The sequence below is a fragment of the Zootoca vivipara genome, chromosome 2 (genome assembly GCF_965207765.1).
Source record: "Zootoca vivipara chromosome 2, rZooViv2.hap1.1, whole genome shotgun sequence".
NCBI lineage: Eukaryota > Metazoa > Chordata > Lepidosauria > Squamata > Lacertidae > Zootoca > Zootoca vivipara.
In genome coordinates, this window is record NC_142584.1 from 4,272,508 (window position 1) to 4,344,596 (window position 72,089).

At 42.7% G+C, this 72,089-nt stretch overlaps 1 protein-coding gene across 1 annotated transcript; it reads left to right on the forward strand.

Annotated features, from left to right (window-relative positions):
- Nucleotides 1-38,214: 38,214 nt before the first annotated feature.
- On the forward strand, nt 38,215-55,760 carry LOC148686696 (uncharacterized). The gene is made up of 4 exons (XM_088664374.1): nt 38,215-38,845; nt 39,447-39,583; nt 45,399-46,286; nt 52,102-55,760. The coding sequence occupies exons 1-4, from the start codon at nt 38,215-38,217 to the stop codon at nt 52,954-52,956; spliced, it is 2,511 nt and encodes an 836-aa protein (XP_088520500.1). The 3' UTR covers nt 52,957-55,760.
- The last annotated feature ends 16,329 nt before the right edge of the window (nt 55,761-72,089 follow it).

Here is a 72,089-nt window from a genome sequence, read left to right on the forward strand (position 1 = left end):
CTGCATATTCACTCCAGGAATAAAAACCTTTGTCAAATGAGTCAAATTGAAGCAGAACACATTGTTGGAGTGTCAGAATGCATAGATAGAAGGCAAATAAGCGTTCCATGGCTTTATTTCGCTTAGTTGCTTACTCTTGAGTAGAACTGCATATTCACTCCAGGAATACGCACCTTTGTCAAATGAGTCAAATTGAAGCAGAACACATTGTTGGAGTGTCAGAATGCATAGATAGAAGGCAAATAAGCGTTCCATGGCTTTATTTCGCTTAGTTGCTTACTCTTGAGTAGAACTGCATATTCACTCCAGGAATACGCACCTTTGTCAAATGAGTCAAATTGAAGCAAAACACATTGTTGGAGTGTCAGAATGCATAGATAGAAGGGAAATAAGCGTTCCATGGCTTTATTTCGCTTAGTTGCTTACTCTTGAGTAGAACTGCATATTCACTCCAGGAATACGCACCTTTGTCAAATGAGTCAAATTGAAGCAAAACACATTGTTGGAGTGTCAGAATGCATAGATAGAAGGCAAATAAGCGTTCTATGGCTTTATTTCGCTTAGTTGCTTACTCTTGAGTAGAACTGCATATTCACTCCAGGAATAAGCACATTTGTCAAATGAGTCAAATTGAAGCAGAACACATTGTTGGAGTGTCAGAATGCATAGATAGAAGGCAAATAAGCGTTCCATGGCTTTATTTCGCTTAGTTGCTTACTCTTGAGTATAACTGCATATTCACTCCAAGAATAACCACATTTGTCAAATGAGTCAAATTAAAGCAGAACACATTGTTGGAGTCTCAGAATGCATAGATAGAAGGCAAATAAGCGTTCCATGGCTTTATTTCGCTTAGTTGCTTACTCTTGAGTAGAACTGCATATTCACTCCAAGAATAACCACATTTGTCAAATGAGTCAAATTAAAGCAGAACACATTGTTGGAGTGTCAGAATGCATTGATAGAAGGCAAATAAGCGTTCCATGGCTTTATTTCGCTTAGTTGCTTACTCTTGAGTAGAACTGCATATTCACTCAAGAAATGAGCACCTTTGTGAAATGAGTCAAATTGAAGCAGAAAATATTGTTGGAGTGTCAGAATGCATAGATAGAAGGCAAATAAGCGTTCCATGGCGTTATTTCGCTTAGTTGCTTACTCTTGTGTAGAACTGCATATTCACTCCAGGAATACGCACCTTTGTCAAATGTGTCAAATTGAAGCAAAACACATTGTTGGAGTGTCAGAATGCATAGATAGAAGGCAAATAAGCGTTCCATGGCTTTATTTCGCTTAGTTGCTTACTCTTGAGTAGAACTGCATATTCACTCCAGAAATAAGCATCTTTTTAAAATGAGCCAAATTGAAGCAGAAAACATTGTTGGAGTGTCAGAATGCATAGTTAGAAGGCAAATAAGCGTTCCATGGCTTTATTTCGCTTAGTTGCTTACTCTTGAGTAGAAATGCATATTCACTCCAGGAATAAGTACCTTTGTCAAATGAGTCAAATTGAAGCAAAACACATTGTTGGAGTGTCAGAATGCATAGATAGAAGGCAAATAAGCGTTCAATGGCTTTATTTCGCTTAGTTGCTTACTCTTGAGTAGAACTGCATATTCACTCCAGGAATACGCACCTTTGTCAAATGAGTCAAATTGAAGCAAAACACATTGTTAGAGTGTCAGAATGCATAGATAGAAGGCAAATAAGCGTTCCATTGCTTTATTTCGCTTAGTTGCTTACTCTTGAGTAGAACTGCATATTCACTCCAGGAATACGCACCTTTGTCAAATGAGTCAAATTGAAGCAAAACACATTGTTGGAGTGTCAGAATGCAGAGGTAGAAGGCAAATAAGCGTTCCATGGCTTTATTTCGCTTAGTTGCTTACTCTTGAGTAGAACTGCATATTCACTCCAGGAATAAGTACCTTTGTCAAATGAGTCAAATTGAAGCAAAACACATTGTTGGAGTGTCAGAATGCATAGATAGAAGGCAAATAAGCGTTCCATGGCTTTATTTCGCTTAGTTGCTTACTCTTGAGTAGAACTGCATATTCACTCCAGGAATACGCACCTTTGTCAAAGAGTCAAATTGAAGCAAAACACATTGTTGGAGTGTCAGAATGCATAGATAGAAGGCGAATAAGCGTTCCATGGCTTTATTTCGCTTAGTTGCTTACTCTTGAGTAGAAATGCATATTCACTCCAGGAATAAGTACCTTTGTCAAATGAGTCAAATTGAAGCAAAACACATTGTTGGAGTGTCAGAATGCATAGATAGAAGGCAAATAAGCGTTCCATGGCTTTATTTCGCTTAGTTGCTTACTCTTGAGTAGAACTGCATATTCACTCCAGGAATAAGTACCTTTGTCAAATGAGTCAAATTGAAGCAAAACACATTGTTGGAGTGTCAGAATGCATAGATAGAAGGCAAATAAGCGTTCCATGGCTTTATTTCGCTTAGTTGCTTACTCTTGAGTAGAAATGCATATTCACTCCAGGAATACGCACCTTTGTCAAATGAGTCAAATTGAAGCAAAACACATTGTTGGAGTGTCAGAATGCATAGATAGAAGGCGAATAAGCGTTCCATGGCTTTATTTCGCTTAGTTGCTTACTCTTGAGTAGAACTGCATATTCACTCCAGGAATAAGCACATTTGTCAAATGAGTCAAATTGAAGCAAAACACATTGTTGGAGTGTCAGAATGCATAGATAGAAGGCAAATAAGCGTTCCATGGCTTTATTTCGCTTAGTTGCTTACTCTTGAGTAGAACTGCATATTCACTCCAGGAATACGCACCTTTGTCAAATGAGTCAAATTGAAGCAAAACACATTGTTGGAATGTCAGAATGCATAGATAGAAGGCAAATAAGCGTTCCATGGCTTTATTTCGCTTAGTTGCTTACTCTTGAGTAGAACTGCATATTCACTCCAGGAATAAGCACATTTGTCAAATGAGTCAAATTGAAGCAAAACACATTGTTGGAGTGTCGGAATGCATAGATAGAAGACAAAAAAGCGTTCTATCCATTTATTTCGCTTAGTTGCTTACTCTTGAGTAGAACTGCATATTCACTCCAGGAATAAGTACCTTTGTCAAATGAGTCAAATTGAAGCAAAACACATTGTTGGAGTGTCAGAATGCATAGATAGAAGGCAAATAAGCGTTCCATGGCTTTATTTCGCTTAGTTGCTTACTCTTGAGTAGAACTGCATATTCACTCCAGGAATACGCACCTTTGTCAAATGAGTCAAATTGAAGCAAAACACATTGTTGGAGTGTCAGAATGCATAGATAGAAGGCAAATAAGCGTTCCATGGCTTTATTTCGCTTAGTTGCTTACTCTTGAGTAGAACTGCATATTCACTCCAGGAATACGCACCTTTGTCTAATGAGTCAAATTGAAGCAAAACACATTGTTGGAGTGTCAGAATGCATAGATAGAAGGCGAATAAGCGTTCCATGGCTTTATTTCGCTTAGTTGCTTACTCTTGAGTAGAACTGCATATTCACTCCAGGAATAAGCACATTTGTCAAATGAGTCAAATTGAAGCAAAACACATTGTTGGAGTGTCAGAATGCATAGATAGAAGGCAAATAAGCGTTCCATGGCTTTATTTCGCTTAGTTGCTTACTCTTGAGTAGAAATGCATATTCACTCCAGGAATAAGCACATTTGTCAAATGAGTCAAATTGAAGCAAAACACATTGTTGGAGTGTCAGAATGCATAGATAGAAGGCAAATAAGCGTTCCATGGCTTTATTTCGCTTAGTTGCTTACTCTTGAGTAGAACTGCATATTCACTCCAGGAATACGCACCTTTGTCAAATGAGTCAAATTGAAGCAAAACACATTGTTGGAGTGTCAGAATGCATAGATAGAAGGCGAATAAGCGTTCCATGGCTTTATTTCGCTTAGTTGCTTACTCTTGAGTAGAACTGCATATTCACTCCAAGAATAAGCACATTTGTCAAATGAGTCAAATTGAAGCAAAACACATTGTTGGAGTGTCAGAATGCATAGATAGAAGGCAAATAAGCGTTCCATGGCTTTATTTCGCTTAGTTGCTTACTCTTGAGTAGAACTGCATATTCACTCCAGGAATACGCACCTTTGTCAAATGAGTCAAATTGAAGCAAAACACATTGTTGGAGTGTCAGAATGCATAGATAGAAGGCAAATAAGCGTTCCATGGCTTTATTTCGCTTAGTTGCTTACTCTTGAGTAGAACTGCATATTCACTCCAGGAATACGCACCTTTGTCTAATGAGTCAAATTGAAGCAAAACACATTGTTGGAGTGTCAGAATGCATAGATAGAAGGCGAATAAGCGTTCCATGGCTTTATTTCGCTTAGTTGCTTACTCTTGAGTAGAAATGCATATTCACTCCAGGAATAAGCACATTTGTCAAATGAGTCAAATTGAAGCAAAACACATTGTTGGAGTGTCAGAATGCATAGATAGAAGGCAAATAAGCGTTCCATGGCTTTATTTCGCTTAGTTGCTTACTCTTGAGTAGAACTGCATATTCACTCCAGGAATACGCACCTTTGTCAAATGAGTCAAATTGAAGCAAAACACATTGTTGGAGTGTCAGAATGCATAGATAGAAGGCGAATAAGCGTTCCATGGCTTTATTTCGCTTAGTTGCTTACTCTTGAGTAGAACTGCATATTCACTCCAGGAATAAGCACATTTGTCAAATGAGTCAAATTGAAGCAAAACACATTGTTGGAGTGTCAGAATGCATAGATAGAAGGCAAATAAGCGTTCCATGGCTTTATTTCGCTTAGTTGCTTACTCTTGAGTAGAACTGCATATTCACTCCAGGAATACGCACCTTTGTCAAATGAGTCAAATTGAAGCAAAACACATTGTTGGAGTGTCAGAATGCATAGATAGAAGGCGAATAAGCGTTCCATGGCTTTATTTCGCTTAGTTGCTTACTCTTGAGTAGAACTGCATATTCACTCCAGGAATAAGCACATTTGTCAAATGAGTCAAATTGAAGCAAAACACATTGTTGGAGTGTCGGAATGCATAGATAGAAGACAAAAAAGCGTTCTATCCATTTATTTCGCTTAGTTGCTTACTCTTGAGTAGAACTGCATATTCACTCCAGGAATAAGTACCTTTGTCAAATGAGTCAAATTGAAGCAAAACACATTGTTGGAGTGTCAGAATGCATAGATAGAAGGCAAATAAGCGTTCCATGGCTTTATTTCGCTTAGTTGCTTACTCTTGAGTAGAACTGCATATTCACTCCAGGAATACGCACCTTTGTCAAATGAATCAAATTGAAGCAAAACACATTGTTGGAATGTCAGAATGCATAGATAGAAGGCAAATAAGCGTTCCATGGCTTTATTTCGCTTAGTTGCTTACTCTTGAGTAGAACTGCATATTCACTCCAGGAATAAGCACATTTGTCAAATGAGTCAAATTGAAGCAAAACACATTGTTGGAGTGTCGGAATGCATAGATAGAAGACAAAAAAGCGTTCTATCCATTTATTTCGCTTAGTTGCTTACTCTTGAGTAGAACTGCATATTCACTCCAGGAATAAGTACCTTTGTCAAATGAGTCAAATTGAAGCAAAACACATTGTTGGAGTGTCAGAATGCATAGATAGAAGGCAAATAAGCGTTCCATGGCTTTATTTCGCTTAGTTGCTTACTCTTGAGTAGAACTGCATATTCACTCCAGGAATACGCACCTTTGTCAAATGAGTCAAATTGAAGCAAAACACATTGTTGGAGTGTCAGAATGCATAGATAGAAGGCAAATAAGCGTTCCATGGCTTTATTTCGCTTAGTTGCTTACTCTTGAGTAGAACTGCATGTTCACTCCAGGAATAAACACCTTTGTCAAATGAGTCAAATTGAAGCAGAACACATTGTTGGAGTGTCAGAATGCATAGATAGAAGGCAAATAAGCGTTCCATGGCTTTATTTCGCTTAGTTGCTTACTCTTGAGTAGAACTGCATATTCACTCCAGGAATACGCACCTTTGTCAAATGAGTCAAATTGAAGCAAAACACATTGTTGGAGTGTCAGAATGCATAGATAGAAGGCAAATAAGCGTTCCATGGCTTTATTTCGCTTAGTTGCTTACTCTTGAGTAAAAATGCATATTCACTCCAGGAATACGCACCTTTGTCAAATGAGTCAAATTGAAGCAAAACACATTGTTGGAGTGTCAGAATGCATAGATAGAAGGCAAATAAGCGTTCCATGGCTTTATTTCGCTTAGTTGCTTACTCTTGAGTAGAACTGCATATTCACTCCAGGAATAAGCACATTTGTCAAATGAGTCAAATTGAAGCAGAACACATTGTTGGAGTGTCAGAATGCATAGATAGAAGGCAAATAAGCGTTCCATGGCTTTATTTCGCTTAGTTGCTTACTCTTGAGTAGAACTGCATATTCACTCCAGGAATAAACACCTTTGTCAAATGAGTCAAATTGAAGCAGAACACATTGTTGGAGTGTCAGAATGCATAGATAGAAGGCAAATAAGCGTTCCATGGCTTTATTTCGCTTAGTTGCTTACTCTTGAGTAGAACTGCATATTCACTCCAGGAATAAGCACATTTGTCAAATGAGTCAAATTGAAGCAGAACACATTGTTGGAGTGTCAGAATGCATAGATAGAAGGCAAATAAGCGTTCCATGGCTTTATTTCGCTTAGTTGCTTACTCTTGAGTAGAACTGCATATTCACTCCAGGAATAAACACCTTTGTCAAATGAGTCAAATTGAAGCAGAACACATTGTTGGAGTGTCAGAATGCATAGATAGAAGGCAAATAAGCGTTCCATGGCTTTATTTCGCTTAGTTGCTTACTCTTGAGTAGAACTGCATATTCACTCCAGGAATACGCACCTTTGTCAAATGAGTCAAATTGAAGCAGAACACATTGTTGGAGTGTCAGAATGCATAGATAGAAGGCAAATAAGTGTTCCATGGCTTTATTTCGCTTAGTTGCTTACTCTTGAGTAGAACTGCATATTCACTCCAGGAATACGCACCTTTGTCAAATGAGTCAAATTGAAGCAGAACACATTGTTGGAGTGTCAGAATGCATAGATAGAAGGCAAATAAGTGTTCCATGGCTTTATTTCGCTTAGTTGCTTACTCTTGAGTAGAACTGCATATTCACTCCAGGAATACGCACCTTTGACAAATGAGTCAAATTGAAGCAAAACACATTGTTGGAGTGTCAGAATGCATAGATAGAAGGCAAATAAGCGTTCCATGGCTTTATTTCGCTTAGTTGCTTACTCTTGAGTAGAACTGCATATTCACTCCAGGAATGCGCACATTTGTCAAATGAGTCAAATTGAAGCAAAACACATTGTTGGAGTGTCAGAATGCATAGATAGAAGGCAAATAAGCGTTCCATGGCTTTATTTCGCTTAGTTGCTTACTCTTGAGTAGAACTGCATATTCACTCCAGGAATACGCACCTTTGTCAAATGAGTCAAATTGAAGCAAAACACATTGTTGGAGTGTCAGAATGCATAGAGAGAAGGCAAATAAGCGTTCCATGGCTTTATTTCGCTTAGTTGCTTACTCTTGAGTAGAACTGCATATTCACTCCAGGAATAAGCACATTTGTCAAATGAGTCAAATTGAAGCAAAACACATTGTTGGAGTGTCAGAATGCATAGATAGAAGGCAAATAAGCGTTCCATGGCTTTATTTCGCTTAGTTGCTTACTCTTGAGTAGAACTGCATATTCACTCCAGGAATACGCACCTTTGTCAAATGAATCAAATTGAAGCAAAACACATTGTTGGAATGTCAGAATGCATAGATAGAAGGCAAATAAGCGTTCCATGGCTTTATTTCGCTTAGTTGCTTACTCTTGAGTAGAACTGCATATTCACTCCAGGAATAAGCACATTTGTCAAATGAGTCAAATTGAAGCAAAACACATTGTTGGAGTGTCAGAATGCATAGGTAGAAGGCAAGTAAGCGTTCCATGGCTTTATTTCGCTTAGTTGCTTACTCGAGTAGAACTGCATATTCACTCCAGGAATAAGTACCTTTGTCAAATGAGTCAAATTGAAGCAAAACACATTGTTGGAGTGTCAGAATGCATAGATAGAAGGCAAATAAGCGTTCCATGGCTTTATTTCGCTTAGTTGCTTACTCTTGAGTAGAACTGCATATTCACTCCAGGAATACGCACCTTTGTCAAATGAGTCAAATTGAAGCAAAACACATTGTTGGAGTGTCAGAATGCATAGATAGAAGGCGAATAAGCGTTCCATGGCTTTATTTCGCTTAGTTGCTTACTCTTGAGTAGAACTGCATATTCACTCCAGGAATAAGCACATTTGTCAAATGAGTCAAATTGAAGCAAAACACATTGTTGGAGTGTCAGAATGCATAGATAGAAGGCAAATAAGCGTTCCATGGCTTTATTTCGCTTAGTTGCTTACTCTTGAGTAGAAATGCATATTCACTCCAGGAATAAGTACCTTTGTCAAATGAGTCAAATTGAAGCAAAACACATTGTTGGAGTGTCAGAATGCATAGATAGAAGGCAAATAAGCGTTCCATGGCTTTATTTCGCTCAGTTGCTTACTCTTGAGTAGAACTGCATATTCACTCCAGGAATACGCACCTTTGTCAAATGAGTCAAATTGAAGCAAAACACATTGTTGGAGTGTCAGAATGCATAGATAGAAGGCGAATAAGCGTTCCATGGCTTTATTTCGCTTAGTTGCTTACTCTTGAGTAGAACTGCATATTCACTCCAGGAATAAGCACATTTGTCAAATGAGTCAAATTGAAGCAAAACACATTGTTGGAGTGTCAGAATGCATAGATAGAAGGCAAATAAGCGTTCCATGGCTTTATTTCGCTTAGTTGCTTACTCTTGAATAGAACTGCATATTCACTCCAGGAATAAGCACATTTGTCAAATGAGTCAAATTGAAGCAAAACACATTGTTGGAGTGTCAGAATGCATAGATAGAAGGCAAATAAGCGTTCCATGGCTTTATTTCGCTTAGTTGCTTACTCTTGAGTAGAACTGCATATTCACTCCAGGAATAAGCACATTTGTCAAATGAGTCAAATTGAAGCAAAACACATTGTTGGAGTGTCAGAATGCATAGATAGAAGGCAAATAAGCGTTCCATGGCTTTATTTCGCTTAGTTGCTTACTCTTGAATAGAACTGCATATTCACTCCAGGAATAAGCACATTTGTCAAATGAGTCAAATTGAAGCAAAACACATTGTTGGAGTGTCAGAATGCATAGATAGAAGGCAAATAAGCGTTCCATGGCTTTATTTCGCTTAGTTGCTTACTCTTGAGTAGAACTGCATATTCACTCCAGGAATAAGCACATTTGTCAAATGAGTGAAATTGAAGCAAAACACATTGTTGGAGTGTCAGAATGCATAGATAGAAGGCAAATAAGCGTTCCATGGCTTTATTTCGCTTAGTTGCTTACTCTTGAATAGAACTGCATATTCACTCCAGGAATAAGCACATTTGTCAAATGAGTCAAATTGAAGCAAAACACATTGTTGTAGTGTCAGAATGCATAGATAGAAGGCAAATAAGCGTTCCATGGCTTTATTTCGCTTAGTTGCTTACTCTTGAGTAGAACTGCATATTCACTCCAGGAATAAGCACATTTGTCAAATGAGTCAAATTGAAGCAAAACACATTGTTGGAGTGTCAGAATGCATAGATAGAAGGCAAATAAGCGTTCCATGGCTTTATTTCGCTTAGTTGCTTACTCTTGAGTAGAACTGCATATTCACTCCAGGAATAAGCACATTTGTCAAATGAGTCAAATTGAAGCAAAACACATTGTTGGAGTGTCAGAATGCATAGATAGAAGGCAAATAAGCGTTCCATGGCTTTATTTCGCTTTGTTGCTTACTCTTGAGTAGAAATGCATATTCACTCCAGGAATAAGTACCTTTGTCAAATGAGTCAAATTGAAGCAAAACACATTGTTGGAGTGTCAGAATGCATAGATAGAAGGCAAATAAGCGTTCCATGGCTTTATTTCGCTTAGTTGCTTACTCTTGAGTAGAACTGCATATTCACTCCAGGAATAAGCACATTTGTCAAATGAGTCAAATTGAAGCAAAACACATTGTTGGAGTGTCACAGAATGCATAGATAGAAGGCAAATAAGCGTTCCATGGCTTTATTTCGCTTAGTTGCTTACTCTTGAGTAGAACTGCATATTCACTCCAGGAATAAGCACATTTGTCAAATGAGTCAAATTGAAGCAAAACACATTGTTGGAGTGTCAGAATGCATAGATAGAAGGCAAATAAGCGTTCCATGGCTTTATTTCGCTTAGTTGCTTACTCTTGAGTAGAACTGCATATTCACTCCAGGAATAAGCACATTTGTCAAATGAGTCAAATTGAGGCAGAACACATTGTTGGAGTGTCAGAATGCATAGATAGAAGGCAAATAAGCGTTCCATGGCTCTATTTCGCGTAGTTGCTTACTCTTGAGTAGACCTGCCTATTCACTCCAGGAATAAGCACATTTGTCAAATGAGTCAAATTGAAGCAAAACACATTGTTGGAGTGTCAGAATGCATAGATAGAAGGCAAATAAGCGTTCCATGGCTTTATTTCGCTTAGTTGCTTACTCTTGAGTAGAAATGCATATTCACTCCAGGAATAAGTACCTTTGTCAAATGAGTCAAATTGAAGCAAAACACATTGTTGGAGTTTCAGAATGCATAGATAGAAGGCAAATAAGCGTTCCATGGCTTTATTTCGCTTAGTTGCTTACTCTTGAGTAGAACTGCATATTCACTCCAGGAATAAGCACATTTGTCAAATGAGTCAAATTGAAGCAGAACACATTGTTGGAGTGTCAGAATGCATAGATAGAAGGCAAATAAGCGTTCCATGGCTCTATTTCGCGTAGTTGCTTACTCTTGAGTAGAACTGCCTATTCACTCCAGGAATAAGCACATTTGTCAAATGAGTCAAATTGAAGCAAAACACATTGTTGGAGTGTCAGAATGCATAGATAGAAGGCAAATAAGCGTTCCATGGCTTTATTTCGCTTAGTTGCTTACTCTTGAGTAGAAATGCATATTCACTCCAGGAATAAGTACCTTTGTCAAATGAGTCAAATTGAAGCAAAACACATTGTTGGAGTTTCAGAATGCATAGATAGAAGGCAAATAAGCGTTCCATGGCTTTATTTCGCTTAGTTGGTTACTCTTGAATAGAACTGCATATTCACTCCAGGAATAAGCACATTTGTCAAATGAGTCAAATTGAAGCAAAACACATTGTTGGAGTGTCAGAATGCATAGATAGAAGGCAAATAAGCGTTCCATGGCTCTATTTCGCGTAGTTGCTTACTCTTGAGTAGAACTGCCTATTCACTCCAGGAATAAGCACATTTGTCAAATGAGTCAAATTGAAGCAAAACACATTGTTGGAGTGTCAGAATGCATAGATAGAAGGCAAATAAGCGTTCCATGGCTTTATTTCGCTTAGTTGCTTACTCTTGAGTAGAAATGCATATTCACTCCAGGAATAAGTACCTTTGTCAAATGAGTCAAATTGAAGCAAAACACATTGTTGGAGTTTCAGAATGCATAGATAGAAGGCAAATAAGCGTTCCATGGCTTTATTTCGCTTAGTTGCTTACTCTTGAATAGAACTGCATATTCACTCCAGGAATAAGCACATTTGTCAAATGAGTCAAATTGAAGCAAAACACATTGTTGGAGTGTCAGAATGCATAGATAGAAGGCAAATAAGCGTTCCATGGCTTTATTTCGCTTAGTTGCTTACTCTTGAGTAGAACTGCATATTCACTCCAGGAATAAGCACATTTGTCAAATGAGTCAAATTGAAGCAAAACACATTGTTGGAGTGTCAGAATGCATAGATAGAAGGCAAATAAGCGTTCCATGGCTTTATTTCGCTTAGTTGCTTACTCTTGAGTAGAACTGCATATTCACTCCAGGAATAAGCACATTTGTCAAATGAGTCAAATTGAAGCAAAACACATTGTTGGAGTGTCAGAATGCATAGATAGAAGGCAAATAAGCGTTCCATGGCTTTATTTCGCTTTGTTGCTTACTCTTGAGTAGAAATGCATATTCACTCCAGGAATAAGTACCTTTGTCAAATGAGTCAAATTGAAGCAAAACACATTGTTGGAGTGTCAGAATGCATAGATAGAAGGCAAATAAGCGTTCCATGGCTTTATTTCGCTTAGTTGCTTACTCTTGAGTAGAACTGCATATTCACTCCAGGAATAAGCACATTTGTCAAATGAGTCAAATTGAAGCAAAACACATTGTTGGAGTGTCACAGAATGCATAGATAGAAGGCAAATAAGCGTTCCATGGCTTTATTTCGCTTAGTTGCTTACTCTTGAGTAGAACTGCATATTCACTCCAGGAATAAGCACATTTGTCAAATGAGTCAAATTGAAGCAAAACACATTGTTGGAGTGTCAGAATGCATAGATAGAAGGCAAATAAGCGTTCCATGGCTTTATTTCGCTTAGTTGCTTACTCTTGAGTAGAACTGCATATTCACTCCAGGAATAAGCACATTTGTCAAATGAGTCAAATTGAGGCAGAACACATTGTTGGAGTGTCAGAATGCATAGATAGAAGGCAAATAAGCGTTCCATGGCTCTATTTCGCGTAGTTGCTTACTCTTGAGTAGAACTGCCTATTCACTCCAGGAATAAGCACATTTGTCAAATGAGTCAAATTGAAGCAAAACACATTGTTGGAGTGTCAGAATGCATAGATAGAAGGCAAATAAGCGTTCCATGGCTTTATTTCGCTTAGTTGCTTACTCTTGAGTAGAAATGCATATTCACTCCAGGAATAAGTACCTTTGTCAAATGAGTCAAATTGAAGCAAAACACATTGTTGGAGTTTCAGAATGCATAGATAGAAGGCAAATAAGCGTTCCATGGCTTTATTTCGCTTAGTTGCTTACTCTTGAGTAGAACTGCATATTCACTCCAGGAATAAGCACATTTGTCAAATGAGTCAAATTGAAGCAGAACACATTGTTGGAGTGTCAGAATGCATAGATAGAAGGCAAATAAGCGTTCCATGGCTCTATTTCGCGTAGTTGCTTACTCTTGAGTAGAACTGCCTATTCACTCCAGGAATAAGCACATTTGTCAAATGAGTCAAATTGAAGCAAAACACATTGTTGGAGTGTCAGAATGCATAGATAGAAGGCAAATAAGCGTCCCATGGCTTTATTTCGCTTAGTTGCTTACTCTTGAGTAGAAATGCATATTCACTCCAGGAATAAGTACCTTTGTCAAATGAGTCAAATTGAAGCAAAACACATTGTTGGAGTTTCAGAATGCATAGATAGAAGGCAAATAAGCGTTCCATGGCTTTATTTCGCTTAGTTGCTTACTCTTGAGTAGAACTGCATATTCACTCCAGGAATACGCACCTTTGTCAAATGAGTCAAATTGAAGCAAAACACATTGTTGGAGTGTCAGAATGCATAGATAGAAGGCAAATAAGCGTTCCATGGCTTTATTTCGCTTAGTTGCTTACTCTTGAGTAGAACTGCATATTCACTCCAGGAATAAGCACATTTGTCAAATGAGTCAAATTGAAGCAGAACACATTGTTGGAGTGTCAGAATGCATAGATAGAAGGCAAATAAGCGTTCCATGGCTCTATTTCGCGTAGTTGCTTACTCTTGAGTAGAACTGCCTATTCACTCCAGGAATAAGCACATTTGTCAAATGAGTCAAATTGAAGCAAAACACATTGTTGGAGTGTCAGAATGCATAGATAGAAGGCAAATAAGCGTTCCATGGCTTTATTTCGCTTAGTTGCTTACTCTTGAGTAGAAATGCATATTCACTCCAGGAATAAGTACCTTTGTCAAATGAGTCAAATTGAAGCAAAACACATTGTTGGAGTTTCAGAATGCATAGATAGAAGGCAAATAAGCGTTCCATGGCTTTATTTCGCTTTGTTGCTTACTCTTGAGTAGAAATGCATATTCACTCCAGGAATAAGTACCTTTGTCAAATGAGTCAAATTGAAGCAAAACACATTGTTGGAGTGTCAGAATGCATAGATAGAAGGCAAATAAGCGTTCCATGGCTTTATTTCGCTTAGTTGCTTACTCTTGAGTAGAACTGCATATTCACTCCAGGAATAAGCACATTTGTCAAATGAGTCAAATTGAAGCAAAACACATTGTTGGAGTGTCACAGAATGCATAGATAGAAGGCAAATAAGCGTTCCATGGCTTTATTTCGCTTAGTTGCTTACTCTTGAGTAGAACTGCATATTCACTCCAGGAATAAGCACATTTGTCAAATGAGTCAAATTGAAGCAAAACACATTGTTGGAGTGTCAGAATGCATAGATAGAAGGCAAATAAGCGTTCCATGGCTTTATTTCGCTTAGTTGCTTACTCTTGAGTAGAACTGCATATTCACTCCAGGAATAAGCACATTTGTCAAATGAGTCAAATTGAGGCAGAACACATTGTTGGAGTGTCAGAATGCATAGATAGAAGGCAAATAAGCGTTCCATGGCTCTATTTCGCGTAGTTGCTTACTCTTGAGTAGAAGTGCCTATTCACTCCAGGAATAAGCACATTTGTCAAATGAGTCAAATTGAAGCAAAACACATTGTTGGAGTGTCAGAATGCATAGATAGAAGGCAAATAAGCGTTCCATGGCTTTATTTCGCTTAGTTGCTTACTCTTGAGTAGAAATGCATATTCACTCCAGGAATAAGTACCTTTGTCAAATGAGTCAAATTGAAGCAAAACACATTGTTGGAGTTTCAGAATGCATAGATAGAAGGCAAATAAGCGTTCCATGGCTTTATTTCGCTTAGTTGCTTACTCTTGAGTAGAACTGCATATTCACTCCAGGAATAAGCACATTTGTCAAATGAGTCAAATTGAAGCAGAACACATTGTTGGAGTGTCAGAATGCATAGATAGAAGGCAAATAAGCGTTCCATGGCTCTATTTCGCGTAGTTGCTTACTCTTGAGTAGAACTGCCTATTCACTCCAGGAATAAGCACATTTGTCAAATGAGTCAAATTGAAGCAAAACACATTGTTGGAGTGTCAGAATGCATAGATAGAAGGCAAATAAGCGTCCCATGGCTTTATTTCGCTTAGTTGCTTACTCTTGAGTAGAAATGCATATTCACTCCAGGAATAAGTACCTTTGTCAAATGAGTCAAATTGAAGCAAAACACATTGTTGGAGTTTCAGAATGCATAGATAGAAGGCAAATAAGCGTTCCATGGCTTTATTTCGCTTAGTTGCTTACTCTTGAGTAGAACTGCATATTCACTCCAGGAATACGCACCTTTGTCAAATGAGTCAAATTGAAGCAAAACACATTGTTGGAGTGTCAGAATGCATAGATAGAAGGCAAATAAGCGTTCCATGGCTTTATTTCGCTTAGTTGCTTACTCTTGAGTAGAACTGCATATTCACTCCAGGAATAAGCACATTTGTCAAATGAGTCAAATTGAAGCAGAACACATTGTTGGAGAGTCAGAATGCATAGATAGAAGGCAAATAAGCGTTCCATGGCTCTATTTCGCGTAGTTGCTTACTCTTGAGTAGAACTGCCTATTCACTCCAGGAATAAGCACATTTGTCAAATGAGTCAAATTGAAGCAAAACACATTGTTGGAGTGTCAGAATGCATAGATAGAAGGCAAATAAGCGTTCCATGGCTTTATTTCGCTTAGTTGCTTACTCTTGAGTAGAAATGCATATTCACTCCAGGAATAAGTACCTTTGTCAAATGAGTCAAATTGAAGCAAAACACATTGTTGGAGTTTCAGAATGCATAGATAGAAGGCAAATAAGCGTTCCATGGCTTTATTTCGCTTAGTTGCTTACTCTTGAGTAGAACTGCATATTCACTCCAGGAATAAGCACATTTGTCAAATGAGTCAAATTGAAGCAGAACACATTGTTGGAGTGTCAGAATGCATAGATAGAAGGCAAATAAGCGTTCCATGGCTCTATTTCGCGTAGTTGCTTACTCTTGAGTAGAACTGCCTATTCACTCCAGGAATAAGCACATTTGTCAAATGAGTCAAATTGAAGCAAAACACATTGTTGGAGTGTCAGAATGCATAGATAGAAGGCAAATAAGCGTTCCATGGCTTTATTTCGCTTAGTTGCTTACTCTTGAGTAGAAATGCATATTCACTCCAGGAATAAGTACCTTTGTCAAATGAGTCAAATTGAAGCAAAACACATTGTTGGAGTTTCAGAATGCATAGATAGAAGGCAAATAAGCGTTCCATGGCTTTATTTCGCTTAGTTGCTTACTCTTGAGTAGAACTGCATATTCACTCCAGGAATACGCACCTTTGTCAAATGAGTCAAATTGAAGCAAAACACATTGTTGGAGTGTCAGAATGCATAGATAGAAGGCAAATAAGCGTTCCATGGCTTTATTTCGCTTAGTTGCTTACTCTTGAGTAGAAGTGCATATTCACTCCAGGAATAAGCACATTTGTCAAATGAGTCAAATTGAAGCAAAACACATTGTTGGAGTGTCAGAATGCATAGATAGAAGGCAAATAAGCGTTCCATGGCTTTATTTCGCTTAGTTGCTTACTCTTGAGTAGAACTGCATATTCACTCCAGGAATACGCACCTTTGTCAAATGAGTCAAATTGAAGCAGAACACATTGTTGGAGTGTCAGAATGCATAGATAGAAGGCAAATAAGCGTTCCATGGCTTTATTTCGCTTAGTTGCTTACTCTTGAGTAGAACTGCATATTCACTCCAGGAATACGCACCTTTGTCAAATGAGTCAAATTGAAGCAAAAAACATTGTTGGATTGTCAGAATGCATGGATAGAAGGCAAATAAGCGTTCCATGGCTTTATTTCGCTTAGTTGCTTACTCTTGAGTAGAACTGCATATTCACTCCAGGAATAAGCCCCTTTGTAAAATGAGTCAAATTGAAGCAAAACACATTGTTGGAATGTCAGAATGCATAGATAGAAGGCAAATAAGCGTTCCATGGCTTTATTTCGCTTAGTTGCTTACTCTTGAGTAGAACTGCATATTCACTCCAGGAATAAGCACATTTGTTAAATGAGTCAAATTGACGCAGAACACATTGTTGGAGTGTCAGAATGCATAGATAGAAGGCAAATAAGCGTTCCATGGCTTTATTTCGCTTAGTTGCTTACTCTTGAGTAGAACTGCATATTCACTCCAGGAATAAGCACATTTGTCAAATGAGTCAAATTGAAGCAGAACACATTGTTGGAGTTTCAGAATGCATAGATAGAAGGCAAATAAGCGTTCCATGGCTTTATTTCGCTTAGTTGCTTACTCTTGAGTAGAACTGCATATTCACTCCAGGAATAAGCACATTTGTCAAATGAGTCAAATTGAAGCAGAACACATTGTTGGAGTGTCAGAATGCATAGATAGAAGGCAAATAAGCGTCCCATGGCTTTATTTCGCTTAGTTGCTTACTCTTGAGTAGAAATGCATATTCACTCCAGGAATAAGTACCTTTGTCAAATGAGTCAAATTGAAGCAAAACACATTGTTGGAGTTTCAGAATGCATAGATAGAAGGCAAATAAGCGTTCCATGGCTTTATTTCGCTTAGTTGCTTACTCTTGAGTAGAACTGCATATTCACTCCAGGAATACGCACCTTTGTCAAATGAGTCAAATTGAAGCAAAACACATTGTTGGAGTGTCAGAATGCATAGATAGAAGGCAAATAAGCGTTCCATGGCTTTATTTCGCTTAGTTGCTTACTCTTGAGTAGAACTGCATATTCACTCCAGGAATAAGCACATTTGTCAAATGAGTCAAATTGAAGCAGAACACATTGTTGGAGAGTCAGAATGCATAGATAGAAGGCAAATAAGCGTTCCATGGCTCTATTTCGCGTAGTTGCTTACTCTTGAGTAGAACTGCCTATTCACTCCAGGAATAAGCACATTTGTCAAATGAGTCAAATTGAAGCAAAACACATTGTTGGAGTGTCAGAATGCATAGATAGAAGGCAAATAAGCGTTCCATGGCTTTATTTCGCTTAGTTGCTTACTCTTGAGTAGAAATGCATATTCACTCCAGGAATAAGTACCTTTGTCAAATGAGTCAAATTGAAGCAAAACACATTGTTGGAGTTTCAGAATGCATAGATAGAAGGCAAATAAGCGTTCCATGGCTTTATTTCGCTTAGTTGCTTACTCTTGAGTAGAACTGCATATTCACTCCAGGAATAAGCACATTTGTCAAATGAGTCAAATTGAAGCAGAACACATTGTTGGAGTGTCAGAATGCATAGATAGAAGGCAAATAAGCGTTCCATGGCTCTATTTCGCGTAGTTGCTTACTCTTGAGTAGAACTGCCTATTCACTCCAGGAATAAGCACATTTGTCAAATGAGTCAAATTGAAGCAAAACACATTGTTGGAGTGTCAGAATGCATAGATAGAAGGCAAATAAGCGTTCCATGGCTTTATTTCGCTTAGTTGCTTACTCTTGAGTAGAAATGCATATTCACTCCAGGAATAAGTACCTTTGTCAAATGAGTCAAATTGAAGCAAAACACATTGTTGGAGTTTCAGAATGCATAGATAGAAGGCAAATAAGCGTTCCATGGCTTTATTTCGCTTAGTTGCTTACTCTTGAGTAGAACTGCATATTCACTCCAGGAATACGCACCTTTGTCAAATGAGTCAAATTGAAGCAAAACACATTGTTGGAGTGTCAGAATGCATAGATAGAAGGCAAATAAGCGTTCCATGGCTTTATTTCGCTTAGTTGCTTACTCTTGAGTAGAAGTGCATATTCACTCCAGGAATAAGCACATTTGTCAAATGAGTCAAATTGAAGCAAAACACATTGTTGGAGTGTCAGAATGCATAGATAGAAGGCAAATAAGCGTTCCATGGCTTTATTTCGCTTAGTTGCTTACTCTTGAGTAGAACTGCATATTCACTCCAGGAATACGCACCTTTGTCAAATGAGTCAAATTGAAGCAGAACACATTGTTGGAGTGTCAGAATGCATAGATAGAAGGCAAATAAGCGTTCCATGGCTTTATTTCGCTTAGTTGCTTACTCTTGAGTAGAACTGCATATTCACTCCAGGAATACGCACCTTTGTCAAATGAGTCAAATTGAAGCAAAAAACATTGTTGGATTGTCAGAATGCATGGATAGAAGGCAAATAAGCGTTCCATGGCTTTATTTCGCTTAGTTGCTTACTCTTGAGTAGAACTGCATATTCACTCCAGGAATAAGCCCCTTTGTAAAATGAGTCAAATTGAAGCAAAACACATTGTTGGAATGTCAGAATGCATAGATAGAAGGCAAATAAGCGTTCCATGGCTTTATTTCGCTTAGTTGCTTACTCTTGAGTAGAACTGCATATTCACTCCAGGAATAAGCACATTTGTTAAATGAGTCAAATTGACGCAGAACACATTGTTGGAGTGTCAGAATGCATAGATAGAAGGCAAATAAGCGTTCCATGGCTTTATTTCGCTTAGTTGCTTACTCTTGAGTAGAACTGCATATTCACTCCAGGAATAAGCACATTTGTCAAATGAGTCAAATTGAAGCAGAACACATTGTTGGAGTGTCAGAATGCATAGATAGAAGGCAAATAAGCGTTCCATGGCTTTATTTCGCTTAGTTGCTTACTCTTGAGTAGAACTGCATATTCACTCCAGGAATACGCACCTTTGTCAAATGAGTCAAATTGAAGCAAAAAACATTGTTGGATTGTCAGAATGCATGGATAGAAGGCAAATAAGCGTTCCATGGCTTTATTTCGCTTAGTTGCTTACTCTTGAGTAGAACTGCATATTCACTCCAGGAATAAGCACCTTTGTAAAATGAGTCAAATTGAAGCAAAACACATTGTTGGAATGTCAGAATGCATAGATAGAAGGCAAATAAGCGTTCCATGGCTTTATTTCGCTTAGTTGCTTACTCTTGAGTAGAACTGCATATTCACTCCAGGAATAAGCACATTTGTTAAATGAGTCAAATTGAAGCAGAACACATTGTTGGAGTGTCAGAATGCATAGATAGAAGGCAAATAAGCGTTCCATGGCTTTATTTCGCTTAGTTGCTTACTCTTGAGTAGAACTGCATATTCACTCCAGGAATAAGCACATTTGTCAAATGAGTCAAATTGAAGCAGAACACATTGTTGGAGTGTCAGAATGCATAGATAGAAGGCAAATAAGCGTTCCATGGCTCTATTTCGCGTAGTTGCTTACTCTTGAGTAGAACTGCCTATTCACTCCAGGAATAAGCACATTTGTCAAATGAGTAAAATTGAAGCAAAACACATTGTTGGAGTGTCAGAATGCATAGATAGAAGGCAAATAAGCGTTCCATGGCTTTATTTCGCTTAGTTGCTTACTCTTGAGTAGAACTGCATATTCACTCCAGGAATAAGTACCTTTGTCAAATGAGTCAAATTGAAGCAAAACACATTGTTGGAGTGTCAGAATACATAGATAGAAGGCAAATAAGCGTTCCATGGCTTTATTTCGCTTAGTTGCTTACTCTTGAGTAGAACTGCATATTCACTCCAGGAATAAGCACATTTGTCAAATGAGTCAAATTGAAGCAGAACACATTGTTGGAGTGTCAGAATGCATAGATAGAAGGCAAATAAGCGTTCCATGGCTTTATTTCGCTTAGTTGCTTACTCTTGAGTAGAACTGCATATTCACTCCAGGAATAAGCACATTTGTCAAATGAGTCAAATTGAAGCAAAACACATTGTTGGAGTGTCAGAATGCATATTTAGAAGGCAAATAAGCGTTCCATGGCTTTATTTCGCTTAGTTGCTTACTCTTGAGTAGAACTGCATATTCACTCCAGGAATAAGCACATTTGTCAAGAGTCAAATTGAAGCAAAACACATTGTTGGAGTGTCAGAATGCATAGATAGAAGGCAAATAAGCGTTCCATGGCTTTATTTCGCTTAGTTGCTTACTCTTGAGTAGAACTGCATATTCACTCCAGGAATACGCACCTTTGTCAAATGAGTCAAATTGAAGCAAAACACATTGTTGGAGTGTCAGAATGCATAGATAGAAGGCAAATAAGCGTTCCATGGCTTTATTTCGCTTAGTTGCTTACTCTTGAGTAGAAGTGCATATTCACTCCAGGAATAAGCACATTTGTCAAATGAGTCAAATTGAAGCAAAACACATTGTTGGAGTGTCAGAATGCATAGATAGAAGGCAAATAAGCGTTCCATGGCTTTATTTCGCTTAGTTGCTTACTCTTGAGTAGAACTGCATATTCACTCCAGGAATAAGTACCTTTGTAAAATGAGTCAAATTGAAGCAAAACACATTGTTGGAGTGTCAGAATGCATAGATAGAAGGCAAATAAGCGTTCCATGGCTTTATTTCGCTTAGTTGCTTACTCTTGAGTAGAACTGCATATTCACTCCAGGAATAAGCACATTTGTCAAATGAGTCAAATTGAAGCAAAACACATTGTTGGAGTGTCAGAATGCATAGATAGAAGGCAAATAAGCGTTCCATGGCTTTATTTCGCTTAGTTGCTTACTCTTGAATAGAACTGCATATTCACTCCAGGAATAAGCACATTTGTCAAATGAGTCAAATTGAAGCAAAACACATTGTTGGAGTGTCAGAATGCATAGATAGAAGGCAAATAAGCGTTCCATGGCTTTATTTCGCTTAGTTGCTTACTCTTGAGTAGAACTGCATATTCACTCCAGGAATAAGCACATTTGTCAAATGAGTCAAATTGAAGCAAAACACATTGTTGGAGTGTCACAGAATGCATAGATAGAAGGCAAATAAGCGTTCCATGGCTTTATTTCGCTTAGTTGCTTACTCTTGAGTAGAAATGCATATTCACTCCAGGAATAAGCACATTTGTCAAATGAGTCAAATTGAAGCAGAACACATTGTTGGAGTGTCAGAATGCATAGATAGAAGGCAAATAAGCGTTCCATGGCTTTATTTCGCTTAGTTGCTTACTCTTGAGTAGAACTGCATATTCACTCCAGGAATACGCACCTTTGTCAAATGAGTCAAATTGAAGCAGAACACATTGTTGGAGTGTCAGAATGCATAGATAGAAGGCAAATAAGCGTTCCATGGCTTTATTTCGCTTAGTTGCTTACTCTTGAGTAGAACTGCATATTCACTCCAGGAATACGCACCTTTGTCAAATGAGTCAAATTGAAGCAAAAAACATTGTTGGATTGTCAGAATGCATGGATAGAAGGCAAATAAGCGTTCCATGGCTTTATTTCGCTTAGTTGCTTACTCTTGAGTAGAACTGCATATTCACTCCAGGAATAAGCACCTTTGTAAAATGAGTCAAATTGAAGCAAAACACCTTGTTGGAATGTCAGAATGCATAGATAGAAGGCAAATAAGCGTTCCATGGCTTTATTTCGCTTAGTTGCTTACTCTTGAGTAGAACTGCATATTCACTCCAGGAATAAGCACATTTGTTAAATGAGTCAAATTGAAGCAGAACACATTGTTGGAGTGTCAGAATGCATAGATCGAAGGCAAATAAGCGTTCCATGGCTTTATTTCGCTTAGTTGCTTACTCTTGAGTAGAACTGCATATTCACTCCAGGAATAAGCACATTTGTCAAATGAGTCAAATTGAAGCAGAACACATTGTTGGAGTGTCAGAATGCATAGATAGAAGGCAAATAAGCGTTCCATGGCTCTATTTCGCGTAGTTGCTTACTCTTGAGTAGAACTGCCTATTCACTCCAGGAATAAGCACATTTGTCAAATGAGTCAAATTGAAGCAAAACACATTGTTGGAGTGTCAGAATGCATAGATAGAAGGCAAATAAGCGTTCCATGGCTTTATTTCGCTTAGTTGCTTACTCTTGAGTAGAACTGCATATTCACTCCAGGAATAAGTACCTTTGTCAAATGAGTCAAATTGAAGCAAAACACATTGTTGGAGTGTCAGAATACATAGATAGAAGGCAAATAAGCGTTCCATGGCTTTATTTCGCTTAGTTGCTTACTCTTGAGTAGAACTGCATATTCACTCCAGGAATAAGCACATTTGTCAAATGAGTCAAATTGAAGCAAAACACATTGTTGGAGTGTCAGAATGCATAGATAGAAGGCAAATAAGCGTTCCATGGCTTTATTTCGCTTAGTTGCTTACTCTTGAGTAGAACTGCATATTCACTCCAGGAATAAGCACATTTGTCAAATGAGTCAAATTGAAGCAAAACACATTGTTGGAGTGTCAGAATGCATAGATAGAAGGCAAATAAGCGTTCCATGGCTTTATTTCGCTTAGTTGCTTACTCTTGAGTAGAACTGCATATTCACTCCAGGAATAAGCACATTTGTCAAGAGTCAAATTGAAGCAAAACACATTGTTGGAGTGTCAGAATGCATAGATAGAAGGCAAATAAGCGTTCCATGGCTTTATTTCGCTTAGTTGCTTACTCTTGAGTAGAACTGCATATTCACTCCAGGAATACGCACCTTTGTCAAATGAGTCAAATTGAAGCAAAACACATTGTTGGAGTGTCAGAATGCATAGATAGAAGGCAAATAAGCGTTCCATGGCTTTATTTCGCTTAGTTGCTTACTCTTGAGTAGAAGTGCATATTCACTCCAGGAATAAGCACATTTGTCAAATGAGTCAAATTGAAGCAAAACACATTGTTGGAGTGTCAGAATGCATAGATAGAAGGCAAATAAGCGTTCCATGGCTTTATTTCGCTTAGTTGCTTACTCTTGAGTAGAACTGCATATTCACTCCAGGAATAAGTACCTTTGTAAAATGAGTCAAATTGAAGCAAAACACATTGTTGGAGTGTCAGAATGCATAGATAGAAGGCAAATAAGCGTTCCATGGCTTTATTTCGCTTAGTTGCTTACTCTTGAGTAGAACTGCATATTCACTCCAGGAATAAGCACATTTGTCAAATGAGTCAAATTGAAGCAAAACACATTGTTGGAGTGTCAGAATGCATAGATAGAAGGCAAATAAGCGTTCCATGGCTTTATTTCGCTTAGTTGCTTACTCTTGAATAGAACTGCATATTCACTCCAGGAATAAGCACATTTGTCAAATGAGTCAAATTGAAGCAAAACACATTGTTGGAGTGTCAGAATGCATAGATAGAAGGCAAATAAGCGTTCCATGGCTTTATTTCGCTTAGTTGCTTACTCTTGAGTAGAACTGCATATTCACTCCAGGAATAAGCACCTTTGTAAAATGAGTCAAATTGAAGCAAAACACCTTGTTGGAATGTCAGAATGCATAGATAGAAGGCAAATAAGCGTTCCATGGCTTTATTTCGCTTAGTTGCTTACTCTTGAGTAGAACTGCATATTCACTCCAGGAATAAGCACATTTGTTAAATGAGTCAAATTGAAGCAGAACACATTGTTGGAGTGTCAGAATGCATAGATAGAAGGCAAATAAGCGTTCCATGGCTTTATTTCGCTTAGTTGCTTACTCTTGAGTAGAACTGCATATTCACTCCAGGAATAAGCACATTTGTCAAATGAGTCAAATTGAAGCAGAACACATTGTTGGAGTGTCAGAATGCATAGATAGAAGGCAAATAAGCGTTCCATGGCTCTATTTCGCGTAGTTGCTTACTCTTGAGTAGAACTGCCTATTCACTCCAGGAATAAGCACATTTGTCAAATGAGTCAAATTGAAGCAAAACACATTGTTGGAGTGTCAGAATGCATAGATAGAAGGCAAATAAGCGTTCCATGGCTTTATTTCGCTTAGTTGCTTACTCTTGAGTAGAACTGCATATTCACTCCAGGAATAAGTACCTTTGTCAAATGAGTCAAATTGAAGCAAAACACATTGTTGGAGTGTCAGAATACATAGATAGAAGGCAAATAAGCGTTCCATGGCTTTATTTCGCTTAGTTGCTTACTCTTGAGTAGAACTGCATATTCACTCCAGGAATAAGCACATTTGTCAAATGAGTCAAATTGAAGCAAAACACATTGTTGGAGTGTCAGAATGCATAGATAGAAGGCAAATAAGCGTTCCATGGCTTTATTTCGCTTAGTTGCTTACTCTTGAGTAGAACTGCATATTCACTCCAGGAATAAGCACATTTGTCAAATGAGTCAAATTGAAGCAAAACACATTGTTGGAGTGTCAGAATGCATAGATAGAAGGCAAATAAGCGTTCCATGGCTTTATTTCGCTTAGTTGCTTACTCTTGAGTAGAACTGCATATTCACTCCAGGAATAAGCACATTTGTCAAGAGTCAAATTGAAGCAAAACACATTGTTGGAGTGTCAGAATGCATAGATAGAAGGCAAATAAGCGTTCCATGGCTTTATTTCGCTTAGTTGCTTACTCTTGAGTAGAACTGCATATTCACTCCAGGAATACGCACCTTTGTCAAATGAGTCAAATTGAAGCAAAACACATTGTTGGAGTGTCAGAATGCGGAGATAGAAGGCAAATAAGCGTTCCATGGCTTTATTTCGCTTAGTTGCTTACTCTTGAGTAGAAGTGCATATTCACTCCAGGAATAAGCACATTTGTCAAATGAGTCAAATTGAAGCAAAACACATTGTTGGAGTGTCAGAATGCATAGATAGAAGGCAAATAAGCGTTCCATGGCTTTATTTCGCTTAGTTGCTTACTCTTGAGTAGAACTGCATATTCACTCCAGGAATAAGTACCTTTGTAAAATGAGTCAAATTGAAGCAAAACACATTGTTGGAGTGTCAGAATGCATAGATAGAAGGCAAATAAGCGTTCCATGGCTTTATTTCGCTTAGTTGCTTACTCTTGAGTAGAACTGCATATTCACTCCAGGAATAAGCACATTTGTCAAATGAGTCAAATTGAAGCAAAACACATTGTTGGAGTGTCAGAATGCATAGATAGAAGGCAAATAAGCGTTCCATGGCTTTATTTCGCTTAGTTGCTTACTCTTGAATAGAACTGCATATTCACTCCAGGAATAAGCACATTTGTCAAATGAGTCAAATTGAAGCAAAACACATTGTTGGAGTGTCAGAATGCATAGATAGAAGGCAAATAAGCGTTCCATGGCTTTATTTCGCTTAGTTGCTTACTCTTGAGTAGAACTGCATATTCACTCCAGGAATAAGCACATTTGTCAAATGAGTCAAATTGAAGCAAAACACATTGTTGGAGTGTCAGAATGCATAGATAGAAGGCAAATAAGCGTTCCATCGCTTTATTTCGCTTAGTTGCTTACTCTTGAGTAGAACTGCATATTCACTCCAGGAATACGCACCTTTGTCAAATGAGTCAAATTGAAGCAAAACACATTGTTGGAGTGTCAGAATGCATAGATAGAAGGCAAATAAGCGTTCCATGGCTTTATTTCGCTTAGTTGCTTACTCTTGAGTAGAAGTGCATATTCACTCCAGGAATAAGCACATTTGTAAAATGAGTCAAATTGAAGCAAAACACATTGTTGGAGTGTCAGAATGCATAGATAGAAGGCAAATAAGCGTTCCATGGCTTTATTTCGCTTAGTTGCTTACTCTTGAGTAGAACTGCATATTCACTCCAGGAATACGCACCTTTGTCAAATGAGTCAAATTGAAGCAGAACACATTGTTGGAGTGTCAGAATGCATAGATTGAAGGCAAATAAGCGTTCCATGGCTTTATTTCGCTTAGTTGCTTACTCTTGAGTAGAACTGCATATTCACTCCAGGAATACGCACCTTTGTCAAATGAGTCAAATTGAAGCAAAAAACATTGTTGGATTGTCAGAATGCATGGATAGAAGGCAAATAAGCGTTCCATGGCTTTATTTCGCTTAGTTGCTTACTCTTGAGTAGAACTGCATATTCACTCCAGGAATAAGCACCTTTGTAAAATGAGTCAAATTGAAGCAAAACACCTTGTTGGAATGTCAGAATGCATAGATAGAAGGCAAATAAGCGTTCCATGGCTTTATTTCGCTTAGTTGCTTACTCTTGAGTAGAACTGCATATTCACTCCAGGAATAAGCACATTTGTTAAATGAGTCAAATTGAAGCAGAACACATTGTTGGAGTGTCAGAATGCATAGATAGAAGGCAAATAAGCGTTCCATGGCTTTATTTCGCTTAGTTGCTTACTCTTGAGTAGAACTGCATATTCACTCCAGGAATAAGCACATTTGTCAAATGAGTCAAATTGAAGCAGAACACATTGTTGGAGTGTCAGAATGCATAGATAGAAGGCAAATAAGCGTTCCATGGCTCTATTTCGCGTAGTTGCTTACTCTTGAGTAGAACTGCCTATTCACTCCAGGAATAAGCACATTTGTCAAATGAGTCAAATTGAAGCAAAACACATTGTTGGAGTGTCAGAATGCATAGATAGAAGGCAAATAAGCGTTCCATGGCTTTATTTCGCTTAGTTGCTTACTCTTGAGTAGAACTGCATATTCACTCCAGGAATAAGTACCTTTGTCAAATGAGTCAAATTGAAGCAAAACACATTGTTGGAGTGTCAGAATACATAGATAGAAGGCAAATAAGCGTTCCATGGCTTTATTTCGCTTAGTTGCTTACTCTTGAGTAGAACTGCATATTCACTCCAGGAATAAGCACATTTGTCAAATGAGTCAAATTGAAGCAAAACACATTGTTGGAGTGTCAGAATGCATAGATAGAAGGCAAATAAGCGTTCCATGGCTTTATTTCGCTTAGTTGCTTACTCTTGAGTAGAAATGCATATTCACTCCAGGAATAAGTACCTTTGTCAAATGAGTCAAATTGAAGCAAAACACATTGTTGGAGTTTCAGAATGCATAGATAGAAGGCAAATAAGCGTTCCATGGCTTTATTTCGCTTAGTTGCTTACTCTTGAGTAGAACTGCATATTCACTCCAGGAATACGCACCTTTGTCAAATGAGTCAAATTGAAGCAAAACACATTGTTGGAGTGTCAGAATGCATAGATAGAAGGCAAATAAGCGTTCCATGGCTTTATTTCGCTTAGTTGCTTACTCTTGAGTAGAACTGCATATTCACTCCAGGAATACGCACCTTTGTCAAATGAGTCAAATTGAAGCAGAACACATTGTTGGAGTGTCAGAATGCATAGATAGAAGGCAAATAAGCGTTCCATGGCTTTATTTCGCTTAGTTGCTTACTCTTGAGTAGAACTGCATATTCACTCCAGGAATACGCACCTTTGTCAAATGAGTCAAATTGAAGCAAAAAACATTGTTGGATTGTCAGAATGCATGGATAGAAGGCAAATAAGCGTTCCATGGCTTTATTTCGCTTAGTTGCTTACTCTTGAGTAGAACTGCATATTCACTCCAGGAATAAGCACCTTTGTAAAATGAGTCAAATTGAAGCAAAACACATTGTTGGAATGTCAGAATGCATAGATAGAAGGCAAATAAGCGTTCCATGGCTTTATTTCGCTTAGTTGCTTACTCTTGAGTAGAACTGCATATTCACTCCAGGAATAAGCACATTTGTTAAATGAGTCAAATTAAAGCAGAACACATTGTTGGAGTGTCAGAATGCATAGATAGAAGGCAAATAAGCGTTCCATGGCTTTATTTCGCTTAGTTGCTTACTCTTGAGTAGAACTGCATATTCACTCCAGGAATAAGCACATTTGTCAAATGAGTCAAATTGAAGCAGAACACATTGTTGGAGTGTCAGAATGCATAGATAGAAGGCAAATAAGCGTTCCATGGCTTTATTTCGCTTAGTTGCTTACTCTTGAGTAGAAGTGCATATTCACTCCAGGAATAAGCACATTTGTAAAATGAGTCAAATTGAAGCAAAACACATTGTTGGAGTGTCAGAATGCATAGATAGAAGGCAAATAAGCGTTCCATGGCTTTATTTCGCTTAGTTGCTTACTCTTGAGTAGAACTGCATATTCACTCCAGGAATACGCACCTTTGTCAAATGAGTCAAATTGAAGCAGAACACATTGTTGGAGTGTCAGAATGCATAGATTGAAGGCAAATAAGCGTTCCATGGCTTTATTTCGCTTAGTTGCTTACTCTTGAGTAGAACTGCATATTCACTCCAGGAATACGCACCTTTGTCAAATGAGTCAAATTGAAGCAAAAAACATTGTTGGATTGTCAGAATGCATGGATAGAAGGCAAATAAGCGTTCCATGGCTTTATTTCGCTTAGTTGCTTACTCTTGAGTAGAACTGCATATTCACTCCAGGAATAAGCACCTTTGTAAAATGAGTCAAATTGAAGCAAAACACCTTGTTGGAATGTCAGAATGCATAGATAGAAGGCAAATAAGCGTTCCATGGCTTTATTTCGCTTAGTTGCTTACTCTTGAGTAGAACTGCATATTCACTCCAGGAATAAGCACATTTGTTAAATGAGTCAAATTGAAGCAGAACACATTGTTGGAGTGTCAGAATGCATAGATAGAAGGCAAATAAGCGTTCCATGGCTTTATTTCGCTTAGTTGCTTACTCTTGAGTAGAACTGCATATTCACTCCAGGAATAAGCACATTTGTCAAATGAGTCAAATTGAAGCAGAACACATTGTTGGAGTGTCAGAATGCATAGATAGAAGGCAAATAAGCGTTCCATGGCTCTATTTCGCGTAGTTGCTTACTCTTGAGTAGAACTGCCTATTCACTCCAGGAATAAGCACATTTGTCAAATGAGTCAAATTGAAGCAAAACACATTGTTGGAGTGTCAGAATGCATAGATAGAAGGCAAATAAGCGTTCCATGGCTTTATTTCGCTTAGTTGCTTACTCTTGAGTAGAACTGCATATTCACTCCAGGAATAAGTACCTTTGTCAAATGAGTCAAATTGAAGCAAAACACATTGTTGGAGTGTCAGAATACATAGATAGAAGGCAAATAAGCGTTCCATGGCTTTATTTCGCTTAGTTGCTTACTCTTGAGTAGAACTGCATATTCACTCCAGGAATAAGCACATTTGTCAAATGAGTCAAATTGAAGCAAAACACATTGTTGGAGTGTCAGAATGCATAGATAGAAGGCAAATAAGCGTTCCATGGCTTTATTTCGCTTAGTTGCTTACTCTTGAGTAGAAATGCATATTCACTCCAGGAATAAGTACCTTTGTCAAATGAGTCAAATTGAAGCAAAACACATTGTTGGAGTTTCAGAATGCATAGATAGAAGGCAAATAAGCGTTCCATGGCTTTATTTCGCTTAGTTGCTTACTCTTGAGTAGAAGTGCATATTCACTCCAGGAATACGCACCTTTGTCAAATGAGTCAAATTGAAGCAAAACACATTGTTGGAGTGTCAGAATGCATAGATAGAAGGCAAATAAGCGTTCCATGGCTTTATTTCGCTTAGTTGCTTACTCTTGAGTAGAACTGCATATTCACTCCAGGAATACGCACCTTTGTCAAATGAGTCAAATTGAAGCAGAACACATTGTTGGAGTGTCAGAATGCATAGATAGAAGGCAAATAAGCGTTCCATGGCTTTATTTCGCTTAGTTGCTTACTCTTGAGTAGAACTGCATATTCACTCCAGGAATACGCACCTTTGTCAAATGAGTCAAATTGAAGCAAAAAACATTGTTGGATTGTCAGAATGCATGGATAGAAGGCAAATAAGCGTTCCATGGCTTTATTTCGCTTAGTTGCTTACTCTTGAGTAGAACTGCATATTCACTCCAGGAATAAGCACCTTTGTAAAATGAGTCAAATTGAAGCAAAACACATTGTTGGAATGTCAGAATGCATAGATAGAAGGCAAATAAGCGTTCCATGGCTTTATTTCGCTTAGTTGCTTACTCTTGAGTAGAACTGCATATTCACTCCAGGAATAAGCACATTTGTTAAATGAGTCAAATTGAAGCAGAACACATTGTTGGAGTGTCAGAATGCATAGATAGAAGGCAAATAAGCGTTCCATGGCTTTATTTCGCTTAGTTGCTTACTCTTGAGTAGAACTGCATATTCACTCCAGGAATAAGCACATTTGTCAAATGAGTCAAATTGAAGCAGAACACATTGTTGGAGTGTCAGAATGCATAGATAGAAGGCAAATAAGCGTTCCATGGCTCTATTTCGCGTAGTTGCTTACTCTTGAGTAGAACTGCCTATTCACTCCAGGAATAAGCACATTTGTCAAATGAGTCAAATTGAAGCAAAACACATTGTTGGAGTGTCAGAATGCATAGATAGAAGGCAAATAAGCGTTCCATGGCTTTATTTCGCTTAGTTGCTTACTCTTGAGTAGAACTGCATATTCACTCCAGGAATAAGTACCTTTGTCAAATGAGTCAAATTGAAGCAAAACACATTGTTGGAGTGTCAGAATACATAGATAGAAGGCAAATAAGCGTTCCATGGCTTTATTTCGCTTAGTTGCTTACTCTTGAGTAGAACTGCATATTCACTCCAGGAATAAGCACATTTGTCAAATGAGTCAAATTGAAGCAGAACACATTGTTGGAGTGTCAGAATGCATAGATAGAAGGCAAATAAGCGTTCCATGGCTTTATTTCGCTTAGTTGCTTACTCTTGAGTAGAACTGCATATTCACTCCAGGAATAAGTACCTTTGTCAAATGAGTCAAATTGAAGCAAAACACATTGTTGGAGTGTCAGAATACATAGATAGAAGGCAAATAAGCGTTCCATGGCTTTATTTCGCTTAGTTGCTTACTCTTGAGTAGAACTGCATATTCACTCCAGGAATACGCACCTTTGTCAAATGAGTCAAATTGAAGCAAAACACATTGTTGGAGTGTCAGAATGCATAGATAGAAGGCAAATAAGCGTTCCATGGCTTTATTTCGCTTAGTTGCTTACTCTTGGGTAGAACTGCATATTCACTCCAGGAATAAGCACCTTTGTCAAATGAGTCAAATTGAAGCAAAACACATTGTTGGAGTGTCAGAATGCATAGATAGAAGGCAAATAAGCGTTCCATGGCTTTATTTCGCTTAGTTGCTTACTCTAGAGTAGAACTGCATATTCACTCCAGGAATAAGCACATTTGTCAAATGAGTCAAATTGAAGCAAAACACATTGTTGGAGTGTCAGAATGCATAGATAGAAGGCAAATAAGCGTTCCATGGCTTTATTTCGCTTAGTTGCTTACTCTTGAGTAGAACTGCATATTCACTCCAGGAATAAGCACATTTGTCAAATTAGTCAAATTGAAGCAAAACACATTGTTGGAGTGTCAGAATGCATAGATAGAAGGCAAATAAGCGTTCCATGGCTTTATTTCGCTTTGTTGCTTACTCTTGAGTAGAACTGCATATTCACTCCAGGAATAAGTACCTTTGTCAAATGAGTCAAATTGAAGCAAAACACATTGTTGGAGTGTCAGAATGCATAGATAGAAGGCAAATAAGCGTTCCATGGCTTTATTTCGCTTAGTTGCTTACTCTTGAGTAGAACTGCATATTCACTCCAGGAATAAGCACATTTGTCAAATGAGTCAAATTGAAGCAAAACACATTGTTGGAGTGTCACAGAATGCATAGATAGAAGGCAAATAAGCGTTCCATGGCTTTATTTCGCTTAGTTGCTTACTCTTGAGTAGAAGTGCATATTCACTCCAGGAATAAGCACATTTGTCAAATGAGTCAAATTGAAGCAAAACACATTGTTGGAGTGTCAGAATGCATAGATAGAAGGCAAATAAGCGTTCCATGGCTTTTTTTCGCTTAGTTGCTTACTCTTGAGTAGAAATACATATTCACTCCAGGAATAAGTACCTTTGTCAAATGAGTCAAATTGAAGCAAAAGCACTCCAGGAATAAGCACTCCAGGAATAAGCACCTTTGTAAAGTGAGTCATATTGAAGCAGAACACATTGTTGGAGTGTCAGAATTCATAGATAGAAGGCAATTAAGCGTTCCATGGCTTTATTTCGCATAGTTGCTTACTCTTGAGTAGAACTGCATATTCACTCCAGGAATAAGCACCTTTGTAAAATGAGTCAAATTGAAGCAGAACACATTGTTGGAGTGTCAGAATGCATAGATAGAAGGCAAATAAGCGTTCCATGGCTTTATTTCGCTTAGTTGCTTACTCTTGGGTAGAACTGCATATTCACTCCAAGAATAAGCACCTTTGTAAAATGAGTCAAATTGATGCAGAACACATTGTTGGAGTGTCAGAACGCATAGATAGAAGGCAAATAAGCGTTCCATGGCTGTATTTCGCTTAGTTGCTTACTCTTGAGTAGAACTGCATATTCACTCCAGGAATACGCACCTTTGTAAAATGAGTCAAATTGAAGCAGAACACATTGTTGGAGTGTCAGAATGCATAGATAGAAGGCAAATAAGCGTTCCATGGCTTTATTTCGCTTATTTGCTTACTCTTGAGTAGAACTGCATATTCACTCCAGGAATAAGCACCTTTGTAAAATGAGTCAAATTGAAGCAGAACACATTGTTGGAGTGTCAGAATGCATAGATAGAAGGCAAATAAGCGTTCCATGGCTTTATTTCGCTTAGTTGCTTACTCTTGAGTAGAACTGCATATTCACTCCAGGAATAAGCACCTTTGTAAAATGAGTCAAATTGATGCAGAACACATTGTTGGAGTGTCAGAACGCATAGATAGAAGGCAAATAAGCGTTCCATGGCTTTATTTCGCTTAGTTGCTTACTCTTGAGTAGAACTGCATATTCACTCCAGGAATAAGCACCTTTGTAAAATGAGTCAAATTGAAGCAGAACACATTGTTGGAGTGTCAGAATGCATAGATAGAAGGCAAATAAGCGTTCCATGGCTTTATTTCGCATAGTTGCTTACTCTTGAGTAGAACTGCATATTCACTCCAGGAATAAGCACCTTTGTAAAATGAGTCAAATTGAAGCAGAACACATTGTTGGAGTGTCAGAATGCATAGATAGAAGGCAAATAAGCGTTCCATGGCTTTATTTCGCTTAGTTGCTTACTCTTGAGTAGAACTGCATATTCACTCCAGGAATAAGCACATTTGTCAAATGAGTCAAATTGAAGCAAAACACATTGTTGGAGTGTCACAGAATGCATAGATAGAAGGCAAATAAGCGTTCCATGGCTTTATTTCGCTTAGTTGCTTACTCTTGAGTAGAACTGCATATTCACTCCAGGAATAAGCACATTTGTCAAATGAGTCAAATTGAAGCAAAACACATTGTTGGAGTGTCAGAATGCATAGATAGAAGGCAAATAAGCGTTCCATGGCTTTTTTTCGCTTAGTTGCTTACTCTTGAGTAGAAATACATATTCACTCCAGGAATAAGTACCTTTGTCAAATGAGTCAAATTGAAGCAAAAGCACTCCAGGAATAAGCACTCCAGGAATAAGCACCTTTGTAAAGTGAGTCATATTGAAGCAGAACACATTGTTGGAGTGTCAGAATTCATAGATAGAAGGCAATTAAGCGTTCCATGGCTTTATTTCGCATAGTTGCTTACTCTTGAGTAGAACTGCATATTCACTCCAGGAATAAGCACCTTTGTAAAATGAGTCAAATTGAAGCAGAACACATTGTTGGAGTGTCAGAATGCATAGATAGAAGGCAAATAAGCGTTCCATGGCTTTATTTCGCTTAGTTGCTTACTCTTGGGTAGAACTGCATATTCACTCCAAGAATAAGCACCTTTGTAAAATGAGTCAAATTGATGCAGAACACATTGTTGGAGTGTCAGAACGCATAGATAGAAGGCAAATAAGCGTTCCATGGCTGTATTTCGCTTAGTTGCTTACTCTTGAGTAGAACTGCATATTCACTCCAGGAATACGCACCTTTGTAAAATGAGTCAAATTGAAGCAGAACACATTGTTGGAGTGTCAGAATGCATAGATAGAAGGCAAATAAGCGTTCCATGGCTTTATTTCGCTTATTTGCTTACTCTTGAGTAGAACTGCATATTCACTCCAGGAATAAGCACCTTTGTAAAATGAGTCAAATTGAAGCAGAACACATTGTTGGAGTGTCAGAATGCATAGATAGAAGGCAAATAAGCGTTCCATGGCTTTATTTCGCTTAGTTGCTTACTCTTGAGTAGAACTGCATATTCACTCCAGGAATAAGCACCTTTGTAAAATGAGTCAAATTGATGCAGAACACATTGTTGGAGTGTCAGAACGCATAGATAGAAGGCAAATAAGCGTTCCATGGCTTTATTTCGCTTAGTTGCTTACTCTTGAGTAGAACTGCATATTCACTCCAGGAATAAGCACCTTTGTAAAATGAGTCAAATTGAAGCAGAACACATTGTTGGAGTGTCAGAATGCATAGATAGAAGGCAAATAAGCGTTCCATGGCTTTATTTCGCATAGTTGCTTACTCTTGAGTAGAACTGCATATTCACTCCAGGAATAAGCACCTTTGTAAAATGAGTCAAATTGAAGCAGAACACATTGTTGGAGTGTCAGAATGCATAGATAGAAGGCAAATAAGCGTTCCATGGCTTTATTTCGCTTAGTTGCTTACTCTTGAGTAGAACTGCATATTCACTCCAGGAATAAGCACCTTTGTAAAATGAGTCAAATTGAAGCAGAACACATTGTTGGAGTGTCAGAATGCATAGATAGAAGGCAAATAAGCGTTCCATGGCTTTATTTCGCTTAGTTGCTTACTCTTGAGTAGAACTGCATATTCACTCCAGGAATAAGCACCTTTGTAAAATGAGTCAAATTGAAGCAGAACACATTGTTAGAGTGTCAGAATGCATAGATAGAAGGCAAATAAGCGTTCCATGGCTTTATTTCGCATAGTTGCTTACTCTTGAGTAGAACTGCAGATTCACTTCAGGAATAAGCACCTTTGTAAAGTGAGTCAAATTGAAGCAGAACACATTGTTGGAGTGTCAGAATGCATAGATAGAAGGCAAATAAGCGTTCCATGGCTTTATTTCGCTTAGTTGCTTACTCTTGAGTAGAACTGCATATTCACTCCAGAAATAAGCATCTTTGTAAAATGAGTCAAATTGAAGCAGAACACATTGTTGGAGTGTCAGAATGCATAGATAGAAGGCAAATAAGCGTTCCATGGCTTTATTTCGCTTAGTTGCTTACTCTTGAGTAGAACTGCATATTCACTCCAGGAATAAGCACCTTTGTAAAATGAGTCAAATTGAAGCAGAACACATTGTTGGAGTGTCAGAAAGCCACTTCCGCGCCTGCGACGGAAGTGGCGTTGTGGGCCGACCGACTGCACCACCGTGTAGGGGCTGCGAGTTCAGCCCCTACGCGATGGTGGCTTCCCGCCTACGTCATCCCCGACCAGCCAATGGGAACGGTCGGGGTGGAGCCGCCGGATTTAAAGCTCCCCGCAGGCGGGAAGCCGACCTCTTTTCTCCCTTGTTCGCCGGAGCGAACAGTTCCTTTGTGCCTCGCTGTTAGCGTTGCTGCGGTTTTTGTTTTGTTTTTTTCCTTTTTGACTTCGCTGTCTCAGCTAGCGTTGTCGCGGTTTCGCCTTTTTCCGGCTTTATTCCTCGTTATTTCTTCCTCATTTAGCAGCTGTTCTCCGCTTCGCTTCTCTTCCGGGTGCTGAGACTCGGCCAGCGGCCTTGCGGGGAACATCCCGGAGCCGTGCTGAGAGCACAGCCTCCTCTCCGCCTATCAGCGATTCGTCATTTGGCCGCTCACCAGCTGTTTACGGAAGAGGAGCGCCAGCGATACGCGCCAGTCAGCCGCAGCTTCGGAAGCACCCATCCTCCGCGGAGTCCTACACATCGTTGGAGCGCTAGCAAGGGACAAGCGCCTGGCAGCCAGTGGAGCGGTAGACTCACCCAGGTCCTCCCCCCCTTTTTTGTGTGTTTTTCTGCTAGCAAGCTTGCCGTGTGGGGCTGGGTCGAAGAGTTGAGGCGGCTGCCCCCTCTCCCCGCCCTCGTGCCTTGGAATCTATCTTTCCTCGCGGTGAAGCTGGGTGAGTGAACCGCCCCCCCCTCCTTTAATCTCGGTGGTTCCTTGCCTTTATCCCCTGTAAATCGGGAGGAGGGTGTCCTGTTTAGGGTTGTTATTATTTTGCTAGGGTTGTGGTCTGTTATCTGGGCTTCCTGTTTTGCCGGCCACGTGTTCCCTGTTGATGTTGCTTTGCTTGGGTTCTGGTTAGTTATCCGCGCTTGTTGTTTTGCCGGCCACGTGTACCCTGTCCGGCAGCCATTTTGGTTGTGGGCAAGTCCTGTCCCTTCTTCAGCCGCCATCTTTAGTGTGGCCACGTGCAGTACTCCGGCCGGCAGCCATTTTGAGTGTGGATAAACCCAGTCCCGGCAGCCATTTTAGGTGGGCAAACCCTGTCTCCTCTTCAGCAGCCATTTTAGGTGTGGGTAAACCCTGTCCCTTCTTCAGCGGCCATCCTGAGTGTGGCCACTTGTGCTGCCCGGCTATATTTACGGCCATATAGTTCTGTGGCATTAGGTGAACTAGTGCACCCTATCGGCTATATAATTCGGTGGCATTTGGTGAGCTAGTGCACCCTATCGGCTGGCTGGGCTTTATTAATAACTGGACTTTACTAATAATATTCATAGTAAACAATTGAGTTTGAATTAATGTTCAAAAGATAATAAGCTAGTTAACGATTTATAGGGAGCATTTAAAGTTGATTGGTGACCTATTGCACCTTGCGGCCAGCGCCTTTGGCCAGTGGTATATCTGCGAACAACTAACTAGAATCATAGAGTCATAGAAACATAGAGTTGGAGGAGACCGCAGGGGCCATCCAGTCCAACCCCTCGCCAAGCGTTAGCTGAGTGCTGGCCAGTGGTTTTCTAGGAACAGCTAATTAGAGCCATAGAAGCATAGAATCATAGAGTTGGAATAGACCACGAGGGCCATCCAGTCCAACCCTCTACCAAGCATTAGCTGAGTGCGGGAACATTATAGTGATCTGTTCAGCTGAGGGCTGAAAGTCCTGCAGAGCGGAGTTACTTTGGGATTTGACTTTCTGGTTATATAAATAGCTCATTCGTCCCCCTGCTGCGAGGCATAGCAGTTGGTGGGGGCAGCTGTTATATTTGCGCATCTGAGTTATCTACAATATTAGTCATAAATAAATAAAATAAAATAGAATAAATACATAAATATATAATTAATAATATATATAGGGAAATAATAAATAAGGAATAATAATAAATAAATAAGTAAATTACAAATAATAATAAGAATAAGAATAATAATAGTAATACAGTGAATAATAACCCAGTGCAGGTAATAAGCTAAATACATAACTTGGTTGAGCTGCATTCTGATAATGGCACCCAAGCGCGTGCGAGGTACGGCCCCCTCAAAGAATCCTGCGGCACAGGACAAGACTGAGGCCTTGGCACGTGTGGTCTCCACACTTCAGAAAACCCAGCTGGATGTTTGCAAACAACTGGCGGCCATTGCAAAATCCCTGGCTCCCACGGCCGAGGCCACACAGGACGATCCTCGTGAGTCGCAGGAGGAGCCTGCCGAGTCTCAGGATTGTATCCTAGACACTTGCTTTTCGGAGGGCGGGTCGCCGGGCACCTCGGCCTCCTTATTTGCCAGTTCTAGCTCCGAGCGTGGTAGCTATGCGAGCCAGGCCCCACGGACACGGGGGCAGAAGGCGCGCTCCAATGCGCCCAACGCCCAAAGTCTGGGGGCCGGGGCTCAAACAACAGGCTCGCCCGGGCAGTCCACACAGTCTATTGCAGGTCTCCAGGGGGCCCAGCCCGCGCAACCAGCGGTGCAACGGGAAGCTGGGGGTTCCGATACATCAGGGGACGATGACAACTCCAGGTCGGCGAGAAGTGGCGAAGCGGCGTCGCGGGACGAAGAAGAGCGTCATCGAAGCGGAAAGGCGAAGAAGAAAACCGACAAGCGTAAGAGAACTAGGGATGACGACTCCTATGACTCAGGTACGTCCGATTCAGATGGTGAGATCCCAATGGAGGACTATTGGGGGATTGCGGAGGATCAGATGGGTCTTCCTTTGTGGGTGCATAAGAGGAGAGCCAGCACCCATCGTAAGGGATTCAAGGGGACGTTAGAATGGAGGGACGGTGCCTTGATACCAGACTCAAAGTATTCTACCAATTCAGACACAGATATCATTCTAGGATCCCATTTATCAAATAAAACAAGGGAAAAAATCTTGAATGGCGATTTTATTGACATTTTCACCCTTTTACCATTGTCCCATACGCTGGGAAAGGGCGAAAAGAGAAAGGAGTATGGCAGGCGCAGACATAGGACACCGCGGGCTGACCGCACCTTCGAAAATTGGCTGGATGGAATGCATATTTGGATCGCAGTGATAACAGCTGCTTATCCAAAAAGGGCAATGCACCTTATGGCCTATATAGCTGATGTTAGGATGGCCTACAGGATGGCCGGGGAGGCGGCTGCGCTGAATTACGATGAAGACTTCCGTAGGAATGCTTCGCAAAACCCTAAAACCAGGTGGGATCAGCGCCACCAGCATTTTTGGAGCAATCACGTAGTCCCATATGTAGAAAGGAAGCAGACGGATTCACCTAGGTCCGCCAGGTTTGAACCCAAGAGGGACCCGCGACGCAGGGTTTGCTGGGAATATAACAAGGGCCTTTGTCAGCGTCCCAACTGTAAGTACTCCCACGAGTGCGAAAAGTGTTTGGGTCATGTGAGGGACAGGGGATATCGCGAAGTCCCTCCCCTCCTGAGTTCAAGCCCGTCCCCGAGCAAAGGGGAAAGCAGGGAGAGTTCCGATTCCAGTGGGGAAGCAGGAAGTCGTGTCCGAGGCTCAGGCAAGGTAGAGGAGCCAGGGTCCCAGGTGGGACAGGAAGGGGCAAGTAAGGGGGGAAGACCCATCCCCCCAACTCCAGAATTACGCAGGAAGAGGAGGGGCAAGAGGATGGGTCTGCCAAAGCTTTTGTGTTGGAGAAAGACGCGCCAAAAGCCATTAGGAGGTTCTGAAACCGACTGACAACATCACTCCGTGTAAATAGCAATGACTTGAGCACTGTAAATACGCAGCACCAATAAAAGAATAAAATGCAGAGCTGCGTAGCGTCGTTACTCTGAAGTAGTCCACTCCGGCCACTGTGACAGCAACCTCCTAATCATTTTTGGGCTACTTTGGAGTTGCCGGGATGAGCGTGTCAGAGGCGGAGAAGTGGCGGCAGATCGCTGAGCAAGCCCAGCTAGAACTGCAACAGCTGTCGCTGCAGGCGCAGGGAGAATTGAAGGCAGCTAAAGAGGAGACTAAGAAGGTCCAGGACGACCGGCTACAACTTGCGGAACAGGTGAGAGAGCTCCAGGAAAAAGAGCAGCATTTAAGGGCGGTGGCGGTAGACCTCCAAAACAAGCTGGATGCAGAGAAAAACAAGGCGGGAGGGGCACCCCAAGTCCAAGTGCTGCCAGGAAGGAGAGCCGGGACCCTAGTAAGCAAGTTCAATGGAGACCCGAAGGAGTTCCAGGGCTTTGAGACTGAGATTGTGTATGCTCTTGAGCTGCACCACGATGAGTTCCCTGATGATGAGCACAGAGTAGCGTTTATTGTGGAGCACCTTACAGGGGCGGCCAGGGAGTGGCTAAGACCGTTAATTGCAACAAGGAATCCTTGCATGAAGAATGTCAAACTATTTCTAGAAGGTTTGAAAACGATGTATTCGTCCGATAGTCATATGGACCAGACTAAGGAGGAACTTCATAATTTACGCCAAGGAAATATGACAGTTCGCGCGTATTGGGCGAAATTCACCATGCTGGTGCACAGATTGGGGTGGGATCTGCAGTCGGCCCCAATGCAAGCGGCGTTTTACTTGGGGTTGCATGAGGAGGTGAAGGATGAGCTCTCGAGAGGTCCAAAGCCCAGTAATATGGATCAACTGAGCAAAGCGGCTCTGGCGGTGGGGGTGAGGCAGGAATCCAGATGGAGCGACAAGCAAGCAACGCGCGCAAAGCGGGCTTGGTTCCCACGGTCGCAGGAGAAGCCACTCCCTCAACAACCCTTTCAAGCCACGCCTGGGGCCAGTCAGGACCAGGAACCCATGCAGATTGATAGAGCGCGCGCGCGGGCTTTTCAAACCCCAGCGGCGCCAAGACGCAAGGAGGGAAGGGGTGGGAATTGCTTTCTCTGCAACTCCCCCCAGCATCTCGTCAGAGACTGCCCACATCGCAGGGAGTGGCAAGGAAAGGCGGGAACGGTTGTGCCCTCCCCCACTGACGCAGCACCACAGCAGGGAAACGGGAAAGCCTGGCTGCAGGAGACAAGGGGCGGCAGCCAGGCACAGTCAGCAGACAACAGCCCCAGCCCACCCACCCGCACAGAGAGGAGCAGAGCCAGCCCACCCCTCCCAGAGCAGGAGTGGTTCTAGAAGTGACGCTCACGCTCCCTAATGGCTATCCCCTGACAGTCCTCGCCTTAATTGACAGTGGGGCGTCAGCGAACTTCTTCTCGAGGAACTTTGCAGAAGAGCACCAGATCCAGCTTCTGCAGCTGGATTTTCCTCTGCACGTGGCAACCATTGACGGCAGAGAGCTGCTGGGAGGGGCCATCACTCATCAAACCCCCCCCATGAGAATGATGGTTGGAAGGCACTCAGAGACACTGGCATTCAACGTCACCACCATCTCAGACCCCCCAATCGTTTTGGGCATGAGCTGGCTGGCGCGCCACGACCCCTCCATAAGTTGGCATCAGAGATGCATCACTTTTGGATCGGACTTTTGCCTGGAACATTGCATGCAGCACCAACCAGGGGAGGGGCCTCCGATAGCCACGGTGGCCACCATGCACGTCAAAGGGGGTGAGGCGATACCCAAACCATACTGGGACCTGCAGGAGGTCTTCAGTGAAGCGGAGTCCGACCACCTGCCCCCACACAGGCCTTTTGACTGCCAGATCAACCTGGTGCCTGGGGCAACTATACCCCCAGCCAAGCTGTACGCCATGTCAGACCAGGAACTGGAGGATCTGCGCGCTTTTATCGACAAGAACCTCAAGCGGGGGTTCATCAGAGAAAGCAAGGCAGCAGGGGGCAGCCCGGTCTTCTGGGTGGACAAGAAAGACACGCAACAGCGCCGTCTTGTGGTGGATTTTAGACGGCTGAATTCGGTGACAGAGCCAGTGGCTTTCCCCATGCCAAGAGTGGATGATCTCCTGACAGCGGCACGCAGGGGCAAGATTTTCACCAAGCTAGACCTGAGGGGGGCGTACAACTTGATCAGGATCCGGGAAGGCGATGAGTGGAAAACCACGATGTTCACGCCTCTGGGCTCTTTTGAATATCTGGTGATGCCCTTCGGGTTGCAAGGGGGCTCAGCATGCTTCCAGGCCTTCATGCACCACGTCCTGGGGTCCCTACTCTTCAGGAAATGCTTGGTCTTTCTGGATGACATCCTTATTTACTCCAACGACCCAGTGCAGCACGTGAAGGACGTCAGGGAGGTGTTACAGCGCCTGAAGGAGAACCACCTGTATGTGAAGCTGGAGAAGTGCAAGTTTCACACCAAGGAGGTGGACTTCCTGGGCTACAAGCTATCAGACAAGGGGCTAGCGATGGACAAGGACAAGGTGCAGACCATCCTGGACTGGCACAGCCCCAGGACGCGCAAAGATGCCCAACGCCTACTAGGCTTTGCCAACTTCTACAGGAAGTTCATCAAGAACTTCTCTCGAGTTACGGCTCCCATCACTGACTGCCTGAGAGGCAAGCAGAAGTTCAGGTGGACACCAGAGGCGCAAGCAGCGTTCGAAAGCCTCAAGAGGGTGTTCGCCTCAGACCAGAACCTGTTCCACGTGGTTCAGGACGCGCCCCTACGCATTGAAACAGATGCTTCTGATAAGGCTGTGGGCGCCATTTTGTTGCAACTGGACGCCAACAGAGAGTGGAGACCCTGTGCCTTCTTCTCCAGGAAGTTGACCCAGCCCGAGCGAAACTACACAGTTTTTGATCGGGAACTTCTTGCGATCCACGCGGCGTTCCAGCACTGGAGACACTTCCTGGTGGGCGCCAAGCACCCCATCCAGGTGTGCACAGACCACAAGAACCTGGAGTTCTGGAGAACTGCCAGGGTGCTCAACCAGCGGCAGATACGGTGGGCGGAGTTCTTCTCGAACTTCAACTTCTCCATACACTACATCCCAGGAGAGCAGAATGTCAGGGCGGATGCCCTCTCCCGCAAGCCAGAGTACATGGAGGAGGAGGCGCCACCAGCCCCAAGGCACATTTTCCCCCCGTCGGCATGGTCCTGCGGAGCAGCAGTGGTGAGCGAGGCAGAACTCACAGCACTGACGGCAGCGGATGAATTTGCCAACCGCATCTTCAGAGAACTGAGAGGGGGGAGGGAGCAGGCAAAAGACTTTGCAGAACGCAGAGGGCTGCTTTTCTACAAGGGTGCGCTGTACCTACCCACCACCCAGCTTCGACGTACGGTCCTCAAGCAGATGCACGACAACCCTACAGCGGGGCATTTTGGAAGGGACAAGACCACTCACCTAGTCATGAGACACTTCTGGTGGCCAGGGGTGAGGGAAGATGTTCGAGACTATGTAAGGGGCTGTACCACCTGCCAGCGGGCGAAGGTGGTCAGAGCAGCGCCACCAGGGTTGCTGGAGCCCTTAGCCACACCACACAGGCCGTGGGAAGTGGTGTCCATGGACTTCATCACAGATCTGCCTTCGTCCAGGGGTAAGACTGCAGTGTTGGTGGTGGTGGACCTCATGTCCAAAATGTGTCACTTTATACCGTGTGCCAGGGCAGTCTCGGCAGAAGAGACAGCCAAACTGTTTGTTGATCACGTTTTCAGACTGCATGGATTACCTTTAAGGGTTATTTCGGATCGTGGCCGCCAATTTGTTTCCAGGTTCTGGCGGCGGCTCATGAACCTCCTGCAGGTGGAGGTCAGCTTGTCGACGGCTAGACACCCGCAGACCAACGGACAAGCGGAGAGGGTCAACGCCATTCTGCAGCAGTACCTGAGATGCTACGTCAGCCAGCGGCAAACGGACTGGGTGGATCGCTTGCCACTAGCAGAATTTGCCTACAACAATGCAGTGCACGTCTCCACAGGGGTGTCGCCCTTTAAGGCCAATTACGGGCGCGACCTCAGATCTTTCCCAGAGAGGGAGAGGGAGGAGGAGGAGGAGGGCCCACAGGCTGAGGATTGGGCAGAGGAACTGGAGACGGTGCACCAGCAGCTCAGAGAACACTTGGAGAGGGCCAAGGAAGCGTACAAAAAGGGGGCAGATCGCCACAGGCGACAAGGGGAGGTCATCAGGGTGGGGGACAAGGTGTGGTTGTCCTCGGAGGGCCTTCCCACCAGAGGGAGGTGCAAAAAGCTGGCACCCAAATGGCTGGGCCCCTTCACGGTCACGCAACAGGTCAACCCGGTGGCATACAGGCTGGCACTGCCAGAGGACATGAGGGTGCATCCAGTGTTTCATAGATCGCTGCTGTCGCCGTACAGGGAAAGCAGCAGGCTTCGAGACAGCGAACAAACCCCCGAGGGAGGGGGGGAGAGGGAAAGCAGGGAGCAACTCAATGAGGCCACGGCCATCCTGGATTCAAGGTGGGGGGTGGGGGGCCTGGAGTACCTCATGGCATGGGAGGATGCTCCACCGTCCCAGAATGAATGGGTTCCCGCCACTCAGATACAGGAGGAATTCTTGGTGGAAGAATTTCACGCCCTCTTTCCCCACAGACCCAAGCCCTGGCACATGGAAAGGGAGGGGGAGGAGGAGGAGGCACGGGAGAACAGCTCACCATGGCGCTGGGAAGCGGAGTTTGAGGAACCAGAGGATGAGGTATGGGTGTCGCCAAGATCCACCCAGTCAGAGGAAGGAGCAGATTGGCAAAACATTTTTACCCCCACCAGCTCTGACGCCACGGACTTTTTGGGATTCCCGTCCTCCCAGGCGGAAGGGGGGGGCTCGCAGGACTGGGGGGAGGTGTTCACACCAACGGGCTCGGAGAGCACCGAGTTTTTAGGCTTCCAGTCGTCACCGACACATGGGGGGGGCCTGGGGAGGGGTGAAGGAGAGCTTGGGAGGGGGGTGGATGTGAGGGACAGGGGATATCGCGAAGTCCCTCCCCTCCTGAGTTCAAGCCCGTCCCCGAGCAAAGGGGAAAGCAGGGAGAGTTCCGATTCCAGTGGGGAAGCAGGAAGTCGTGTCCGAGGCTCAGGCAAGGTAGAGGAGCCAGGGTCCCAGGTGGGACAGGAAGGGGCAAGTAAGGGGGGAAGACCCATCCCCCCAACTCCAGAATTACGCAGGAAGAGGAGGGGCAAGAGGATGGGTCTGCCAAAGCTTTTGTGTTGGAGAAAGACGCGCCAAAAGCCATTAGGAGGTTCTGAAACCGACTGACAACATCACTCCGTGTAAATAGCAATGACTTGAGCACTGTAAATACGCAGCACCAATAAAAGAATAAAATGCAGAGCTGCGTAGCGTCGTTACTCTGAAGTAGTCCACTCCGGCCACTGTGACAGGTCAGCACCCGGGAGTTTCGTGTTTTAAAGGGAGGCAGTCCTTTCGGGGCGCCAGGGGCAACTCGCACCAGGGCCCCAGAAATACCTCAGGTACCTCCCAGGGATCAATCTCAGGGACTAATAAATATTAATAGATCACTTGCTCTGGCCCACTCTCCGGTAAAGCTTCACCCTCTGAAATTACTGCTTGACTGTTACCCCAATAGAGATGCAGCTAAATACCTTTGGGAAGGGTTTTCAACAGGTTTCCGAATTCCCGTGCGTACCCCACCTAGCACGGGTGAACCACCCAATCAAAAATCTATTAGGGAAAGACCAGACATAGCCATTAAGAAAATCAACAAGGAAATCTCAGCAGGACGCGTGGCTGGCCCGTTCGCGTCACCACCAATACCTGATCTCCACATCTCCCCATTGGGAATAGTCCCTAAGAAGGCGCCCGGGGAATTCAGGCTCATACACAATCTCTCCCACCCGATAGGCAGGTCAGTCAATGATGGAATACCCCAGGAGCTGTGCACGGTAAAATATGCCTCATTCGATCAGGCGGTGAAGTTAGTAAGGCAATTTGGCAAGGGGGCGTTAATGGCTAAATGTGACATTGAATCAGCTTTTCGCCTACTCCCAGTTCACCCGCGAGACTATAAATGGTTGGGTTTCAGATTCAATGAGGCATATTTCATCGACAAGGCCATGCCGATGGGTTGCTCCGTGGCATGTGCCGCGTTTGAGACTTTTAGCACATTCCTGGACTGGGCCCTGCGCTTTAGGACAGGTCTTCCAGGGGTCTCGCATTATTTGGATGACTTTCTCTTCGTGGCTGCGGCTCGCAGTTCCGAGTGTGCAGGCCTTATGCGGGCCTTCTCAGCTCTCGCAGAGGAATTAGGGGTGCTGTCACAGTGGCCGGAGTGGACTACTTCAGAGTAACGACGCTACGCAGCTCTGCATTTTATTCTTTTATTGGTGCTGCGTATTTACAGTGCTCAAGTCATTGCTATTTACACGGAGCGATGTTGTCAGTCGGTTTCAGAACCTCCTAATGGCTTTTGGCGCGTCTTTCTCCAACACAAAAGCTTTGGCAGACCCATCCTCTTGCCCCTCCTCTTCCTGCGTAATTCTGGAGTTGGGGGGATGGGTCTTCCCCCCTTACTTGCCCCTTCCTGTCCCACCTGGGACCCTGGCTCCTCTACCTTGCCTGAGCCTCGGACACGACTTCCTGCTTCCCCACTGGAATCGGAACTCTCCCTGCTTTCCCCTTTGCTCGGGGACGGGCTTGAACTCAGGAGGGGAGGGACTTCGCGATATCCCCTGTCCCTCACATCCACCCCCCTCCCAAGCTCTCCTTCACCCCTCCCCAGGCCCCCCCATGTGTCGGTGACGACTGGAAGCCTAAAAACTCGGTGCTCTCCGAGCCCGTTGGTGTGAACACCTCCCCCCAGTCCTGCGAGCCCCCCCCTTCCGCCTGGGAGGACGGGAATCCCAAAAAGTCCGTGGCGTCAGAGCTGGTGGGGGTAAAAATGTTTTGCCAATCTGCTCCTTCCTCTGACTGGGTGGATCTTGGCGACACCCATACCTCATCCTCTGGTTCCTCAAACTCCGCTTCCCAGCGCCATGGTGAGCTGTTCTCCCGTGCCTCCTCCTCCTCCCCCTCCCTTTCCATGTGCCAGGGCTTGGGTCTGTGGGGAAAGAGGGCGTGAAATTCTTCCACCAAGAATTCCTCCTGTATCTGAGTGGCGGGGACCCATTCATTCTGGGACGGTGGAGCATCCTCCCATGCCATGAGGTACTCCAGGCCCCCCACCCCCCACCTTGAATCCAGGATGGCCGTGGCCTCATTGAGTTGCTCCCTGCTTTCCCTCTCCCCCCCTCCCTCGGGGGTTTGTTCGCTGTCTCTGAGCCTGCTGCTTTCCCTGTACGGCGACAGCAGCGATCTATGAAACACTGGATGCACCCTCATGTCCTCTGGCAGTGCCAGCCTGTATGCCACCGGGTTGACCTGTTGCGTGACCGTGAAGGGGCCCAGCCATTTGGGTGCCAGCTTTTTGCACCTCCCTCTGGTGGGAAGGCCCTCCGAGGACAACCACACCTTGTCCCCCACCCTGATGACCTCCCCTTGTCGCCTGTGGCGATCTGCCCCCTTTTTGTACGCTTCCTTGGCCCTCTCCAAGTGTTCTCTGAGCTGCTGGTGCACCGTCTCCAGTTCCTCTGCCCAATCCTCAGCCTGTGGGCCCTCCTCCTCCTCCTCCCTCTCCCTCTCTGGGAAAGATCTGAGGTCGCGCCCGTAATTGGCCTTAAAGGGCGACACCCCTGTGGAGACGTGCACTGCATTGTTGTAGGCAAATTCTGCTAGCGGCAAGCGATCCACCCAGTCCGTTTGCCGCTGGCTGACGTAGCATCTCAGGTACTGCTGCAGAATGGCGTTGACCCTCTCCGCTTGTCCGTTGGTCTGCGGGTGTCTAGCCGTCGACAAGCTGACCTCCACCTGCAGGAGGTTCATGAGCCGCCGCCAGAACCTGGAAACAAATTGGCGGCCACGATCCGAAATAACCCTTAAAGGTAATCCATGCAGTCTGAAAATGTGATCAACAAACAGTTTGGCTGTCTCTTCTGCCGAGACTGCCCTGGCACACGGTATAAAGTGACACATTTTGGACATGAGGTCCACCACCACCAACACTGCAGTCTTACCCCTGGACGAAGGCAGATCTGTGATGAAGTCCATGGACACCACTTCCCACGGCCTGTGTGGTGTGGCTAAGGGCTCCAGCAACCCTGGTGGCGCTGCTCTGACCACCTTCGCCCGCTGGCAGGTGGTACAGCCCCTTACATAGTCTCGAACATCTTCCCTCACCCCTGGCCACCAGAAGTGTCTCATGACTAGGTGAGTGGTCTTGTCCCTTCCAAAATGCCCCGCTGTAGGGTTGTCGTGCATCTGCTTGAGGACCGTACGTCGAAGCTGGGTGGTGGGTAGGTACAGCGCACCCTTGTAGAAAAGCAGCCCTCTGCGTTCTGCAAAGTCTTTTGCCTGCTCCCTCCCCCCTCTCAGTTCTCTGAAGATGCGGTTGGCAAATTCATCCGCTGCCGTCAGTGCTGTGAGTTCTGCCTCGCTCACCACTGCTGCTCCGCAGGACCATGCCGACGGGGGGAAAATGTGCCTTGGGGCTGGTGGCGCCTCCTCCTCCATGTACTCTGGCTTGCGGGAGAGGGCATCCGCCCTGACATTCTGCTCTCCTGGGATGTAGTGTATGGAGAAGTTGAAGTTCGAGAAGAACTCCGCCCACCGTATCTGCCGCTGGTTGAGCACCCTGGCAGTTCTCCAGAACTCCAGGTTCTTGTGGTCTGTGCACACCTGGATGGGGTGCTTGGCGCCCACCAGGAAGTGTCTCCAGTGCTGGAACGCCGCGTGGATCGCAAGAAGTTCCCGATCAAAAACTGTGTAGTTTCGCTCGGGCTGGGTCAACTTCCTGGAGAAGAAGGCACAGGGTCTCCACTCTCTGTTGGCGTCCAGTTGCAACAAAATGGCGCCCACAGCCTTATCAGAAGCATCTGTTTCAATGCGTAGGGGCGCGTCCTGAACCACGTGGAACAGGTTCTGGTCTGAGGCGAACACCCTCTTGAGGCTTTCGAACGCTGCTTGCGCCTCTGGTGTCCACCTGAACTTCTGCTTGCCTCTCAGGCAGTCAGTGATGGGAGCCGTAACTCGAGAGAAGTTCTTGATGAACTTCCTGTAGAAGTTGGCAAAGCCTAGTAGGCGTTGGGCATCTTTGCGCGTCCTGGGGCTGTGCCAGTCCAGGATGGTCTGCACCTTGTCCTTGTCCATTGCCAGCCCCTTGTCTGACAGCTTGTAGCCCAGGAAGTCCACCTCCTTGGTGTGAAACTTGCACTTCTCCAGCTTCACATACAGGTGGTTCTCCTTCAGGCGCTGTAACACCTCCCTGACGTCCTTCACGTGCTGCACCGGGTCGTTGGAGTAAATAAGGATGTCATCCAGAAAGACCAAGCATTTCCTGAAGAGTAGGGACCCCAGGACGTGGTGCATGAAGGCCTGGAAGCATGCTGAGCCCCCTTGCAACCCGAAGGGCATCACCAGATATTCAAAAGAGCCCAGAGGCGTGAACATCGTGGTTTTCCACTCATCGCCTTCCCGGATCCTGATCAAGTTGTACGCCCCCCTCAGGTCTAGCTTGGTGAAAATCTTGCCTCTGCGTGCCGCTGTCAGGAGATCATCCACTCTGGGCATGGGGAAAGCCACTGGCTCTGTCACCGAATTCAGCCGTCTAAAATCCACCACAAGACGGCGCTGTTGCGTGTCTTTCTTGTCCACCCAGAAGACCGGGCTGCCCCCTGCTGCCTTGCTTTCTCTGATGAACCCCCGCTTGAGGTTCTTGTCGATAAAAGCGCGCAGATCCTCCAGTTCCTGGTCTGACATGGCGTACAGCTTGGCTGGGGGTATAGTTTCCCCAGGCACCAGGTTGATCTGGCAGTCAAAAGGCCTGTGTGGGGGCAGGTGGTCGGACTCCGCTTCACTGAAGACCTCCTGCAGGTCCCAGTATGGTTTGGGTATCGCCTCACCCCCTTTGACGTGCATGGTGGCCACCGTGGCTATCGGAGGCCCCTCCCCTGGTTGGTGCTGCATGCAATGTTCCAGGCAAAAGTCCGATCCAAAAGTGATGCATCTCTGATGCCAACTTATGGAGGGGTCGTGGCGCGCCAGCCAGCTCATGCCCAAAACGATTGGGGGGTCTGAGATGGTGGTGACGTTGAATGCCAGTGTCTCTGAGTGCCTTCCAACCGTCATTCTCATGGGGGGGGGTTTGATGAGTGATGGCCCCTCCCAGCAGCTCTCTGCCGTCAATGGTTGCCACGTGCAGAGGAAAATCCAGCTGCAGAAGCTGGATCTGGTGCTCTTCTGCAAAGTTTCTCGAGAAGAAGTTGGCTGAGGCACCACTGTCAATTAGGGCGAGGACCGTCAATGGATAGCCATTTGGGAGCGTGAGCGTCACTTCTAGAACCACTCCTGCTCTGGGAGGGGTGGGCTGGCTCTGCTCCTCTCTGTGCGGGTGGGTGGGCTGGGGCTGTTGTCTGCTGACTGTGCCTGGCTGCCGCCCCTTGTCTCCTGCAGCCAGGCTTTCCCGTTTCCCTGCTGTGGTGCTGCGTCAGTGGGGGAGGGCACAACCGTTCCCGCCTTTCCTTGCCACTCCCTGCGATGTGGGCAGTCTCTGACGAGATGCTGGGGGGAGTTGCAGAGAAAGCAATTCCCACCCCTTCCCTCCTTGCGTCTTGGCGCCGCTGGGGTTTGAAAAGCCCCCGCGCGCGCGCTATCAATCTGCATGGGTTCCTGGTCCTGACTGGCCCCAGGCGTGGCTTGAAAGGGTTGTTGAGGGAGTGGCTTCTCCTGCGACCGTGGGAACCAAGCCCGCTTTGCGCGCGTTGCTTGCTTGTCGCTCCATCTGGATTCCTGCCTCACCCCCACCGCCAGAGCCGCTTTGCTCAGTTGATCCATATTACTGGGCTTTGGACCTCTCGAGAGCTCATCCTTCACCTCCTCATGCAACCCCAAGTAAAACGCCGCTTGCATTGGGGCAGACTCCAGATCCCACCCCAATCTGTGCACCAGCATGGTGAATTTCGCCCAATACGCGCGAACTGTCATATTTCCTTGGCGTAAATTATGAAGTTCCTCCTTAGTCTGGTCCATATGACTATCGGACGAATACATCGTTTTCAAACCTTCTAGAAATAGTTTGACATTCTTCATGCAAGGATTCCTTGTTGCAATTAACGGTCTTAGCCACTCCCTGGCCGCCCCTGTAAGGTGCTCCACAATAAACGCTACTCTGTGCTCATCATCAGGGAACTCATCGTGGTGCAGCTCAAGAGCATACACAATCTCAGTCTCAAAGCCCTGAAACTCCTTCGGGTCTCCATTGAACTTGCTTACTAGGGTCCCGGCTCTCCTTCCTGGCAGCACTTGGACTTGGGGTGCCCCTCCCGCCTTGTTTTTCTCTGCATCCAGCTTGTTTTGGAGGTCTACCGCCACCGCCCTTAAATGCTGCTCTTTTTCCTGGAGCTCTCTCACCTGTTCCGCAAGTTGTAGCCGGTCGTCCTGGACCTTCTTAGTCTCCTCTTTAGCTGCCTTCAATTCTCCCTGCGCCTGCAGCGACAGCTGTTGCAGTTCTAGCTGGGCTTGCTCAGCGATCTGCCGCCACTTCTCCGCCTCTGACACGCTCATCCCGGCAACTCCAAAGTAGCCCAAAAATGATTAGGAGGTTGCTGTCACAGTGGCCGGAGTGGACTACTTCAGAGTAACGACGCTACGCAGCTCTGCATTTTATTCTTTTATTGGTGCTGCGTATTTACAGTGCTCAAGTCATTGCTATTTACACGGAGCGATGTTGTCAGTCGGTTTCAGAACCTCCTAATGGCTTTTGGCGCGTCTTTCTCCAACACAAAAGCTTTGGCAGACCCATCCTCTTGCCCCTCCTCTTCCTGCGTAATTCTGGAGTTGGGGGGATGGGTCTTCCCCCCTTACTTGCCCCTTCCTGTCCCACCTGGGACCCTGGCTCCTCTACCTTGCCTGAGCCTCGGACACGACTTCCTGCTTCCCCACTGGAATCGGAACTCTCCCTGCTTTCCCCTTTGCTCGGGGACGGGCTTGAACTCAGGAGGGGAGGGACTTCGCGATATCCCCTGTCCCTCACAGGTGCCATTGGCTGCTGAAAAAAACGAAGGTCCCGTCTCACGCCTTACGTACTTAGGCATAGAACTGGACACGGTTGCGCAAACCTCACGCCTGCCGTCTGAAAAACTACTTGCCCTCAAAGAGACCATTAGGCAACTCATTCCCCTTAAAAAACTTACCCTTAGGCAAATGCAATCTCTGCTAGGACACCTCAACTTTGCCTGCAGGGTTATTTCACCTGGTCGCCCATTCTGCCGGCGCCTAGCTAGGCTCACAGTAGGCCTAACCAAACCTTTTCATAGGAAGCGGCTCCCTCGCGGGGTCAAGGCCGACCTTGAATCCTGGCTGGTGTTTCTTGAGAACTACAACGGGGTGTCATTATGGCAGGACACCATGTTGCTGCGGGCTGATTTCCAAGTGCAATCCGACGCGGCAGGTGCTTTAGGTTTCGGGGTCTACTTCAGAGGTAAATGGTGCTCGCAGCGTTGGCCGGCCAGCTGGCAGGGTACAGACATCACACGCGACTTAACATTCTTAGAATTTTTTCCTATAGTAGTAGCCGTGCACTTATGGTCCGAAGAATTCAGGAACCGACGGGTCTGCTTCAGAACCGACAACCAGGCGGTGGTCAGCGTCCTATCTAGGCAATCCACGCGGTCGATGAGGGTGTCCTCCCTCCTACGCCACTTCGTGTTACTCAGTTTGCAGTTGAATATGCATTTTTCTGCCAAATTTGTGCCAGGGGTCAATAATAATATCGCAGATGCTCTGTCTCGCTTCCAGATGGATCGCTTCCGATCGTTGGCACCGGAGGCAAGCCAGTCGCCGGAGCCGTTCCCGGAACATCTATGGAACCTTGGGAGCGAGAGATCCTAAAGGGAGTATTAGCTTCCGTTGCCCCGTCTACACTGAGTTCGTATAAACGGGCTTGGTCAGACTTCACTAAGTTCAGGCAGAGAGAGTCCACTGCTTCCCTTCTGGGCCCACCTACCCCGGAGGAGGTCATGCAGTATGTAGTGCACTTGAGGAACCTGGGGCGCGCACCAAAGACTCTCAACATTCACACAGCAGCCATCACATTCTTTTCAAAATCACTCTATTTTACAGACCCCTGTGACAATTTCCATTTGCGTAGAGCTATGGAGGGCTGGCGCAGGCTCCAGCCGCCTGCCAGCGACCCTAGGCGACCCATTACCTTTGACATGTTGGCTCAGGTACACAGGCAGTTGAGGTCCCTCTGTTGGTCCAAATTTGAGGCGCGTCTATTCTCCGCAGCTTTTTCTATAGCGTACTTCGGAGCGCTAAGAGTGGGCGAGGTAGTATGCGAGGACTCCCCCCAGGGCATCACACGCGGCATACTCATGCAGGACGTGTCACTGGCTGACTCCCAAATGCAGGTGTTCATACGGTGTTCCAAAACGGACCAGAGGGGTAGGGGCGCGACTATTAAGCTCCCCGCCACTGGTACCCCAGGTCCATGTCCGGTCAAAGATACAAGACGGTTTCTTTATCTCCGGCCCCCCGGCCCAGGCCCATTGCTTATCCACCAGGATGGCGCCAGGCTCACACGCCACCAATTTACCAGGGTTCTGCGCAAGGCCATTGCCTCCTGCGGCTATAATCCCAATGAATTCTCTGCTCACTCTTTTAGGATTGGCGCGGCTACGTCAGCCATGCATTTGGGCCTTTCATCCGAGAGAATTCAGGACTTGGGGAGGTGGAAATCGAATGCGTACAGAAGGTATATTCGTACGTAGCGTCGACGCGGTGGCCTGGCTGATCCCCGGTTGTCATTCTTTATTTTCAGGTTCTCGGATCGTGCGGGTCTGGATAGCCGGGCATAGCATAGTCCATTGGGCTCGGGAAAGGGCCATCGAGGTGGGCCTGGGGAACAGGCTGGGCCTTCCAGAATTCGTTCAGGTGTCTTGGATTGCGAGGAGAGGCATGCTGTGGGACGAGTTGCTGCCGGCAATACAAAATCGGGCTGCTTCACTCGGCTACCCTGACCTACTGGTGGTCCAGCTTGGAGAGAATGACCTTGCCTATCGCAATGCCGTGGACTTAAAATTGCAAATATTCAGAGATTTTGATACCCTTTTGGACTCCTGCCCGAGGATGACGCTGCTTTGGTCCTCCTTGCTTGAGAGGCGCAGTTGGCGCGATGGACGTTGCCCTATCGCCCTGAACAGAGCCAGACGGCTCCTGAATTCCTTCGTGATCCGCAGAGTCCTGTCTTTGAATGGACGTGCCATTTCGCATCCAGCTTTAAAACAGAGTGAAGCAGCCCTTTATCGTTATGATGGTGTTCATCTGTCGCCCAGAGGGAATGATGTTTGGCTTGAGAACGTAATAATGGGAATCAAAGATTGGTTACGTGTTAGAGAATTTAATTAGGTGAATAAGAGAGGAGGATCACGGCCTCTTTAACAATATAAGAAGTCCCTAAATAATCCAATTAATCTCAATTATTGGTTAAGGCATGCGAGCGGATTGGCGGCGAGCCTGGGGGGGCTCGAGTGGCGGTTAGGTGTTGGAAATTTGCATAACAATAGATGGAGGAGGGGCAGATTACGTCAACGACTGCCCAAATTTGGAGAAGTAATTCCGTTAAAGGATTCCGGGGGCGTCGCTTGGTCCTGAGCCTGGAGTTGCCTGGGCCGTAGGGCACGCCCCTTCGGTGGCCACAGGAGGAGCTCTAGTAGATCTACATCGCGGGGCTCCTTTCTGGTGGTTAACTTCTCAAGGACTCCAACACACGGGTTGGAGTCGGATATAGTCTGGTAGGTTCCAACGCCTAAGCCAATTCCGCTCAACATGCTTATTAATAAAGTTGTGGCCTTAACCACCCAATTAAATCTTAATCTCTGTGTCACGAGTCTTGATTATGTGGGAAGGAGGGACATTGCCACACAAAGCCACTTCCGCGCCTGCGACGGAAGTGGCGTTGTGGGCCGACCGACTGCACCACCGCGTAGGGGCTGCGAGTTCAGCCCCTACGCGATGGTGGCTTCCCGCCTACGTCATCCCCGACCAGCCAATGGGAACGGTCGGGGTGGAGCCGCCGGATTTAAAGCTCCCCGCAGGCGGGAAGCCGACCTCTTTTCTCCCTTGTTCGCCGGAGCGAACAGTTCACCCGCCCACCCACCCCTTAAAAAGAGGTAAGGGGACGCTGCTATGGACGGAGTCGGTTGCCTGGTTAGTCAGCGAGCCGGGTAGGACTTTTCCCATACTGGGCTAGCCATGATGGGTTTTTCGCCTACCCCGTAGCATGTCGTCACAACTTAGGTTAGGCGGTTAGGCGTTGGAAATTTGCATAACAATAGATGGAGGAGGGGCAGATTACGTCAACGACTGCCCAAATTTGGAGAAGTAATTCCGTTAAAGGATTCCGGGGGCGTCGCTTGGTCCTGAGCCTGGAGTTGCCTGGGCCGTAGGGCATGCCCCTTCGGTGGCCACAGGAGGAGCTCTAGTAGATCTACATCGCGGGGCTCCTTTCTGGTGGTTAACTTCTCAAGGACTCCAACACACGGGTTGGAGTCGGATATAGTCTGGTAGGTTCCAACGCCTAAGCCAATTCCGCTCAACATGCTTATTAATAAAGTTGTGGCCTTAACCACCCAATTAAATCTTAATCTCTGTGTCACGAGTCTTGATTATGTGGGAAGGAGGGACATTGCCACACAATGCATAGATAGAAGGCAAATAAGCGTTCCATGGCTTTATTTCGCTTAGTTGCTTACTCTTGAGTAGAACTGCATATTCACTCCAGGAATAAGCACCTTTGTAAAATGAGTCAAATTGATGCAGAACACATTGTTGGAGTGTCAGAATGCATAGATAGAAGGCAAATAAGCGTTCCATGGCTTAATTTCGCTTAGTTGCTTACTCTTGAGTAGAACTGCATGTTCACTCCAGAAATAAGCATCTTTGTAAAATGAGTCAAATTGATGCAGAACACATTGTTGGAGTGTCAGAACGCATAGATAGAAGGCAAATAAGTGTTCCATGGCTTTATTTCGCTTAGTTGCTTACTCTTGAGTAGAACTGCATATTCACTCCAGGAATAAGCACCTTTGTAAAATGAGTCAAATTGAAGCAGAACACATTGTTGGAGTGTCAGAATTCATAGATAGAAGGCAAATAAGCGTTCCATGGCTTTATTTCGCATAGTTGCTTACTCTTGAGTGGAACTGCATATTCACTCCAGGAATAAGCACCTTTGTAAAATGAGTCAAATTGAAGCAGAACACATTGTTGGAGTGTCAGAATGCATAGATAGAAGGCAAATAAGCGTTCCATGGCTTTATTTCGCATAGTTGCTTACTCTTGAGTAGAACTGCATATTCACTTCAGGAATAAGCACCTTTGTAAAATGAGTCAAATTGAAGCAGAACACATTGTTGGAGTGTCAGAATGCATAGATAGAAGGCAAATAAGCGTTCCATGGCTTTATTTCGCTTAGTTGCTTACTCTTGAGTAGAACTGCATATTCACTCCAGGAATAAGCACCTTTGTAAAATGAGTCAAATTGAAGCAGAACACATTGTTGGAGTGTCAGAATGCATAGATAGAAGGCAAATAAGCGTTCCATGGCTTTATTTCGCTTAGTTGCTTACTCTTGAGTAGAACTGCATATTCACTCCAGGAATAAGCACCTTTGTAAAATGAGTCAAATTGATGCAGAACACATTGTTGGAGTGTCAGAATGCATAGATAGAAGGCAAATAAGCGTTCCATGGCTTTATTTCGCATAGTTGCTTACTCTTGAGTAGAACTGCATATTCACTCCAGGAATAAGCACCTTTGTAAAATGAGTCAAATTGAAGCAGAACACATTGTTGGAGTGTCAGAATTCATAGATAGAAGGCAAATAAGCGTTCCATGGCTTTATTTCGCATAGTTGCTTACTCTTGAGTAGAACTGCATATTCACTCCAGGAATAAGCACCTTTGTAAAATGAGTCAAATTGAAGCAGAACACATTGTTGGAGTGTCAGAATGCATAGATAGAAGGCAAATAAGCGTTCCATGGCTTTATTTCGCTTAGTTGCTTACTCTTGAGTAGAACTGCATATTCACTCCAGGAATAAGCACCTTTGTAAAATGAGTCAAATTGAAGCAGAACACATTGTTGGAGTGTCAGAATGCATAGATAGAAGGCAAATAAGCGTTCCATGGCTTTATTTCGCTTAGTTGCTTACTCTTGAGTAGAACTGCATATTCACTCCAGGAATAAGCACCTTTGTAAAATGAGTCAAATTGATGCAGAACACATTGTTGGAGTGTCAGAATGCATAGATAGAAGGCAAATAAGCGTTCCATGGCTTTATTTCGCTTAGTTGCTTACTCTTGAGTAGAACTGCATGTTCACTCCAGAAATAAGCATCTTTGTAAAATGAGTCAAATTGATGCAGAACACATTGTTGGAGTGTCAGAACGCATAGATAGAAGGCAAATAAGCGTTCCATGGCTTTATTTCGCTTAGTTGCTTACTCTTGAGTAGAACTGCATATTCACTCCAGGAATAAGCACCTTTGTAAAATGAGTCAAATTGAAGCAGAACACATTGTTGGAGTGTCAGAATTCATAGATAGAAGGCAAATAAGCGTTCCATGGCTTTATTTCGCATAGTTGCTTACTCTTGAGTAGAACTGCATATTCACTCCAGGAATAAGCACCTTTGTAAAATGAGTCAAATTGAAGCAGAACACATTGTTGGAGTGTCAGAAAGCATAGATAGAAGGCAAATAAGCGTTCCATGGCTTTATTTCGCATAGTTGCTTACTCTTGAGTAGAACTGCATATTCACTTCAGGAATAAGCACCTTTGTAAAATGAGTCAAATTGAAGCAGAACACATTGTTGGAGTGTCAGAATGCATAGATAGAAGGCAAATAAGCGTTCCATGGCTTTATTTCGCTTAGTTGCTTACTCTTGAGTAGAACTGCATATTCACTCCAGGAATAAGCACCTTTGTAAAATGAGTCAAATTGAAGCAGAACACATTGTTGGAGTGTCAGAATGCATAGATAGAAGGCTAATAAGCGTTCCATGGCTTTATTTCGCTTAGTTGCTTACTCTTGAGTAGAACTGCATATTCACTCCAGGAATAAGCACCTTTGTAAAATGAGTCAAATTGATGCAGAACACATTGTTGGAGTGTCAGAATGCATAGATAGAAGGCAAATAAGCGTTCCATGGCTTTATTTTGCTTAGTTGCTTACTCTTGAGTAGAACTGCATGTTCACTCCAGAAATAAGCATCTTTGTAAAATGAGTCAAATTGATGCAGAACACATTGTTGGAGTGTCAGAACGCATAGATAGAAGGCAAATAAGCGTTCCATGGCTTTATTTCGCTTAGTTGCTTACTCTTGAGTAGAACTGCATATTCACTCCAGGAATAAGCACCTTTGTAAAATGAGTCAAATTGAAGCAGAACACATTGTTGGAGTGTCAGAACGCATAGATAGAAGGCAAATAAGCGTTCCATGGCTTTATTTCGCTTAGTTGCTTACTCTTGAGTAGAACTGCATATTCACTCCAGGAATAAGCACCTTTGTAAAATGAGTCAAATTGAAGCAGAACACATTGTTGGAGTGTCAGAATTCATAGATAGAAGGCAAATAAGCGTTCCATGGCTTTATTTCGCATAGTTGCTTACTCTTGAGTAGAACTGCATATTCACTCCAGGAATAAGCACCTTTGTAAAATGAGTCAAATTGAAGCAGAACACATTGTTGGAGTGTCAGAATGCATAGATAGAAGGCAAATAAGCGTTCCATGGCTTTATTTCGCATAGTTGCTTACTCTTGAGTAGAACCGCATATTCACTTCAGGAATAAGCACCTTTGTAAAATGAGTCAAATTGAAGCAGAACACATTGTTGGAGTGTCAGAATGCATAGATAGAAGGCAAATAAGCGTTCCATGGCTTTATTTCGCTTAGTTGCTTACTCTTGAGTAGAACTGCATATTCACTCCAGGAATAAGCACCTTTGTAAAATGAGTCAAATTGAAGCAGAACACATTGTTGGAGTGTCAGAATGCATAGATAGAAGGCAAATAAGCGTTCCATGGCTTTATTTCGCTTAGTTGCTTACTCTTGAGTAGAACTGCATATTCACTCCAGGAATAAGCACCTTTGTAAAATGAGTCAAATTGAAGCAGAACACATTGTTGGAGTGTCAGAATGCATAGATAGAAGGCAAATAAGCGTTCCATGGCTTTATTTCGCTTAGTTGCTTACTCTTGAGTAGAACTGCATATTCACTCCAGGAATAAGCACCTTTGTAAAATGAGTCAAATTGAAGCAGAACACATTGTTGGAGTGTCAGAATGCATAGATAGAAGGCAAATAAGCGTTCCATGGCTTTATTTCGCTTAGTTGCTTACTCTTGAGTAGAACTGCATGTTCACTCCAGAAATAAGCATCTTTGTAAAATGAGTCAAATTGATGCAGAACACATTGTTGGAGTGTCAGAACGCATAGATAGAAGGCAAATAAGCGTTCCATGGCTTTATTTCGCTTAGTTGCTTACTCTTGAGTAGAACTGCATATTCACTCCAGGAATAAGCACCTTTGTAAAATGAGTCAAATTGATGCAGAACACATTGTTGGAGTGTCAGAACGCATAGATAGAAGGCAAATAAGCGTTCCATGGCTGTATTTCGCTTAGTTGCTTACTCTTGAGTAGAACTGCATATTCACTCCAGGAATAAGCACCTTTGTAAAATGAGTCAAATTGAAGCAGAACACATTGTTGGAGTGTCAGAATTCATAGATAGAAGGCAAATAAGCGTTCCATGGCTTTATTTCGCATAGTTGCTTACTCTTGAGTAGAACTGCATATTCACTCCAGGAATAAGCACCTTTGTAAAATGAGTCAAATTGAAGCAGAACACATTGTTGGAGTGTCAGAATGCATAGATAGAAGGCAAATAAGCGTTCCATGGCTTTATTTCGCTTAGTTGCTTACTCTTGAGTAGAACTGCAGATTCACTTCAGGAATAAGCACCTTTGTAAAATGAGTCAAATTGAAGCAGAACACATTGTTGGAGTGTCAGAATGCATAGATAGAAGGCAAATAAGCGTTCCATGGCTTTATTTCGCTTAGTTGCTTACTCTTGAGTAGAACTGCATATTCACTCCAGGAATAAGCACCTTTGTAAAATGAGTCAAATTGAAGCAGAACACATTGTTGGAGTGTCAGAATGCATAGATAGAAGGCAAATAAGCGTTCCATGGCTTTATTTCGCTTAGTTGCTTACTCTTGAGTAGAACTGCATATTCACTCCAGGAATAAGCACCTTTGTAAAATGAGTCAAATTGAAGCAGAACACATTGTTGGAGTGTCAGAATGCATAGATAGAAGGCAAATAAGCGTTCCATGGCTTTATTTCGCTTAGTTGCTTACTCTTGAGTAGAACTGCATATTAACTCCAGGAATAAGCACCTTTGTAAAATGAGTCAAATTGATGCAGAACACATTGTTGGAGTGTCAGAATGCATAGATAGAAGGCAAATAAGCGTTCCATGGCTTTATTTCGCTTAGTTGCTTACTCTTGAGTAGAACTGCATGTTCACTCCAGAAATAAGCATCTTTGTAAAATGAGTCAAATTGAAGCAGAACACATTGTTGGAGTGTCAGAACGCATAGATAGAAGGCAAATAAGCGTTCCATGGCTTTATTTCGCTTAGTTGCTTACTCTTGAGTAGAACTGCATATTCACTCCAGGAATAAGCACCTTTGTAAAATGAGTCAAATTGAAGCAGAACACATTGTTGGAGTGTCAGAATGCATAGATAGAAGGCAAATAAGCGTTCCATGGCTTTATTTCGCTTAGTTGCTTACTCTTGAGTAGAACTGCAGATTCACTTCAGGAATAAGCACCTTTGTAAAATGAGTTAAATTGAAGCAGAACACATTGTTGGAGTGTCAGAATGCATAGATAGAAGGCAAATAAGCGTTCCATGGCTTTATTTCGCATAGTTGCTTACTCTTGAGTAGAACTGCATATTCACTCCAGGAATAAGCACCTTTGTAAAATGAGTCAAATTGAAGCAGAACACATTGTTGGAGTGTCAGAATGCATAGATAGAAGGCAAATAAGCGTTCCATGGCTTTATTTCGCATAGTTGCTTACTCTTGAGTAGAACTGCATATTCACTCCAGGAATAAGCACCTTTGTAAAATGAGTCAAATTGAAGCAGAACACATTATTGGAGTGTCAGAATGCATAGATAGAAGGCAAATAAGCGTTCCATGGCTTTATTTCGCTTAGTTGCTTACTCTTGAGTAGAACTGCATATTCACTCCTGGAATAAGCACCTTTGTAAAATGAGTCAAATTGATGCAGAACACATTGTTGGAGTGTCAGAATGCATAGATAGAAGTTATATAAGCGTTCCATGGCTTTATTTCGCTTAGTTGCTTACTCTTGAGTAGAACTGCAGATTCACTCCAGGAATAAGCACGTTTGTAAAATGAGTCAAATTGAAGCAGAACACATTGTTGGAGTGTCAGAATGCATAGATAGAAGGCAGATAAGCGTTCCATGGCTTTATTTCGCATAGTTGCTTACTCTTGAGTAGAACTGCATGTTCACTCCAGAAATAAGCACCTTTGTAAAATGAGTCAAATTGATGCAGAACACATTGTTGGAGTCTCAGAATGCATAGATAGAAGGCAAATAAGCGTTCCATGGCTTTATTTCGCTTAGTTGCTTACTCTTGAGTAGAACTGCATATTCACTCCTGGAATAAGCACCTTTGTAAAATGAGTCAAATTGAAGCAGAACACATTGTAGGAGTGTCAGAATGCATAGATAGAAGGCAAATAAGCGTTCCATGGCTTTATTTCGCTTAGTTGCTTACTCTTGAGTAGAACTGCATATTCACTCCAGGTATAAGCACCTTTGTAAAATGAGTCAAATTGAAGCAGAACACATTGTTGGAGTGTCAGAATGCATAGATAGAGGGCAAATAAGCGTTCCATGGCTTTATTTCGCTTAGTTTTTTACTCTTGAGTAGAACTGCATATTCACTCCAGGAATAAGCACCTTTGTAAAATGAGTCAAATTGATGCAGAACACATTGTTGGAGTGTCAGAATGCATAGATAGAAGGCAAATAAGCGTTCCATGGCTTTATTTCGCTTAGTTGCTTACTCTTGAGTAGAACTGCATATTCACTCCAGGAATAAGCACCTTTGTAAAATGAGTCAAATTGAAGCAGAACACATTGTTGGAGTGTCAGAATGCATAGATAGAAGGCAAATAAGCGTTCCATGGCTTTATTTCGCTTAGTTGCTTACTCTTGAGTAGAACTGCATATTCACTCCAGGAATAAGCACCTTTGTAAAATGAGTCAAATTGAAGCAGAACACATTGTTGGAGTGTCAGAATGCATAGATAGAAGGCTAATAAGCGTTCCATGGCTTTATTTCGCTTAGTTGCTTACTCTTGAGTAGAACTGCATATTCACTCCAGGAATAAGCACCTTTGTAAAATGAGTCAAATTGATGCAGAACACATTGTTGGAGTGTCAGAATGCATAGATAGAAGGCAAATAAGCGTTCCATGGCTTTATTTTGCTTAGTTGCTTACTCTTGAGTAGAACTGCATGTTCACTCCAGAAATAAGCATCTTTGTAAAATGAGTCAAATTGATGCAGAACACATTGTTGGAGTGTCAGAACGCATAGATAGAAGGCAAATAAGCGTTCCATGGCTTTATTTCGCTTAGTTGCTTACTCTTGAGTAGAACTGCATATTCACTCCAGGAATAAGCACCTTTGTAAAATGAGTCAAATTGAAGCAGAACACATTGTTGGAGTGTCAGAACGCATAGATAGAAGGCAAATAAGCGTTCCATGGCTTTATTTCGCTTAGTTGCTTACTCTTGAGTAGAACTGCATATTCACTCCAGGAATAAGCACCTTTGTAAAATGAGTCAAATTGAAGCAGAACACATTGTTGGAGTGTCAGAATTCATAGATAGAAGGCAAATAAGCGTTCCATGGCTTTATTTCGCATAGTTGCTTACTCTTGAGTAGAACTGCATATTCACTCCAGGAATAAGCACCTTTGTAAAATGAGTCAAATTGAAGCAGAACACATTGTTGGAGTGTCAGAATGCATAGATAGAAGGCAAATAAGCGTTCCATGGCTTTATTTCGCATAGTTGCTTACTCTTGAGTAGAACCGCATATTCACTTCAGGAATAAGCACCTTTGTAAAATGAGTCAAATTGAAGCAGAACACATTGTTGGAGTGTCAGAATGCATAGATAGAAGGCAAATAAGCGTTCCATGGCTTTATTTCGCTTAGTTGCTTACTCTTGAGTAGAACTGCATATTCACTCCAGGAATAAGCACCTTTGTAAAATGAGTCAAATTGAAGCAGAACACATTGTTGGAGTGTCAGAATGCATAGATAGAAGGCAAATAAGCGTTCCATGGCTTTATTTCGCTTAGTTGCTTACTCTTGAGTAGAACTGCATATTCACTCCAGGAATAAGCACCTTTGTAAAATGAGTCAAATTGAAGCAGAACACATTGTTGGAGTGTCAGAATGCATAGATAGAAGGCAAATAAGCGTTCCATGGCTTTATTTCGCTTAGTTGCTTACTCTTGAGTAGAACTGCATATTCACTCCAGGAATAAGCACCTTTGTAAAATGAGTCAAATTGAAGCAGAACACATTGTTGGAGTGTCAGAATGCATAGATAGAAGGCAAATAAGCGTTCCATGGCTTTATTTCGCTTAGTTGCTTACTCTTGAGTAGAACTGCATGTTCACTCCAGAAATAAGCATCTTTGTAAAATGAGTCAAATTGATGCAGAACACATTGTTGGAGTGTCAGAACGCATAGATAGAAGGCAAATAAGCGTTCCATGGCTTTATTTCGCTTAGTTGCTTACTCTTGAGTAGAACTGCATATTCACTCCAGGAATAAGCACCTTTGTAAAATGAGTCAAATTGATGCAGAACACATTGTTGGAGTGTCAGAACGCATAGATAGAAGGCAAATAAGCGTTCCATGGCTGTATTTCGCTTAGTTGCTTACTCTTGAGTAGAACTGCATATTCACTCCAGGAATAAGCACCTTTGTAAAATGAGTCAAATTGAAGCAGAACACATTGTTGGAGTGTCAGAATTCATAGATAGAAGGCAAATAAGCGTTCCATGGCTTTATTTCGCATAGTTGCTTACTCTTGAGTAGAACTGCATATTCACTCCAGGAATAAGCACCTTTGTAAAATGAGTCAAATTGAAGCAGAACACATTGTTGGAGTGTCAGAATGCATAGATAGAAGGCAAATAAGCGTTCCATGGCTTTATTTCGCTTAGTTGCTTACTCTTGAGTAGAACTGCAGATTCACTTCAGGAATAAGCACCTTTGTAAAATGAGTCAAATTGAAGCAGAACACATTGTTGGAGTGTCAGAATGCATAGATAGAAGGCAAATAAGCGTTCCATGGCTTTATTTCGCTTAGTTGCTTACTCTTGAGTAGAACTGCATATTCACTCCAGGAATAAGCACCTTTGTAAAATGAGTCAAATTGAAGCAGAACACATTGTTGGAGTGTCAGAATGCATAGATAGAAGGCAAATAAGCGTTCCATGGCTTTATTTCGCTTAGTTGCTTACTCTTGAGTAGAACTGCATATTCACTCCAGGAATAAGCACCTTTGTAAAATGAGTCAAATTGAAGCAGAACACATTGTTGGAGTGTCAGAATGCATAGATAGAAGGCAAATAAGCGTTCCATGGCTTTATTTCGCTTAGTTGCTTACTCTTGAGTAGAACTGCATATTAACTCCAGGAATAAGCACCTTTGTAAAATGAGTCAAATTGATGCAGAACACATTGTTGGAGTGTCAGAATGCATAGATAGAAGGCAAATAAGCGTTCCATGGCTTTATTTCGCTTAGTTGCTTACTCTTGAGTAGAACTGCATGTTCACTCCAGAAATAAGCATCTTTGTAAAATGAGTCAAATTGAAGCAGAACACATTGTTGGAGTGTCAGAACGCATAGATAGAAGGCAAATAAGCGTTCCATGGCTTTATTTCGCTTAGTTGCTTACTCTTGAGTAGAACTGCATATTCACTCCAGGAATAAGCACCTTTGTAAAATGAGTCAAATTGAAGCAGAACACATTGTTGGAGTGTCAGAATGCATAGATAGAAGGCAAATAAGCGTTCCATGGCTTTATTTCGCTTAGTTGCTTACTCTTGAGTAGAACTGCAGATTCACTTCAGGAATAAGCACCTTTGTAAAATGAGTTAAATTGAAGCAGAACACATTGTTGGAGTGTCAGAATGCATAGATAGAAGGCAAATAAGCGTTCCATGGCTTTATTTCGCATAGTTGCTTACTCTTGAGTAGAACTGCATATTCACTCCAGGAATAAGCACCTTTGTAAAATGAGTCAAATTGAAGCAGAACACATTGTTGGAGTGTCAGAATGCATAGATAGAAGGCAAATAAGCGTTCCATGGCTTTATTTCGCATAGTTGCTTACTCTTGAGTAGAACTGCATATTCACTCCAGGAATAAGCACCTTTGTAAAATGAGTCAAATTGAAGCAGAACACATTATTGGAGTGTCAGAATGCATAGATAGAAGGCAAATAAGCGTTCCATGGCTTTATTTCGCTTAGTTGCTTACTCTTGAGTAGAACTGCATATTCACTCCTGGAATAAGCACCTTTGTAAAATGAGTCAAATTGATGCAGAACACATTGTTGGAGTGTCAGAATGCATAGATAGAAGTTATATAAGCGTTCCATGGCTTTATTTCGCTTAGTTGCTTACTCTTGAGTAGAACTGCAGATTCACTCCAGGAATAAGCACGTTTGTAAAATGAGTCAAATTGAAGCAGAACACATTGTTGGAGTGTCAGAATGCATAGATAGAAGGCAGATAAGCGTTCCATGGCTTTATTTCGCATAGTTGCTTACTCTTGAGTAGAACTGCATGTTCACTCCAGAAATAAGCACCTTTGTAAAATGAGTCAAATTGATGCAGAACACATTGTTGGAGTCTCAGAATGCATAGATAGAAGGCAAATAAGCGTTCCATGGCTTTATTTCGCTTAGTTGCTTACTCTTGAGTAGAACTGCATATTCACTCCTGGAATAAGCACCTTTGTAAAATGAGTCAAATTGAAGCAGAACACATTGTAGGAGTGTCAGAATGCATAGATAGAAGGCAAATAAGCGTTCCATGGCTTTATTTCGCTTAGTTGCTTACTCTTGAGTAGAACTGCATATTCACTCCAGGTATAAGCACCTTTGTAAAATGAGTCAAATTGAAGCAGAACACATTGTTGGAGTGTCAGAATGCATAGATAGAGGGCAAATAAGCGTTCCATGGCTTTATTTCGCTTAGTTTTTTACTCTTGAGTAGAACTGCATATTCACTCCAGGAATAAGCACCTTTGTAAAATGAGTCAAATTGATGCAGAACACATTGTTGGAGTGTCAGAATGCATAGATAGAAGGCAAATAAGCGTTCCATGGCTTTATTTCGCTTAGTTGCTTACTCTTGAGTAGAACTGCATATTCACTCCAGGAATAAGCACCTTTGTAAAATGAGTCAAATTGAAGCAGAACACATTGTTGGAGTGTCAGAATGCATAGATAGAAGGCAAATAAGCGTTCCATGGCTTTATTTCGCATAGTTGCTTACTCTTGAGTAGAACTGCAGATTCACTTCAGGAATAAGCACCTTTGTAAAATGAGTCAAATTGAAGCAGAACACATTGTTGGAGTGTCAGAATGCATAGATAGAAGGCAAATAAGCGTTCCATGGCTTTATTTCGCTTAGTTGCTTACTCTTGAGTAGAACTGCATATTCACTCCAGAAATAAGCATCTTTGTAAAATGAGTCAAATTGAAGCAGAACACATTGTTGGAGTGTCAGAATGCATAGATAGAAGGCAAATAAGCGTTCCATGGCTTTATTTCGCATAGTTGCTTACTCTTGAGTAGAACTGCATATTCACTCCAGGAATAAGCACCTTTGTAAAATCAGTCAAATTGAAGCAGAACACATTGTTGGAGTGTCAGAATGCATAGATAGAAGGCAAATAAGCGTTCCATGGCTTTATTTCGCTTAGTTGCTTACTCTTGAGTAGAACTGCAGATTCACTTCAGGAATAAGCACCTTTGTAAAATGAGTCAAATTGAAGCAGAACACATTGTTGGAGTGTCAGAATGCATAGATAGAAGGCAAATAAGCGTTCCATGGCTTTATTTCGCTTAGTTGCTTACTCTTGAGTAGAACTGCATATTCACTCCAGGAATAAGCACCTTTGTAAAATGAGTCAAATTGAAGCAGAACACATTATTGGAGTGTCAGAATGCATAGATAGAAGGCAAATAAGCGTTCCATGGCTTTATTTCGCTTAGTTGCTTACTCTTGAGTAGAACTGCATATTCACTCCAGGAATAAGCACCTTTGTAAAATGAGTCAAATTGAAGCAGAACACATTGTTGGAGTGTCAGAATGCATAGATAGAAGGCAAATAAGCGTTCCATGGCTTTATTTCGCTTAGTTGCTTACTCTTGAGTAGAACTGCATATTCACTCCAGGAATAAGCACCTTTGTAAAATGAGTCAAATTGATGCAGAACACATTGTTGGAGTGTCAGAATGCATAGATAGAAGGCAAATAAGCGTTCCATGGCTTTATTTCGCTTAGTTGCTTACTCTTGAGTAGAACTGCATGTTCACTCCAGAAATAAGCATCTTTGTAAAATGAGTCAAATTGAAGCAGAACACATTGTTGGAGTGTCAGAACGCATAGATAGAAGGCAAATAAGCGTTCCATGGCTTTATTTCGCTTAGTTGCTTACTCTTGAGTAGAACTGCATATTCACTCCAGGAATAAGCACCTTTGTAAAATGAGTCAAATTGAAGCAGAACACATTGTTGGAGTGTCAGAATGCATAGATAGAAGGCAAATAAGCGTTCCATGGCTTTATTTCGCTTAGTTGCTTACTCTTGAGTAGAACTGCAGATTCACTTCAGGAATAAGCACCTTTGTAAAATGAGTTAAATTGAAGCAGAACACATTGTTGGAGTGTCAGAATGCATAGATAGAAGGCAAATAAGCGTTCCATGGCTTTATTTCGCATAGTTGCTTACTCTTGAGTAGAACTGCATATTCACTCCAGGAATAAGCACCTTTGTAAAATGAGTCAAATTGAAGCAGAACACATTGTTGGAATGTCAGAATGCATAGATAGAAGGCAAATAAGCGTTCCATGGCTTTATTTCGCTTAGTTGCTTACTCTTGAGTAGAACTGCATATTCACTCCAGGTATAAGCACCTTTGTAAAATGAGTCAAATTGAAGCAGAACACATTGTTGGAGTGTCAGAATGCATAGATAGAAGGCAAATAAGCGTTCCATGGCTTTATTTCGCTTAGTTGCTTACTCTTGAGTAGAACTGCATGTTCACTCCAGAAATAAGCATCTTTGTAAAATGAGTCAAATTGAAGCAGAACACATTGTTGGAGTGTCAGAACGCATAGATAGAAGGCAAATAAGCGTTCCATGGCTTTATTTCGCTTAGTTGCTTACTCTTGAGTAGAACTGCATATTCACTCCAGGAATAAGCACCTTTGTAAAATGAGTCAAATTGAAGCAGAACACATTGTTGGAGTGTCAGAATGCATAGATAGAAGGCAAATAAGCGTTCCATGGCTTTATTTCGCTTAGTTGCTTACTCTTGAGTAGAACTGCAGATTCACTTCAGGAATAAGCACCTTTGTAAAATGAGTTAAATTGAAGCAGAACACATTGTTGGAGTGTCAGAATGCATAGATAGAAGGCAAATAAGCGTTCCATGGCTTTATTTCGCATAGTTGCTTACTCTTGAGTAGAACTGCATATTCACTCCAGGAATAAGCACCTTTGTAAAATGAGTCAAATTGAAGCAGAACACATTGTTGGAGTGTCAGAATGCATAGATAGAAGGCAAATAAGCGTTCCATGGCTTTATTTCGCATAGTTGCTTACTCTTGAGTAGAACTGCATATTCACTCCAGGAATAAGCACCTTTGTAAAATGAGTCAAATTGAAGCAGAACACATTATTGGAGTGTCAGAATGCATAGATAGGAGGCAAATAAGCGTTCCATGGCTTTATTTCGCTTAGTTGCTTACTCTTGAGTAGAACTGCATATTCACTCCTGGAATAAGCACCTTTGTAAAATGAGTCAAATTGATGCAGAACACATTGTTGGAGTGTCAGAATGCATAGATAGAAGTTATATAAGCGTTCCATGGCTTTATTTCGCTTAGTTGCTTACTCTTGAGTAGAACTGCAGATTCACTCCAGGAATAAGCACGTTTGTAAAATGAGTCAAATTGAAGCAGAACACATTGTTGGAGTGTCAGAATGCATAGATAGAAGGCAAATAAGCGTTCCATGGCTTTATTTCGCTTAGTTGCTTACTCTTGAGTAGAACTGCATATTCACTCCAGGAATAAGCACCTTTGTAAAATGAGTCAAATTGAAGCAGAACACATTGTTGGAGTGTCAGAATGCATAGATAGAAGGCAAATAAGCGTTCCATGGCTTTATTTCGCTTAGTTGCTTACTCTTGAGTAGAACTGCATATTCACTCCAGGAATAAGCACCTTTGTAAAATGAGTCAAATTGAAGCAGAACACATTGTTGGAGTGTCAGAATGCATAGATAGAAGGCAAATAAGCGTTCCATGGCTTTATTTCGCTTAGTTGCTTACTCTTGAGTAGAACTGCATGTTCACTCCAGAAATAAGCATCTTTGTAAAATGAGTCAAATTGATGCAGAACACATTGTTGGAGTGTCAGAACGCATAGATAGAAGGCAAATAAGCGTTCCATGGCTTTATTTCGCTTAGTTGCTTACTCTTGAGTAGAACTGCATATTCACTCCAGGAATAAGCACCTTTGTAAAATGAGTCAAATTGATGCAGAACACATTGTTGGAGTGTCAGAACGCATAGATAGAAGGCAAATAAGCGTTCCATGGCTGTATTTCGCTTAGTTGCTTACTCTTGAGTAGAACTGCATATTCACTCCAGGAATAAGCACCTTTGTAAAATGAGTCAAATTGAAGCAGAACACATTGTTGGAGTGTCAGAATTCATAGATAGAAGGCAAATAAGCGTTCCATGGCTTTATTTCGCATAGTTGCTTACTCTTGAGTAGAACTGCATATTCACTCCAGGAATAAGCACCTTTGTAAAATGAGTCAAATTGAAGCAGAACACATTGTTGGAGTGTCAGAATGCATAGATAGAAGGCAAATAAGCGTTCCATGGCTTTATTTCGCTTAGTTGCTTACTCTTGAGTAGAACTGCAGATTCACTTCAGGAATAAGCACCTTTGTAAAATGAGTCAAATTGAAGCAGAACACATTGTTGGAGTGTCAGAATGCATAGATAGAAGGCAAATAAGCGTTCCATGGCTTTATTTCGCTTAGTTGCTTACTCTTGAGTAGAACTGCATATTCACTCCAGGAATAAGCACCTTTGTAAAATGAGTCAAATTGAAGCAGAACACATTGTTGGAGTGTCAGAATGCATAGATAGAAGGCAAATAAGCGTTCCATGGCTTTATTTCGCTTAGTTGCTTACTCTTGAGTAGAACTGCATATTCACTCCAGGAATAAGCACCTTTGTAAAATGAGTCAAATTGAAGCAGAACACATTGTTGGAGTGTCAGAATGCATAGATAGAAGGCAAATAAGCGTTCCATGGCTTTATTTCGCTTAGTTGCTTACTCTTGAGTAGAACTGCATATTAACTCCAGGAATAAGCACCTTTGTAAAATGAGTCAAATTGATGCAGAACACATTGTTGGAGTGTCAGAATGCATAGATAGAAGGCAAATAAGCGTTCCATGGCTTTATTTCGCTTAGTTGCTTACTCTTGAGTAGAACTGCATGTTCACTCCAGAAATAAGCATCTTTGTAAAATGAGTCAAATTGAAGCAGAACACATTGTTGGAGTGTCAGAACGCATAGATAGAAGGCAAATAAGCGTTCCATGGCTTTATTTCGCTTAGTTGCTTACTCTTGAGTAGAACTGCATATTCACTCCAGGAATAAGCACCTTTGTAAAATGAGTCAAATTGAAGCAGAACACATTGTTGGAGTGTCAGAATGCATAGATAGAAGGCAAATAAGCGTTCCATGGCTTTATTTCGCTTAGTTGCTTACTCTTGAGTAGAACTGCAGATTCACTTCAGGAATAAGCACCTTTGTAAAATGAGTTAAATTGAAGCAGAACACATTGTTGGAGTGTCAGAATGCATAGATAGAAGGCAAATAAGCGTTCCATGGCTTTATTTCGCATAGTTGCTTACTCTTGAGTAGAACTGCATATTCACTCCAGGAATAAGCACCTTTGTAAAATGAGTCAAATTGAAGCAGAACACATTGTTGGAGTGTCAGAATGCATAGATAGAAGGCAAATAAGCGTTCCATGGCTTTATTTCGCATAGTTGCTTACTCTTGAGTAGAACTGCATATTCACTCCAGGAATAAGCACCTTTGTAAAATGAGTCAAATTGAAGCAGAACACATTATTGGAGTGTCAGAATGCATAGATAGAAGGCAAATAAGCGTTCCATGGCTTTATTTCGCTTAGTTGCTTACTCTTGAGTAGAACTGCATATTCACTCCTGGAATAAGCACCTTTGTAAAATGAGTCAAATTGATGCAGAACACATTGTTGGAGTGTCAGAATGCATAGATAGAAGTTATATAAGCGTTCCATGGCTTTATTTCGCTTAGTTGCTTACTCTTGAGTAGAACTGCAGATTCACTCCAGGAATAAGCACGTTTGTAAAATGAGTCAAATTGAAGCAGAACACATTGTTGGAGTGTCAGAATGCATAGATAGAAGGCAGATAAGCGTTCCATGGCTTTATTTCGCATAGTTGCTTACTCTTGAGTAGAACTGCATGTTCACTCCAGAAATAAGCACCTTTGTAAAATGAGTCAAATTGAT

What these genes read in the sequence shown, in the direction of transcription:
- LOC148686696 (XM_088664374.1), top strand. Translation starts at nt 38,215, where the DNA reads ATGGCACCCAAGCGCGTGCGAGGTACGGCCCCCTCAAAGAATCCTGCG. An exon ending in TGACGACTCCTATGACTCAG is followed by an intron (nt 38,846 to 39,446) that starts GTACGTCCGATT and finishes ATATGTAGAAAG; the next exon opens with GAAGCAGACGGATTCACCTA. An exon ending in CGAGTGCGAAAAGTGTTTGG is followed by an intron (nt 39,584 to 45,398) that starts GTCATGTGAGGG and finishes CCACTGTGACAG; the next exon opens with GTCAGCACCCGGGAGTTTCG.